This window comes from Tursiops truncatus, chromosome X, assembly GCF_011762595.2.
Source record: "Tursiops truncatus isolate mTurTru1 chromosome X, mTurTru1.mat.Y, whole genome shotgun sequence".
Classification (NCBI taxonomy): domain Eukaryota; kingdom Metazoa; phylum Chordata; class Mammalia; order Artiodactyla; family Delphinidae; genus Tursiops; species Tursiops truncatus.
In genome coordinates this window covers 64,277,956-64,350,044 of record NC_047055.1, presented here as the reverse complement: position 1 = coordinate 64,350,044, position 72,089 = coordinate 64,277,956, and the positions used below count along the sequence as shown (strand labels likewise).

Genomic DNA, 72,089 nt, shown 5'->3' with positions numbered 1-72,089 from the left:
GTCACTTATTCGTTCTTCTGCCTCAGTTATTCTGCTATTGATCCCATCTGGAGTATTTTTAATTTCATTTATTGTGTTGTTCATCATTGCTTGTTTCCTCTTTAGTTCTTCTCGGTCCTTGTGAAATGTTTCTTGCATTTTGTCTCTTCTATTTCCAGGATTTTGGATCATATTTACTATCATTATTCTGAATTCTTTTTCAGGTAGACTGCCTATTTCCTCTTCATTTGTTAGGTCTGGTGGGGTTTTATATTGCTCCTTCAACTGCTGTGTTTTTTCTGTCTTCTCATTTTTCTTATCTTACTGTGTTTGGGGTCTTCTTTTTGCAGGCTGCTGGTCATAGTTCCCATTGTTTTTGGTGTCTGTCCCCAGTGGCTAAGGTCGGTTCAGTGGGTTGTGTAGGCTTCCTGGTGGAGGGGACTACTGCCTGTGTTCTGGTGTATGAGGCTGGATCTTGTCTTTCTTGTGGGCAAGTCCACATTTGTTGGTGTGTTTTGGGGTGTCTGTCGACTTATTATGATTTTAGGCAGCCTCTCTGCTAATGGGTGGGGTTGTGTTCCTGTCTTGCTAGTTGTTTGGCATAGGGTGTCCAGCACTGTAGCTTGCTCGTTGTTGAGTGAAGCTGGCTGCTGGTGTTGAGCTGGAGATTTTCGCCGTTTGATATTACGTGGAGCTGGGAGGTCTCTTGTGGACCCATGTCCTGAAGTTGGCTCTCCCACGTCAGAGGCACAGCACTGACTCCTGGCTGCAGCAGCAAGAGCTTTTCATCCACATGGCTCAGGATAAATGGGGGAAAATGTAGAAAGAAAGAATTGGTAGAAGTAGAAAGAAAGAAAGAAAGAAAGGAGGGAGGGAGGTGGAAAGGAAGGAAAAAGGAAGGAAAGAAAGAAGATAGAGTAAAATAAAATAAAATAATATAAAATATAATAAAGTTATTAAAATAAAAATAATTATTAAGAAAAAATTAAAATAAAAATGGACTGATAGAACCCTAGGACAAATGGTGGAAACAAAGCTATACAGACAAAATCTCAATCAGAAGCATACACATACACACGCACAAAAAGTGGAAAAAGTGAAAAAAATCATAAATCTTCCTCTCAAAGTCCACCCCCTCAATTTGGTATGATTCGTTGTCTATTCATGTATTCCACAGATGCAGGGTACATGAAGTTGAATGTGGAGCTTTAATCCGCTGCTTCTTAGGCTCCTGGGAGAGATTTCCCTTTCTCTTCTTTGTTCTCACAGCTCCCGGGGCTCAGCTTTGGATTTGGCCCCACCTCTGCGTGTAGGTCACCGAAGGGCCTCTGTACTTCGCTCAGACAGAACGGAGTTAAAGGAGCAGCTGCTTCGAGGACTCTGGCTCACTCAGGCTGGGTGGAGGGAGGGGCACGGAGTGCGGGGTGAGCCTGCCATGGCAGAGGCCGGCGGGACATTGCACCAACCTGAGGCGCGCCATGCATTTTTCTGGGGAAGTTGTCCCTGGATCTCGGGACGCTGGCAGTGGCGGGCTGCACAGGCTCCCCGGAAGGGGTGTGTGGATAGTGACCTGTGCTCACACACAGGCTTCTTGGTGGTGGCAGCAACAGCTTTAATGTCTTATGCCTGTCCCTGGGGTCCGCACTTTTAGCCACGGCTCACGCCCGTCTCTGGAGCTCTTTTCCGCAGCGCTCTTAATCCCCTCTCCTTGCGCACCAGGAAACAAAGAGGGAAGAAAGAATCTCTTGGCTCTTCCGCAGCTCCAGACTTTTCCCCAGACTCCCTCCTGGCTAGCCGTGGTGCACGAACCCCCTGCAGGCTGTGTTCCCGCCACCAACCCCAGTCCTCTCCCTGCACTCCGACTGAAGCCCGAGCCTCAGCTCCCAGTCCCGCCCGCCACGGCGGGTGAGCAGACAAGCCTCTTGGGCTGGTGAGTGCAGGTCAGCAGTGATCCTCTGCGCCGGAATCTCACCACTTTGCCCTCTGCACCCTGTTGCTGTGCTCTCCTCCATGGCTCCAAATCTTCCCCCCTCTGCCACCCGCAGTCTCTGCCCGCGAAGGGGCTTCCTAGTGTGTGGAAACCTTTCCTCCTTCACAGCTACCTCCCACTGGTGCAGGTCCTGTCCCTATTTTTTGTCTCTGGTTTTTCTTTTTTCTTTTGCCCTACCCAGGTACGTGGGGAGTTTCTTGCCTTTTAGGAGGTCTGAGGTCTTCTGCCAGCATTCAGTAGGTGTTCTGTAGGAGTTGTTCCACGTGTAGATGTATTTCTGGTGTATCTGTGGGGAGGAAGGTGATCTCCACCTCTTACTCTTCCACCATCTTCCTGTCTGTAGACTTTTTAATGATGGCCATTCTTACCAGCATGAGGTGGTACCTCGTAGTTTTATTTTGCATTTCCTTAATAATTAGCGGTATTCAGCATCATATTATATGCCCATTGGCCATCTGTGCATCTTTTTGAAAATTTTTATTGGAGTATAATTGCTTTGCAATGTTGTGTTAGTTTCTGCTGTACAACAGAGTGAATAAATTATATATATATATATATATATATATATATATATATATATATATATATATATATATATACCCTCTTTTTTAGAGTTCCTTCCCATTTAGGTCACCACAGAACATTAAGTCACGTTCCCTGCGCTAAACAGTAGGTTCTCATTAGTTATCTATTTTATACATAGTAGTGTATATATGGCAATTCCAATCTTCCAATTCATCACACTCCCCTTCCCCCCTTGGTATCCATAAATTTGTTCTCTACATCTGTGCCTCTATTCTGCTTTGCAAATAAGTTTATCTGTACCATTTTTCTAGATTCCACATATAAGTGATATTATATGATACCTTTTTTTCTCTTTCTGTCTTTCTTTGCTCTGTATGACAGTCTCTAGGTCCATCGACATCTCTGCAAATGTCACTAATTTGTTCCGTTTTATGGCTGAGTAATATCCCATTGTATATATGTACCACAACTTTTTAAATTTTTTTTCCATAGGAAAAATTTTATTTGCATTTCTACAGACAAGAACCATTTGTGTTACATTTAGAATTCTACAATTTACAGAGATTAAAAAAAGCAGTTCATAGACAATGGGAGTAGACCATTATAAAATCAGATAATCCAGATGGGTGTGATAGACAACACCTGAAATTGCATAGGATACCCAGTATTTTTTTCCATAATTTTCCCTTAATTAACAGGCATCCCATCTTTCCAAGCCCCTGTCCTATGGGAGAAGCAAGAAAACAGTGACAGAGTCAATGATGAAGGAAAGAAAAGTCATCTGAACAGTCAGAGCCCCATAAACCTCACCTTACAGAACATCCCCTATTTGCTGAACTTACCTCAGCCTGCCCCAAGGAAAACCTCTGCTGGGCGAGTGCTCCTGAGCCTCTTTCCCTGCCTTAACCCAGCATCCCCTCTGAAGGGGGTACTCAGGAATGGTTTAGGATTAAATATGTGCTCCCTAAAAAATCTGTGCTGCCCAGGAAATAGGACCATCAATATCATCTGAGAGCATCTGAGAATACAGACTCTCAGGCCCTGCCTCTAACCTCCTAAATCGAATCTGCATTTTTAACTTGATCCCCATGTGATTTGTATGAAAATATAAGTCTGAAAAGCAGTGGTTTAAGCCATCATATCACAGCTGTACCACTAATTAACTGTGTCAACTTGAGCAAGTCAACTAACTTCTCTAGGCTTCAGTTTCCTCATCTATGAAATAAGAAAGTCAGATCACTGGTCGTAGAGGTATCTCCTGGTCTCTGAATCTATCATACAAGGGATTTTTCCCTGATGTCAAGCTCCAAAGCTAATAACATGCCGCCAACTTCTGGAGCTTGGGTCATGCAGAGATTTAGCTAAGCTAAGCCTTGCTTACATTTTCCTCTTGTGTCCTTCTCGGGAGAAAAGAAATTGACACAATGACCCTAATAACATTCTCTCTCTTTCTGGAGCACCAGTAATGTGCCAGGATTCCCTACCAAATGAGTGGGAATGATGGGCCAGGATTTCTTACCAAATGAGTAAGAAATCTCACCATCTGCTTTCAAGTTAGGATTTTCCACAGTTTTGCTCCCTGATTGAGTGTATTGCTTTTAAAGTCCCAAAATAATCAATTCTGACAAGAAAGATTCAGATATTCTTTTCAAATTAGAAAAACACATACAACACACACAAATTTCCTGACAACCTGATAAAATGAGAAAGTGAATTACCAGCTTGCTATTTTTAACTTATTTGTTTTCTTCAAGCTAAGCCTGCTGGTTCTACAGGGACTCTTTAACCCCAGTGCAGCACATATGCGTACAGAACTTTACAAAGCCCTGTCCTTAGCATGACAACATAAAGCTCCCTCTGTAGTGAGCCAGACCTACACTCAGCCTGTGTTTGGGGGATGTGGAGGGACAATGGGGACTAATCAGGTAAGAAAGCCAGATGCAAACAGTGCTACCCACATGGAGGTGAGGTATTTTTCCCCCATTGTCCTTCATTGCATTAACATTGCTACTCTCCCCAGAATGAGTTCCCAGTTGAACTCAGTGGTTACCTGAAATATATGCAGAACACAAAAATTCTGGTACCATTGTGTTCCACAGAAATATTCAAGCATCATTGGTCCAAAAAAGAGAAACTAGTAGCCGTTCCCTCATCTGTCCATTCATTTCCCCTTTTGTCCCTGGATACCAGAACCCTCCCGCTTCCATATTAATCTCTTCTCTCTTTCCAGATTATTCAATAGTTTAATGAGACTTTGTAGAACACTTACTCTCTGCCAAGTCCTGTGCTTTAAGCTTGGGCTTTGGTAGGGAACAAGACAGACATAGATCGAGTTCTCTCTAGAAGCTCAGAGTTTGACTGCAACTTCTTCATACATTCCTCTATTGATGGACATGTAGGTTGCTTCCAAGTCCTGCTTATTGTAAATAGTGCTGCAATGAACATTGTCATACATGTCTTTTTGAATTATGGTTTTCTCTGGGCATATGCCCTGGAATGGGTTTGCTGGGTTATATGGTAGTTCTATTTTCAGTTTTTCGAGGAACCTCAATACTGTTATCCATAGTGGCTGTACCAATTTACATGCCCACCAACAGTGTAGGAGGATTCCCTTTTTCCCACATCCTCTCCAGCATTTATTGTTTGGAAATTTTTTGATGATGGCCATTCTGACCAGTGTGAGATGATACATCATTGTAGATTTGATTTGCGTTTCTCTAATAATTAGTGATGTTGAGCATCTTTTCATGTGTTTGTTGGCCATCTGTATGTCTTCTTTGGATAAATGTCTATTTAGTTCTTCCACCTATTTTTTGATTGGGTTGTTTGTTTTCTTGATATTGAGCTTCATGAGCTGTGTGTATACTGTGGAGATTAATCCCTTCTCAGTTGCTTCATTTGCAAATATTTTCTCCCATTCTGAGGGCTGTCTTTTCATCTTGTTTATGGTTTCCTTGGCTGTGCAAAAGCTTTTAAGTTTCATTAGGGGACATTTGTTTATTTTTGTTTTTATTTTCATTGCTCTAGGAGGTGGGTGAAAAAAGGTCTTGCTGCAACTTTTGTCAAAGAGTGATTTGACTATGTTTTCCTCTAAGAGTTTTACAGTGTCTGGCCTTACGTTAAGGTCTTTAATCCATTTTGAGTTTATTTTTGTGTATGGTGTTAGAGAGTGTTCTAATTTCATTCTTGTACATTTAGCCATCCAGTTTTCCCAGCACCACTTATTGAAGAGATGGTCTTTTTTCCATTGTATATTCTTGCCTCCTTTGTCATAGATTAGATGACAATAGGTGTGTGGGTTTATCTCTGGGCTTTCTATCCTGTTCCACTGATCTATATTTCTGGTTTTGTGCCAACACCATACTGTCTTGATTACTGTAGCTTTGTAGTATAGTCTGAAGTCAGGGAGCCTGGTTCCTCCAGCTCCATTTTTCTTTCTCAAGATTGCTTTGGCTATTCAGGGTTTTTATGTCTCCATACCAATTGAAATTTGTTTGTTCTAGTTCTGTGAAAAATGCCATTGGTAATTTTACAGGGATTGCATTGAATCATAGATTGCTTCGTGTAGTATAGTCATTTTCACAATATTGATTCTTCCAATCCAAGAATGTGGTATGTCTCTCCATCTGTTTGTGTTATCATTGATTTCTTTCATCAGTATCCTATAGTTTTCTGAGTACAGGTCTTTTGTGTCCTAAGCAGGTTTATTCCTAGGTATCTTATTTTATTTTATTTTATTGTGATGATAAATGGGACTGTTTACTTAATTTCTCTTTCTGATTTTTCATTGTTAGTGTATAGGTATGTAAGAGATTTCTGTGTATATCTTCTTTGGAGAAATGTCTTTTTAGGTCTTCTGCTCATTTTTTTTTTTTTTTGACTGGATCATTTGTATTTTTGTTATTGAGTTGTCAAAGTTGTTTTTATAATATGGAAATTAAGCCCTTGTGTATTGCATCATTTGCAAATATTTTCTCCCAGTCTGTAAGTTGTCTTTTTACTTTGTTTATGGTTTCCTTTGCTGTGCAAAAGCTTATAAGGTTGCTTAGGTCAGACTTGTTTATTTTTGCTTTTATTTCTATTGCCTTAGGAGACTGACCTAAGAAAACATTGATACAGTTTATGTCAGAGAATGTTTTGCCGATGTTCTCTTCTAGGAGTTTTACAGCATCATATATTATATTTAAGTCTTTAAGCCATTTTGACTTTATTTTTGTGTAATGTGTGAGGGTGTATTCTATCTTCATTGATTTATATGTGGCTGTCTGGCTTTCCCAACATCACTTGTGGAAGACACTCTCTTTTCTCCATTATATTTTGTCTCCTCCTTTGTCAAAGGTTAATTTACTGTAGGTGTGTGGGTTTATTTCTGGGCTCTCTATTCTGTCCCATTGATCCATATGTCTGTTTCTGTGCTAATGCCATTCACTTTTATTATTCTAGTTTTGTAGTATTCTCTGAAGTCTGGAAGGTTATGCCTTCAGCTTAGTTCTGGAGGATTGCTTTGACAATTCTGGGTCTTTTAAGGTTCCATATAAATTTTAGGATTATTTTTTCTAGTTCTGTGAAAACTGTCATGGGTAATTTGATAGGGATTTCATTAAATATGTAGATTTCTTTGGGCAGTATGGCCATTTTAACAATATTAATTCCTCTGATCCAAGAGCATGGGATATCTTTCCATTTCTTTGAATCATTTTCAATTTTTTTTATCAATATTTTATAGCTCTCAGCATATAAGTCTTTCACTGCCTTGGTCAGGTTTATTCCAAAATATTTTTCGATGCAATTTTGTAAAGTATTTTTTTTTTTACTTTCCCTTTTGGATATTTCATTGTTCATATACAGAAATGCAACAGATTTCTGTATGTTAATCTTGTATCCTTCTACCTTGCTGAACTCATTTATCTGTTTCAGTAGATTTTTTGTTGAGTCTTTAGGGTTTTCTATATGTAGTATCATGTCATCTGCACATAATGACAATTTTACCTCTTCTCTTCCAATTTTGATATCTTTTATTTCTTTTTCTTGTCTGGTTGCTGTGGCTAGGATTTCCAATACTACGTTAAATAGAAGTGGTGAGAATGGACATCCTTGTCTAATTTCAGATTTTACTGGGAAGGCTTTCAGATTTTCACCATTGAGTATTATGTTGGCTGTGGTTTTGTCATAAATAGCTTTTAATATGTTGAGATATGTTCCCTCTATACCCACTTCAGGATGCCAACAAATTTAATAACTTAGACAAATTCTTAGAAAGACATAAACTAGTATACTAACTTTTGATGACATAGAAAATCTGAATAGACCTATGTAACAAATTTAGAAATTTAATAAATAATAATAATGATGATGATGATGTTGATAATGATAATAACTTCCCCAAAAGAAAAGCTCAGGACTAAATGGCTTCCCTCGTGAATTCTACCAAACATTTAAAGAAGAATTAATACTAATCCTTCTCAAAGTCTTCCAGAAAAACAGAAGAGAAAACACTTCCTACCCAACTCATTATATGAGGTCAGTAGTACCATATAAGCAAAGCCAGATAAAAACACCACAAGAAATGAAGACAACACACTAATATACCTCATGAATATAGATGCAAAATTCTTTAACCAAACACTAAATAGATCCAGTAAAATATAAAATATATACCATTAATAAGTAAGACTTATCCCAGGAATGCAAGGTTTGTTTGAACAGCCAAAATCAATGTTATACATTGTATTAATTCAAGAGGAAAATATATGCTTATTTCAGTAGACACAGAAGAATCATTTGATGAAATCCAACACCCTACCATAATAAAAATGCTCAACAAAGTAAGAAGAGAACGGAATTTCCCCAACCTGTTCAAGGACATCTATCAACAATCCAAAACTAACATCATATTCTGGTGAAAGTGTGAAACTGTGTGTGTTTCCCCCCTAATATCGGGAACAAAACATAGATATTCATTCTCACCACTTCTATTCAACATAGTACTAACTTGGGCAGAGAGATAAGAAGGAAGAAATAAAACTCATCTAAATTAGAAAGGGAGAAATAAACTATCGATATTCAGAAATGACATAATCTTATGTTAAAAAAACCTTAAGAAATCTACTAAAAAGCTATAGAAATTAATATTAGAGCTAATTGTTCTAAAATTAGAACTAAAAAGTAAGGTTACAGCATATGAGATCAGTACACAAAAATCAATTCTATTTCCATACCCTAGGAATAAACAACCTGAAAATGAAATTAGTAATAGAATTTCATTTTATAATAATATGATATATATTTTATATCAATATATAATTATTATAGTTATATTAATATAAAATGAATAAATTAATGAAGAAGTGGAAAACTTGTACGTTGAAAACTACAAAATATCATTGAAAGAAATTAAAGATGATCTAAATAATGGAAGTACATCCATGATCTGGAAAATGAAAAAGAAATTTAGAGGAGTTACAATTTTCAATTCCAAAACCTAATACAAGGCAACAGTAATCAAGATAGTGTGGTACTAGTATAAGGATAGACAAATTGATAAATGGAGAGATTTTAAAGTTCAAATATAAACTTTTAATTATGGTCAAGAAAAGTAAAAAGAATAGTTTTTTTTAATAAATGTTTCTAAGATAACATATCTACTTGCAAAAGAATTAAATTATATCCCTACCTCACACCATATACACAAACTAACTGAAAATATATCATATACCTAAATGTAAGATCTAACACTATAAAAGTTTTAGGATAAAACATACAATAAATCTTCATGACTTTAATTTAGGCAATGTTGGTTACAAAAAATGTATAAGCAAGGGCTTCCCTGGTGGCGCAGTGGTTGAGAGTCCGCCTGCCAATGCAGGGGACATGGGTTCGTGCCCCAGTCCAGGAACATCCCACATGCCATGGAGCGGCTAGGCCCATGAGCCATGGCTGCTGAGCCTGCGTGTCCAGAGCCTGTGCTCCGTGATGGGAGAGGCCACAACAGTGAGAGGCCCGCATACCACACACACACACAAAAATGTATAAGCAATAAAAGAGAAGATTTACACATTGGATTTTATTAAAAATAAGCATTATGGTGTTTTAAGGGACACAACCAGGAAAGTGCAAAGAATTCATACATTAAGGGGACACATTTGTAAATTATATATCTGCTCAATGTCTTGTATCCAGAATATATAAAGCACTCTCATAATTCAACAAAAAGACAAACCTATTAAAAATGGACCAAAGATCTTAATAGATATTTCTTCAAAGAAGATGACCAAAAAGGCAATAAGCACATGAAAAAATGTTCATCACTATACAATAGGTAAATGCAATTCAAGACCAATTCATACCCATTAGATTGGCTATAATTTAAAAAAACGAAAATAACATGTTGACAAGGATATGGAGTAATAATTGGAACCCTTATATATTGTTGGTGGGATTGTAAACTTATGTAGCTAGTTTGGCAAACAGTCTGTTAGTTACTCAAAAGATTAAACATGGAGTTAACCACAGGATCTAGCAACCCTACATATTTAATCAAGAGAAATGAAAACTTACACTCATATAAAAATTTGCACACAAATGTTCATAGAAGCCTTATTCATGATAGTTTAAAATTCAAAGCAAGCCAAATTTCCATCAACTAATGAATGAATAAGCAAAATGTGATATATCCACACTATGAAATATTACTTGGCAATAAACAAATATTGGAGTGGCGATGCATACTACAACATGGATGAATCTTGAAAATATTATGCAAATTGATAGAAGCCAGTCACAAAATGCCAAATATTTTATGATTACATTTATATAGAAGATTCAGGACAGACAAATCTATACAGACAGAAAGTGTATTAGTGATGGCTTAGGGGTGGTGAGGGAACTGGAAAGTAACTGCTAATGGTTTCTTTTTTGGGTTCTGATAATGTTCTAAAGTGTTCTAAAATTTAATTATAGTGATAGTGTATCACTCTGAAAATACTCTAAACAGATGAAGTTAATGGCATATAAACATTAGATTTGACCTGCATGTCATACCTTGCCAATTCCCAATTTAAGTGGTAGAATTCCAATTTGTTGGATAGGGGAGAATGGTAGGTAGAGATGGGGCAATGGTTTGGAGAAGTTAATTTTTTTAAATCTTTATTGGAGTATAATTGCTTTACAATTATTTTTTAGTTTCTGCTGTATAACAAAGTGAATCAGCTATATGTGTACATATATCCCCATATCTCCTCCCTCTTGTGTCTCCCCCCCACCCTCCCTATCCCACCCCTCTAGGTGGACACAAAACACCTAGCTGATCTCCCTGTGCTATGCAGCTGCTTCCCGCTAGCTACCTATTTTACATTTGGTAATGTATATATGTCCATGCCACTCTCTCACTTCATGCAGACTTGAGGACATGGGGAGAGGGAAGATTAAGCTGAGAAGTTAATTTTTTAGTCTTTTTCTAACACATACCACATATGTAAATCTATACAAATCTGAAATGGGAGTGAAGTCAAGTAAATATTCTTACTTTTCCTCAATAAATATACCTCGAACATTAAACTTATTAGTTTTTTTTTTAGTTCCTTAACAGTTCTGAGCCACTGAAATACAAGCCTTGTCTTTATCAGAAGGAAGATGATGAGACCTCTGTATATGGCAGCAAAATATTAGGCTAGTGTTGGATATGTGAAGAATGAGAAAGTTTGTAACCATACTGAGAGTGGACTTGGAACTTATTACAAACTCTCATAGTGTCTTTTCATATAATAATGTTAATGATAATAATAGATAACATAAATTGAATGCTTAGTTACCACTTTGCTTATATTAACTTATTTATACCTCATAACATCCCCACATAGTGGGTTCTCTTATTATCCACATTTTACAAACGAGGGCACTGAGGCACTGAGAAGTTAAATTGTGTGTCCAAGATTAAGGAGCTAGTGAGCAGTTGAATCAAGTTTAGAACCCAGGTGGAACTCTAGAGACTTTGCTTTTGATTATTGTGCTATGTGATCATACTACCTCAAGTATGGGAAGGATCAAAATGATTAATGGGCTCAATCACTTTTTCCAAATATTTTTAAAGCATTCAAATTATTTATTTAACTGATTTTTTACATAGAAATTCTATATATAAAGGATTTTAACATGGAACTTTTTGAGTTGTGTGCCTAGATTCATGCTTTTGCAGATCCCCTGGGGCTTTTTCAAACGATTTTAGAATCTTTGGTGTAGCCTAAGTTTTCTTCCTTTGCTTAATGCAGCATCTCTGCATTAGTCTGCTCAGGCTGACATAACAGAATAGACTGGGTATGTTAAACAATAGAACTTGATTTTCTCATAGTTCTGGAGCCTGGAAAATCTCAGATCCAGGTTCTGGCAGGATTCAGGATTCAGATTCTGGTGAGAGCTTTCTTCCTGGCTTCCAGATAGCTGCCTTCCAACTGTGTCCTCACATAAGGGAAAGAAAGAAAGAGGGCACACTCGGTGTCTCTTCCCCTTCTTATAAAGGCAGCAGCTCCATTGAATAAAGACCCCATCCTTATAACCTCATTTAACTTTTACCATCCCCTCACAGGCCATCCTTGTCTCCAAATATAGTCACATTGGGGATTAAGGCTTCAACATATGAATTTTGTAAAGGCTACGATTCAGTACATAGTAATTTCCATTATGAATAGTCTAGCTTCTGCTTTCATAACTTTATGGGGACAGGGAACTCATTTGCTTGCCTAGTCTGTCTTTTTAAACTTTTGTCATAGGTAATTGCTTGAATATTTCTTTTTCTAACATTCAGGAAGCATATGTCTCTTGGTAGTTTGCATCTACAGTTTCCTATCCTCCCTTTAGGGTTGCGTTGATTAATCTGCTCATGTAAAGGGCGCATAGTGGTTTCTGAATAAGATATTGTTATTCTTTTGTATAACAGCCACTGAGTTATTTAAAGGTAGAGGGCATGTGCTCCATTCCAAACTCCCAGATTCTGCACACTAAACTTCCTCAGTTCTTTCAACTGTCTTATCTTGTAAATACCTTTTTATTATCTTAGGTGTTCTTTTCTTATTATATTCTCTCCTCAAGTTGTGACCACCTGAACTTTATAAACTACTTTAGTAGCTAGGAGTGACTAGCTCAGAGTAGAATATAACTATCATCTCCATCATTCTAGATAGCTTATTTCCATTAATTTGGCCTAAGATAGCATTTACTTTTTGCTGTTGATTATTGCTCACTGTTCACTGAGTCTGAGCTAAATGTCAGCTGAAATTCCTCAGTCTTTTCTACATGTTATGTTGCTTATCCACATCGCTCCTGTTCTCTAAGTGGCTGATTACATTTTTAGATATAGAGTAAGGCAAAGCATTTTTCCTATTTAAAATCCATCTTGTTAGAGCCAGTCCTGTTTAAGATCCTATTGGATCTGCAGTGATGAACATTTTCTAAAGCTCTGTCACAGTTTCAAGTTTTCCAGAAGGCATCCATTCTATACAGAGAAATCCTGAGCCAAAATGAGAGATATATATGGTGCACTTGAGATATGATGCTGTCAGATTATGTTGGTCCACAGCTAGTTGCTTAAGCAACAACTGGAGTAAAATGTAGGTCTGAAATGATGTGAAGTGTCTGATACAGTCACCTACCTAACTAGTTATGTTACCTTGAGCAATTCTCTTACATCTTTAAATCATCTGTTTTCCATTTTCTTCATGGATAAGAAGAGTATAATAATACCTGCTCTACTTATTTTCCAGGACTATTGGGAGCACAACTTATCACGACTTGTGGAAAGCCTACATAAGAATGAAGCCAAACCAGAGGAAATAAGAGACAAGATATGACCAAAAAAAACACCAACAACAAAAACATATCTCTGCTTTGATTGTCTGAGAACATAAGTACAGCAGTGCTTGAAGTCCTGGAAATTTCAGGTACATGAGCTAACACATTTTTTAAAAATCCAGTTTAAGTGGGTTTCAGTCATTTGCATATGAAAGTGCCCTGACTAAAACATGTAGGGTAGGGCATAGAATGATTTGGTTAATGTGATGATAATCCCTGAAATTGCAAATGCCTACACTTCTTTTCCTTAACCAAGACATATGGAAGATGGAGGAAAAGAAATGGTTACGAGACAAATGGGGAGGCTCCAAAAAAAGACAGATGGCTTTGAATTCAACTATTAGGTATTTGATTAATTACTTGGGAGGGAGCATGGCCTTTTGGGATGGGGGACCAGGGACTCACCTACTCCCTACATAGTGGTGAGGGAAGCAGCTTATCAGTACTACATCATTTACATCTTGCTAAGCTAACATTTTCATACAATTTCAGAGATTCTCTAGGCTGAAAAGTCTGCTTTATTCAACATTTCCTTTCCCTTTTTGCCACCTCTCCTCTTCTGCCATTACTCAGGTCAGAAAATACCAGCATAAGCCTGTATCCAACATATTGAGCATCCTCTTTTCCACCCACAGTGCCCCTCACAAAGATAATATCAAGGAAAATAGAGGTTAAGAGAGATCATTTCTCATTAGACTCAAAATAATTTCCACTGAGCTCATCCTGATTATACTGTTTTGGACAAGATTTGTAACTCTCTTGGCTTCAATTTCCTCACCAGTAAAATGAGGAAGTTGGACAGATCAGTGGCTTGTAACCATTTGAGGGATTATTATTTGAAAATCCTCACTCACTAGGCTCTTCCTGCCAGGTTGCACTTCCTGAGAGCAGATAGTCTGAGGTGGCCCCAGTCCCGTACAAGAATCAGATTAAAATATGGACTTTCTCCCCCCAAAAGTACACATATGATTGCACACAAAAATTTTATAAATGCTTTCAGAGATTCCACGAATTTCTGAACTCAATGCATGGCTCACCAATAAAAACTCATGTACAGGAAGATGTCTAAGAATTCTTTTACTCCAATACTTTGCCTCTTATGTGATCAGTATGTTTGACCCAAGGCAAATTATGTGGTGGATACCTCCCCACACCCTTCCCATTCCTCTTCAGAACTCCTTTCCTGTTAATTGTCCTGAAACTGCCAGGGTCTCTACTGAGAGCAGATTTACTTGATAAACTTACACTAAGTAAGGAATTTGAGGCTATACATGTTACACTTCGCAACAGAGTTTGCTTTTGCAAAAAGGACACAGAAGAGGAAGAACAAAAAATAAAACCCACTTCTGAGATACTGACTTTTCATACCTGGTGGCAGGTATGTGAGTGGGTTTTAGGGGTTATAACACTTGCACTGAGTGTTATATTGTGTACAATAAGTGACCTTCTAGTCTGTATATGGATAAGGGTGTTTCTTTCTCTGTAGGGCATTGTCCACAGATGTATACCCGAATACAGGCTGTATAAAGTAACCTTGGTGGCTGCAGCTGAATCCCCTATTATCAAAGGTCTAGTACAGTAGATACCCTCCCTAAGTACTTATGCTAATTATAAGGACTTAAAATAAGCAACAACAAAATCACTTCTGCCTTGAATTCTGGTCTGAGTATGTAGATCCTTTGCTCTATTCCCTTGAGTGATATTTTTGATTGGGAAATCCATTGCTCATTTGTACTTACACTGTGACTTTTAGTATAATGTTCTTGAATATTTTTCAAAATAGCAAAATAGGCTCCCGTCAGGCCCTAAACATGTCCTAATACATGATAACCACTATTTATTAGTTTTAACACTGTGTTCTGGACCATTTATCTTTATTTTCTAGATAAAGAATGAAAATTCAATGAACAAATTAAACTTTACTACATTGGCTTTGTAAATGAGTATACTCCTGAACAAACTAGCTCTTTGTATGTGGCCACTGGACTACTTGTCTGGAATAGAAACAACGTTCCACTAATTCCCCCCACACACTTTCTTGCTGGATTTAGTAAATTTCTGTAAAGTGAATTCTGTTTTCTCACCTTCTTCCATGATCCTGTAAGAGACTATACCCCAAGGAAACACAAAACATACAGGTATCAGATATAAATGAAAACTTTGGCAAAGAAAGAAGGAGTTGTGTAGGTGATCTACCCTGGGACTGATTGAAAGTTTGGTATTTAGAGATATATTGCAGTCCATTTAGGACTATGTGGGAGGTCCCTAAATATGAAATCTCCCTTATGCTGTAACCTCATAATCCCAAAACTATGAAAGTTTTTCTTTTGGCCCTGAACATCTCCTGAATCTCCATTTATAAGTTATTTTTTATTGTATGTATATTTATAATAATTAATAGAATTTGGTTAAAATATTATACATTACCAACTGGTACCACTATAGCCTGAGAATCAATAATGATATTCTCTGTATTGAAATCTTAATTTCAAAACTCCAAATCAATCCTCAGCATTTTTTGACTATCAAAGCTGTGCAACTTGGGGAAAATTACTTAACATCTCTGAACCTGTCTTTTTCAATATAAACTGGGGACAAATAGCACCTAAAACATAGGGTTGTTTTGATAAGTAAGTAAGATAATGAATGTAAAAGAGGTAGCACAGTGACTGGAGCATTGCCAAATCTCAGGTCATGAAATACCCTCCCCTTTCACAATGAAAAATGCTCTACTTAAACAAGGAATGAGTATAATTAGTACTTTAACTGGTAATTTCCCAAGGAAAACAGTTTAGGTAATTTATTTTTAATGTATTTTAATCTGTTAATTGCAGCACTCATATTTTATGAATGATGATGTATTAATTCTGTACAATTACATAAAAAGGCATAAGCACTCTGCAGATTATAGAACAAATGCTAGTCATGATTAAATCACAACAAATGAAAATTTAAGCTATAGAAAATTATTGGAAAGGGAGAACTCTTGATATTTAAATTGCAGGTCTGATGGTATGATTATGCTTAGAAAAACTATATTAATGATAATCTATATTATAACATGCAATATTTTATATACAACACATCAAAAAATTTAAGTTAAAACAGTAATTTTAGAATTGTGAGGTAAACATTAGATCATAATGAAACATTTATTAAAAAGAAAATTCTCTCCTCAAATTAATAATAAGAGCTCAAACATTTCCTTTATTTCTACTTTAGTATATTTTATATTTCAGAATTCAAATTTTGAGAAAGGATAAAGAATTATCTTGATCCGTAGATTTGTATCCTTAATTTGAGTGGGCTTGACCTTTTTTTTTTTTTAAGTCAATCTAATGATTTAAAATATCAACCCCTTTTATATATAAAGGCAGAGCCATAGAACTTAGTTTTTTACTCTATTTGATATTTGACCTTTCTTCTGCAATTGAATGACTAAGCCTTGCCACAGATGACATAACTGCAAATAAATCAACCATTTCAGAGATGCCATTAGATGCAGTCCAGATAGAAATGACTTTGCTGGGGACATTGTCATAAAAGTCAAGAAACCCAGGTTTAGGTTTCAGCTTTATCATTAATTGACTGCGAGACATAAGATGGGTTCCTTCTCTTTTACCTTCTTCATCTTTAAAATGAAAGCTTAGACTAAAGCATCACTCATATCCCCTTCAGCTCTGATACACAATTTTTACTTGACCAAAGTGGAGTGAAATTTAACAATGTTCCTATATGAGTATTCCTTTGATTCTAATCAGCCTAAAGTTCCTTGATCTAGATAGGAAAAGTACAGCCCAGGTCAGGAAATTTTGCCACCGGTTGCTTTATTTCAAAATGAAGATTGGCTCTTATGAATTCTATCTGAGCTAGCAGGCTGAATACTCAAAGAGACTGATATGCTTACACCTAAACCTTATTTTGTGGAAGAAGACAGGAGGAAAATGAGGCTACTAAAAGGTGGGCCTGTTTAAAGCATCAAAATTTATGGGTTTTTAGAAATCCAAATAATATCTTTCTATTATTTACTTATTAGAATCCTGCCATTATTAATAGGCCCAGCCTATTCTCTCCTTCTCCTGGGAATACTTGACTGACTTCCATCCTGAAACTCCATTCCTTACCCCAGCCCTCCAGGATCCCTAACTTCTGTTATGAAATCTTGTGACTCTAAATATGGCATTCTTAGACCCTTATCACATATATGTTGCCACATATTTGAGGCAACTGCATATTGTCTTAGCTGGTTAACTAGATCCTAAAAAGCTGTTGGGAGGTGGCACCAATGCCTTTACTATCAGCCCCCTCCCACACTTTTCCCCTCATTGTCTCCTCCTAATCTGTATTTGATGCACTGGTCTTCATTTAGCAGTTATTCAATAAATGTTTGCTGGATGGAGTGTGAGGGAAAAGAGCATCATGATAAACTCTAGAGAAACCAAAAGCAAATAGGAAAAATTTCATTAAATAAACAAACAAAGCATTACCCCCATATTCTGCCAGACCTTGGAGTACAGAATGAAAAGATAAAGCAGAGGTAATCTATTTTGGTCTGTGGTCAACATACCTGACTTAATGTAAATTAAGATTAATTTACTCTTTTCCCCCTTATATTTTCCCCAACATGCTCAGGAATATTTTCACCATAGCTATCCTAGTACAAAGCCACTAAAGATTATTTTTAATTCTAGTTCGGTGAAAAATGCCAGTGGTAGTTTGATAGGGACTGCATTGAATCTGTAGATTGCTTTGGGTAGTAGAGTCATTTTCACAATGTTGATAATTCCAATCCAAGAACATGATAAATATCTCCATCTATTTGTATCATCTTTAATTTCTTTCATCAGTGTCTTATAATTTTCTGCATACAGGTCTTTTGTCTCTTTAGGTAGGTTTATTCCTAGATATTTTATTCTTTTTGTTGCAATGGTAAATGGGAGTGTTTTCTTGATTACACTTTCAGATTTTTCATCATTAGTGTATAGGAATGCCAGAGATTTCTGTGCATTAATTTTGTATCCTGCTACTTTACCAAATTCATTGATTAGCTCTAGTAGTTTTCTGGTAGAGTCTTTAGGTTTTTCTATGTATAGTAATGTGTCATCTGCAAACAGTGACAGCTTTACTTCTTCTTTTCTGATTTGGATTCCTTTTATTTCCTTTTCTTCTCTGATTGCTGTGGCTAAAACTTCCAAAACTATGTTGAATAAGAGTGGTGAGAGTGGGCAACCTTATCTTGTTCCTGATCTTAGTGGAAATGCTTTCAGTTTTTCACCATTGAGGATGATGTTGGCTGTGGGCTTGTCATATATGGCCTTTATTATGTTGAGGAAAGTTCCCTCTATGGCTACTTTCTGCAGGGTTTTATCATAAATAGGTGTTGAATTTTGTCAAAAGCTTTCTCTGTATCTATTGAGATGATCATATAGTTTTTCTCCTTCAATTTGTTAATATGGTGTATCACCTTGATTGATTTGCATATACTGAAGAATCCTTGCATTCCTGGAATATACCCCACTTGATCAGAACTAGAACAAAAAATTTCACAATTTGTATGGAAACACAGAAGACCCTGAATAGCCAAAGCAATCTTGAGAATGAAAAAAAAGGAGCTGGAGGAATGAGGCTCCCTGACTTAAGACTATATTACAAAGCTACAGTAATCAAGACAGTATGGTACTGGCACAAAAACAGAAATATAGACCAATGGAACAGGATAGAAAGCCCAGAGATAAACCTACACACATATGGTGACCTTATCTTTGATAAAGGAGGCAGGAATGTACAGTGGAGAAAGGACAGCCTCTTCTTTAAATGGTGCTGGGAAAACTGGACAGGTACATGTAAAAGTATGAGACTAGAACACTCCCTAACACCATACACAAAAATAAGCTCAAAATGGATTAAAGACCTAAATGTAAGGCCAGACACTATAAAACTCTTAGAGGAAAACATAGGCAGAAAAATCTATGACATAAATCACAGCAAGATCCTTTTTGACCCACCTCCTAGAGAAATGGAAATAAAAACAAAAATAAACAAATGGGACCTAGTGAAACTTCAAATCTTTTGCACAGCAAAGGAAACCATAAACAAGACCAAAAGACAACCCTCAGAATGGGAGAAAATATTTGCAAATGAAGCAAGTGACAAACGATTAATCTCCAAAATTTACAAGCAGCTCATGCAGCTCAATAACAACAACAACAAAAAAAAACAACCCAATCCAAAAATGGTCAGAAGACCTAAATAGACATTTCTCCAAAGAAGATATACAGATTGCCAAGAAACACATGAAAGAATGCTCAACATCGTTAATCATTAGAGAAATGCAAATCAAAACTACAGTGAGATATCATCTCACACCAGTCAGAATGGCCATCATCAAAAAATCTAGAAACAATAAATGCTGGAAAGGGTGTGGAGAAAAGGGAACCCTCTTGCACTGCTGGTGGGAATGTGAATTGGTACAGTCACTATGGAGAACAATATGGAGGTTCCTTACAAAACTGCAAATAGAACTACCATATAACCCAGCAGTCCCACTACTGGGCATATACCCTGAGAAAACCATAATTCAAAAAGAGTCATGTACCAAAATGTTCATTGCAGCTCTATTTACAATAGCCAGGAGATGGAAGCAACCTAAGTGTCCATCATTGGATGAATGGATAAAGAAGATGTGGCACATGTATACAATGGAATACTACTCAGCCATAAAAAGTAACAAAATTGAGTTATTTGTAGTGAGGTGGATGGACCTAGAGTCTGTCATACAGAGTGAAGTAAGTCAGAAGGAGAAAGACAAATACTGTATGCTAACACATATATATGGAATCTAAGAAAAAAAATGTAATGAAGAACCTATGGGTAAGATGGGAATAAAGTCACAGACCTACTAGAGAATGGACTTGAGGCTATGGGGAGGGGGAAGGGTAAGCTGTGACAAAGTGAGAGAGTGGCATGGACATATATACACTACCAAACGTAAAATAGATAGCTAGTGGGAAGCAGCTGCATAGCACAGGGAGATCAGCTCGGTGCTTTGTGACCACCTAGAGGGGTGTGATAAGGAGGGTGGGAGGGAGGGAGATGCAAGGGGGAGGAGATATGGGAACATATGTATATTTATAACTGATTCACTTTGTTATAAAGCAGAAACTAACACACCATTGTAAAGCAATTATACTCCAATAAAGATGTTAAAAATATCCATTCATTTAGTTTTGAAAGACTTTCTCTAAATACCAGTTGAAATGACTGTATTACTTTCAGTTCTTACTGAAGTGTTTATGAAAAAAAAAAGATTACTTTTGGCAGTTCAGTTTTCCCATCTTGGTGTCTCTTCAGTTTTCCTTTGTGACCTGCTCCCACCATCTACTTCTGTCTTTTGAATTCTAATTAACTCATTCACACCAAGGTTTTTAAGTAAGTATATTTGTAAGAGAGCATCAGGATTTGAAAATCAAGACTTCAGGAAGAAGGGAATGCTTACCTCCAAAGGGCTGGTGTTTCAGGCATTTGTGAAGGAAGCATTTTGAAACAGAGAGCCCTACAGGTGCTCTGTATATCATACAGGTATGTCCTGGTGTGAGGCTGGATCTGCACTAACATACTTCTTTCTCCTATGGCCACTGTGAAAAATTCCCTCACTCTGATCTAAAGATACTACTCAAGTCTTGGGAATTGCCTTCAGCTGCCTCTTGTTCATCTTCCAGTGGTGCTGATGGTGGTAGTGGTGGTGGGGTGTTAGGTGCCTAATATAGTGTGGTGCTGTGCTCTGGGACTCTGAAGTTACTTGGAACACCATCTTTAAGAGGCTGTGGCTATGAGTCTGGGCTAAAGGAAACCAGCCGCTTTTCACTCAGTCCTCCCTAAACACTGAGAGGAAATGGGTGCTTTCCTGTACTTCCTGGTCACAAGGACTCTGAGGGGAATGGGGAGTTGGTGGATAGGAAATGGTGAGTTAAGTATCTCCAAACCTCTTAAGGAATATTTATTTCATTATCAGGAGTTTGGAGGTTTAAACATAAAAGAATACCCTAGGCAGATGTCTTCCCCACCTTGACCTCTCCTATTGGGAGTTACCTAAGGGACATCCTTAGATAGGGTGTGTCCATTTTCATACTTGAACACAATAACTGAGAGTCTGTGAGAAAGGATAATAGTGAAGATTGCAGTGATCGACTGTCTACGGATGGGAACAGGGGTCCCTAGTTTCAGCAAAGGGCTTCATAAGCAAATAGGCTGTATACCACAAACTCAAAGCTGAGTTCAACCACAGGATTGGAAGACAATACACTGTGGCCCTATAAATAGAAACGAGAATTTCTGTGTTGTGTGAAGCTTTGCAGGCTGGAGTGGTAGCCCTGCATCATTAATCAGAAAGAGAGAGAGAGAGGAAGAGAGAGAGAGAGTTAGCATTAGCTCAAGCTACCCCTGGAAAACGGAAATGTTCAGTGTTCACAGTGTGGCTTGCATATTTCACTCTGACATCTCACTACCATGTTGTTCAACATGGTAGTGATTAGGTAATGCTAAGAATTTTATTTTATTTTTCTTTTTCCTCTTGCTTTCTTCATTTTTCTTTCAGCTTTCTCTTATTTTGTTTTCTTTTTACTCTTTCCTTCCAACCTCTTTCCCTACTCCCTTCCTTTCTTTCTTCCTTCCCTTCTTTCTTTCTTTCCTTCATTCATTTTTTTCATTCTTTCTTTCTTTCTTCCTTCCTTCCTTTTCTTTCTTTCTTTCTTTCTTTCTTTTTTTCTTTCTTTCTCTCTTTCCTTTTTTTGGGGTGGTAGTGAAGGGGGATTGGATTGGTTGTTCTCGGAACAGGGAGCTGGAATTGATGCACAGATCAGTAGTGTCCTTGCTGGATTGGCTGTCACATGAATTTTTTGGAGATCTCTGGAGAAAACAGAAAGAAATTGAAATGGTAAGCTCTAGTTTTTAAATGCATATTAGCTATTATCTGTGCCTTTCACCCTTGCTGTCTTGAATTGATGTCTTCACACCAGATTCTGGGTAACCTGTCAGATCTGAGGGTGGTATGGATATAATAAATCTGGACCATCCTTGTATGTCATTTCCTTGGTATTTGCACAAACAAAAATAATTATACAGTTGGCTGCCTGAGGTGAGAGGGAGCAGGCAACTTTGAACTTGGAGAAATATAAGTTTGACATGGAGAGGTTTTTCATAATGTGTTTCCCTCAATTGATATTGAATAAAATAGCCTTGTGAACATTCATGATTTAACCAACTCTTTATTAAGCAGAGTTACTTGTATGAATGTGCAGGATGTTTTTATCTACTCTTTGCTATAATTCTTTGTAGATGATACTTTTATCTGTCAAAATATTAAATTAGATTTGTGTTATTTTCAAAATGAGCTATGATTAAAAAATAAAAAGAGCTATAATATCTCAGGACCCTTACCAGCATGAATGTGTGTTCCTATTAGCTTATATAAGTTACATACTTTCACTTTAAAAGTGAATTATAATTAATGTTAGCTATAGAGAGTCTGCTTTCAAAGAAAACACTCCAGAAAGAAAAACAAAACAAAACAAAACATATTTTTAATGAGAGAGAGAGGAAATAAAATAATAGAAACAGTTGCTCATAGATAAGCTGCATCTAACAGAATAAATAATCAGTACATTTAAAGAGTCAACAATGGATAAAATAATTTTGAATTAAATTTACATTTTTAGACACATAACTGACAACTTATTTTGAAAAAATGTAAATGAAATTGTTTTCTGGTTTGCATGTTGTTTTTCTTTTGTGCTCGAAGAGGAAATATTAAGGAAGGTGCCTTCAAACTTTAAATGATGAGGCTATCTATAGCATGAAACTGTTAGAAACTCCATTCAGAGATTATCAGAAAGGAAATGATAGATTTTTATGGTGCAACATGACCCAAGATTAAATCCCAAATGACTTTCCTGCTCCCTTCTCTGCTATCAACAGTGCTGTGCAGGGACTGCATATTATACTTCTGTAATCTTTCCAGGGAAGAAAAAAGTTATAATTTTATTCAACTAGGAAAGCTACATTTGTTAGAGAGCTTTGGGTCATTCAGCAAGGAGTATATCTTTCTGAATGTTTTAGTTGCTGTAAGTCTCAGGTATGGTGGCAAAGGTACCAATCTTATAGATGGGATTCAACTTTTTTTAATTGAAGTATAGTTGATTTACAATGTTGTGCCAAATTCTGCTGTGCAGAAAACTGACTCAGTCATACACATATAAACATTTTTATATTTTTTCCATTATGGTGTATCACAGGATATTAAATATATTTCCCTGTGGTATACATAAAGACCTTGTTTATTAGATGGGATTCAATTTTTTTAGCCCAGGGAAAGATTCCGAGCTAGCAAAGTTTTGGAATACATAAATGCCATACTCCAAGAAGTCTGTGCCAAAGGGGAAATTTTTTTTTAATTATAAAATTTTCTTTGCACTTGTTAACACATGTACTACTCTACCTTGCATGTTTGCAGTAATATTTCTGTGAGACAGGAACCATCTATTGTATCTATTCTGTTGGAGCCAGTGTAATATAGTACAGAATATTGTAAAGGTGAATACATCTAAGAGGGACATTGACTCTTCCAAAAAGCTCACTGAATTTCCACCTAGGGATTTTTAGGAATCAATGGACTCAATTATCCCCCTTTGCACTAAGTAACTGAAATTAAAAGGAGAAATAAGCATGCTTTCTGTCTTCCTCTGATAGACACTTTTGGCACCAGTCAGATGCTTGAAACCAAACAAGGAATTTAACTCCTTCTTCTGACTCCTACTTAATCCCAGAGGAGAGACCATAGACAGTCCTGTTTCCCTTGCCCATTAAAGTGACGTCCCCAAAGCCTTCCTCTTATGCCGTAGGTCCCAAGAATCAGTTACCAGAACCCTAGTCAGAGAATATGAAATTATCAGAGACAGATTCAAATCTTGTCATTCACAGGAGCAGTGTCGAACATATGAGACTCTTTTATGCTTTGGGAAGTGACAGATCGTCAGTTTGCATTTTACAGTTGAACTGAAGCCCAGAGAGTTGAAGTGAATGGGTTAAGTACCTCTGTGAGCCCATAACAGAGAAAAGGCTGGATCCTAGGTCTTGTGACACTTTGTCCAGTGCTCATTTCATTTTACTGCCTAACAAGGCTTGAGGATTAACAGACACATGCATTATTCATTGAGAAATGTTAAAAGATGTCATTTTGAAATCATTCAAGGACTTCTCAATACCGAGGGCAAAATTCAGGTTTCTCCCAAGGGCCCTGATAATGTAACAAACCTTGATTTGCTGGGCTTTACCACTGTTTACTTGTAAGAATAGGAAATGATTATTCCTACTGTGCTGACAGAAAAAAATCCCAAAATGCAAATTGATGTACACTAGGTGCCGTAATATAATACTACCACAGACTTGACCGTGGACTGGATGCTTATGTGCTGTATTGAGATCCAGGGCGTAAGTTTGGCAAAGCTGTAAGAGAGAGTATTAAGAAAGTGTCGAGGTCTAGGAGAGTCCAGATTTGAGAAGGGGATCAAGATTACAAGGTATCTGCCTTGCAGAAACAGGTATATGGGGCTTAGGATAAACTGTGAGGAAGCTAAATATTGTAATAATTGCTGGTATGTGAATTCCAAAGAGGATGCAGTAGTTAGTGGCTTGACTATCACTAATGTTTATCATATAAGAGGGTGATAATCTTAGATTTGAAAATTAAAGTGGACTCTCTTGGTATAGTCATTGGAAGACAATTGTGAGTAGAGAGTGTGCTTCACAGGCATCACTTTCGTTTGCAGCGACAGCTGCATTAGCATCAGCCAGATGCAGATAGAGCTCTTAAGAAATAATCAGAAGTGCACGATCTTAACCAAAATCAAGTCTGTATAGACCCTGGAGATTTGGGTATGGGCCAAGAAGTTCACTAACTATTACCTAGTAAGGAAACCAAAGTTTACACCATTGGCCATGATCAGTATGTGGGTCATATAGAAGCATGACTTACGTCCAGCACATAAGCCAAGGCTGCCTATTCAGGCTCAGTTGTATCTCAGACAGCATAATTGCTATCTCACTAGGTACCTAAAATATATGCAAATGTCTACCCCAAGTCAAAAGCCCCTCAATTTCTTCCTTAATTATTGACAATCTATTTGTTTCTTCCAAGAGCTTTTGCTCAGTGTTACACTATTTATGGCAGACAATGACAAGGTTTTGTCCACATTCTTAGCAGCAGAAGAAAGGTTTTAATATTGTTATAATTAGTTACCTAAGATGCTTTTCAGCTTTACTTGGCAGATCAGATTCAGGTATTTCTCAAAAGCTAATAAGATGCTACCAGATATTTCTTAAAAGCTAATGATTTATTTTTTATATGATAAAATAATTCTTACAAGTTATTTATAGGATAACAGTACTGATGATGATATACTGTCTGGAGTATTAAATCTTTTTTTTAAATGACACAAAGTGACCTATGAATTGAATCTTTAAGACTAAAAATTTATTTTGGGTAGCTACTCTGAAGTGTCTGACCAAATGGTATGCTGGAAAATGAATGACATGTGGAAGATAGACTGATTTATTATTTATCAGATGTGTTCATTTTTAAAATCCCTTCAATTCTAAAACTGAAAAAGGAAATGTTTTCTTGATGTTTATTATTAAGGTCACTTCAATGGATATAATTAAGCCACCCTGAATACAGATGTAAGACAGTGGCTCCAAACTACAGAAACAATTTCTGTTCTAGATTAACTATAAAACGTTGAAGATCTCTTTCCCTCTCTTCTTCCTGGAAAATTGAAGTTGTTGAAATTAATGAACATTTAGCAACTTGACATATATTGTTCATATTAGAGAATCAAGGATATGCACTAGACTTTCTTGTAAAGAGTCTAAAACGAAAGACTGGTGTTACCTTTAAACACAATGATATGACAAAGTTAGATAACTTTTATTAAAAATTCTATCAGAGGTACTCTAAGATATGAAGTTATCTTTATACATTCCTCTCGCAGTGGAAACTTGAATGATTATCCAAATAATTCAGTTAATGTCGATAGAGAAAGAATATAACCTGGGTCCAATAAACAAACTTTTCTTTAGTAGACACAGTGTTGTCCTCTTACTCTTTTTGTCCAATTTACCTGGTTAGCTTAAAATTGTAAGTGTAGAAATAATTTAGAAAATTGTCTTTGTTTTTGTTTGGCTTAGGTGGTAGGGACCTGCAAAGGGGATTTTTAAATCTATATTTTCCTGCCCCTTATTAATTTTTATAACTAAAGATTTTACTCATTTAATATTCTAAAGATATATTTATTTGGCAATTTCTTCCCACATTTCCATAATAATTATAGCATTCTGCTTCTATCTTCTTGGGTCCATCTTTGGCTGGGACCTGATTTTGTTCTTGTTTTGTTGTAGTTGTTGCTTAATCTTTTTTCCCCCCCTTCATTCTAATATTTTTTATCCCTGAAGGTACAACCAGACTTCTCTTTTTTTCTAAGGATGCTAAGCTTAAAGCTAGGTAGTACTAATTTTTAATACTTCATAAAGCTAATTCAGTATAATAAAGGAAATTTCAGTCACTAGACTTAACATTAATCTCTCTGAGAAAGAGTCACTGATGATAGAAATACCTGGTTTTGTTGTCAAAATTAGGCACAGTCCATATCAAGACATCAGGTACAGTAAAATCTTTCCCTCTGAAAGTCTATGACTTCCAAATCTTATCAGGACTAAAAAAAACAATTTCTGTTAATTTCACATCAATGAATATAATAAATTCATCCTGATGATAATATACCTAGCTGAAGCACAATATGAATATGACAGACTGTGAAGTTGTCAGTCTACATAACCAATCCAGGTTAAGTAGGGAAAATAGAGTTTTGGGCCCTAGTTATCCAGAGTTCGGGATAATCCATTAAATTATGGTCTGCCCAGCTTTGCTCTGGCCATTTGCTGAAGGGTCCTTTTGGTCACGGAAAGTAGAATAAACTTTCCCCAATTTTGGACCATGAAATTTGATTAAGCAAAGCACTGTAAAGACATTTAGCAATCTGCAGAGACAAGAGTGCTGTTTCTCAGCATTCACAGAGTATGACCTGGATTATATTTTACATATAATTACTTGTTAAAACCATCTTGATTCAAAGTTACAGTTGTAGTAATTGAACATTGAAAACTGTCATCTGTGTGCCTGTTCACCTTTCTTAGGGGAATAAAATTACTCAGGAAATTTAAAGCTGCCTGACCTCTGGGAATCAGTAAATTTGAAAATCCCTGTGACATTCAATAAGGAAGAGACATTAAGGTTGATTACCGTGTGTTATAAGTTGCTCCCTGACTGGGACTTGGGCCAAACATACAGAGCTAGAATAAAAACCTATGCTAAACCAGTATCTGGAAAATATGGGCGTGATGGTTAATCATGCTAGCTCCTACCCAAATGCAGTGGGATCTCCAGTATGCAGGATGCTTTAATACACTGGATAGAGATGCAGTCTGTTCCCCAGCATTTTCATTTAGTGACACATTTGTGAACTTGAAGGAAATATTTTGGACACTATAAAATGAAAATTGATGGTGAACCACCCTAATAAACTCCCCTCCAAAAACTGTATGATGTTGCTTTGGAGATTTTAAATCTAATCTAGTAATGCATTCATGCATTAACCCCCTTGTCTTATTGGGCCAAATAATATAAAATACTTCTAAGTCGTGATGATCAGTTCATTATCTTTTCCCATAAACTGTTAGCATGTTTATTTAAACAATGGAATTAATTTTCATGTTTAATAGTGTGTTTTCAAAATAAGATTTTAATTTCACATAGCCTTTTTGTGGGTATGGAATTATTTTTAGGTTTGAAAAATTCATTGTGGAATATAAATTAGTTTTGATTTGCTCAGTCTCATTGCTAAGTGTGTTGATTTCATTTTCTTTATGGAAAATTCTGAATCTTTGGCCTTTTTCTATTCTCACAACTCTGGGAAACCAGTCTAGCTTTTATAGGAAAGGAAAAATAATCAGAATTTTCCAATATGATTTATGGGTTTAGATCTACATTTAGTGGTTCCCAAATCCTCCTCAAAGCTCAAGCTGTGAACTTCAAGGCAGGGCCAAAGTCCTCACCATGGACTAAGGGTCAACATCAGATTCAGGTCATCCTTGAGCTGTTTTCTCCCCCTAAGAACTTATGCCCTATTCGAAATCATGTATCTTCCTAGTAATGACTCCAGAAAAAGCTATTAAATATTTAAGAAGCTACCTAGAGTCTAGAATTTACCAGGTTTTTGGAGCTTATCTACTACTAGCTCTAACTTTGGTTTTGGGTTCTCTGCTATAAAAATAATAATGATTATGATTTATTGTGCACTTATGAAGTACTAAGCATTGGGCAATATATCTTATTTCTTGAAAATAACTGTTATTTCACACATTTTATAGATAAAAAAACAATGTGAGGAAATTAAATAAGTTTCCCAAAGTTTTATAACTGTCTTGTTTGAATTTCAAACCCAATTCCGTTGGTTGCCAAAGTTTTTCCTTTATGCTATACTATCCCTATATGATAAAGTCACATCACACTACTTTGACCCTTTCCACTTGAGAATCAAGAGAGTTTATAATAGAAGGAGTCAAGATGTACCAATTTAAAAATAGTTCGTTATTTTATTAGGTTCAGGCTGGGTGAACTAGGAAATAAGGGGGTAAAACACATAACATGAGGAATAAAAATGGATAAAAAATGGGGATCATAGAAAGTATAGATGAAGTACTTTAATTCTCTTTAACCAATCTATATGGTGTGATTACTACTTTTCCAGCATAGTATGGGTAATAATAGGAGTCATATAAGTTAAAGCCCCTGCCATCATGGAGCTTATTTACTTGGGGAAGATAAAGTAGCACATATTAAACCTGACTATACAAAACATATGTGAAGATATGTGACTTCATGACATATTTTTCCTTAAACAGAGAATCACTATCCCCATTCACATTTAAGCTGAAGTGACGCAAAAAGGAAATCATATTAGAGCTTTTACAAAAGATTTGCTTTTCTATCCCTAACCTAACCTATGTCATGCTAAGTTTAGAGTAAAGGTTCTGAATTTCAGATATAAGGCCATATTAGAGACTAGGACAGAATATGTGATTTTAGATGCAAGTTAAAATAAAAACAAGAAAAGGGCACAAACAAAAATTTACAGAGAGACTCTCCTAAATAAGTCTCGGGGAATAAAATAATTTATGTGTATACTTGATTGCCAACCTCCTATTACACTCTTTATTGGGTTTAGGGCATCAGAATTGAAGGGAAAATCATGAGATCCTTCATACAAAAAACTGATGTTACATACCAACCATCAGAAGAGAAAGTAGAGCTATATTTATATTTGTGAGTCATTTTTTTTCCTTAAGACCAAGGCCTTGAAGTTACAGGATGCCTGTCCCAGGTTCACAACACAATCTATGGCTATATTTCAGAAAGAATTAACCAGAATCTGACTCACATACTTAAGTTTAGGAGCTCAGTGTTGTAAACATCTAACCCACCTAGTTACAGAACTCTGGGTAAAAAATTAAAAGCAAAAACCAAAAATACAGTAACAGGGTTTTAAGATAGTTCATCTCCTGATAATGTTGGTTATTACCCCATATGTTCCTGGTCTCTGCAATGCTCCCTACCCCCCGCCCATGTTTATGTTTCCTTATCCAGGAGGAAATAAAGGAAGGAACTTGGGACATCCATCCCTGCTTTAGAACTCTGTTCTAAATCATACTTTCAGCAGGTATCAATTACAGGCTTGAGCTTCAAGTTGTGCTCCTTTGGGACTGACTTGGGGTATAAACTTGAAAAAGACAGCAAGATTTCTCATTTTTCAGTTTCTCTATCTATGAAAAGAGTGTGATTAAGGACACCACTTTCTATAGGGTATGGATCATAATGCTAATGCTTACTGGGTACTTTGCACTCCTTTGGTCAGAATTCCTCTATACAATTTGTAAAATGCCATGTGAAATTGGATTGAAATCACTCTGGGAAAATTAAGTTGCACCTGTCTTTCACATGATAGGTTTCCTTCAGTACATAGGAGCATTGCATTTGGTCAAGCTTGCAGTTCTAAATGCTTATAAGAAGGGTAATAGTTATAAGGCTTGCAGCAGAATAAATGAGAGAGACATGTGAGTTTTATGGATTAGTGAAATCACTGCTTTTATAAATTCCTTATGGAATGGCCTAACACATTAAAAACTATTGTGGGTTTGTACCCTAAATACATGGCAAATTTTACAAGGCTGGGCATCTGAATTGCTCAATTTAACATTTGATTTTACTCATTTCTCTTTTGTTTTGTCTATTGTGTCACTGCTACCAGTCTACAAGTTTTCAAGGAGAGAGGCCATGTCTCCTTTCTTTTTATCTCCAGTGAGATCTAACATGGTGACTTGATTTACTACATGGCATTGCTCATCACTTAATTCCTTTGTCCTTGACTGATAATTTAGCAAATTGTAGCAGCAGAAAAGGAGGTAAAGAGGAAAAAAGAACATTTGTCTCATTTTGGTTAATTTCCAGTCTTTTATGTCAGTAGAAATGGATGTCTGAGTGTCTGTGTTTCTGTATGTGTGGGCGCTGGGGTAGAGAGAGAGAAGAGGAAGAGGTAAGAATAGATGTTGATATTTCTCACATAGTAAAGACCACTGGTTTCCATGTCATTGCAAAAAGAAAAATGAGGGATACTTGTTTCTGGTGATTTTTATGCTGTGGTGATTTAGAAAGTTGAAAGCCTTAATAACATAAACAAATCTTTCATCCAAATAGTTGGACTATATGAAGGGGAGAGAAATATGTGTGTATCCACACATACTACAGAATGTGTAGTTGGAAGGAAATGTGATGTGGATAAAAAAACACAAGGATTTTGAATTAAAACTCAAATTCTAGTCCTGGCTCTGTTATTAACTTGCTATGTAACTCAGGATGAATCCCCTGCTTTCTCTAGCCCTCAGTTACCTTGTTTGTAAAGACTAAAGCATCAGTAGAGATTAGAAGGTTATTAATAGAGACATAATAAAGATTAATAGTCTAATCTTTATTTTAAATACTAAATCAGTCTTCCAGAAATTTAAAAATTATAATAAGGCTCACTGAATCACCATGATGTCATCTTTGGGCTTATTAATGAAAACAGCATGTTGCCCCAAGTGCTCAATAAGTATTTGCTGTCTGAACTTGTTGAATTACTTACTCCATATGTAGGCTGCTGAGCAGGCTTCAGTGTATGATGTGAGGGGTTTAACCTGATTAAAACCTCTCCCTTACTCTCCTCCTATGGTACTGTACCATGCTCTTTTTTGCTTAGGTCTGCAATAGTTCCCATGAATTATTTAAAAATAGGCTGCTGGAAAAATGTCTGCATGCTTTTTGTGAAGGTCCTGGATAATATCTTCTAGTTCTCTGTTCTTAATGCATTAGCTTAAATCTACTTATTTTCTGAGGTTAAAAGTAGAGACACTGGCCCTAAAAATGTTTTGATGAGGAGCAGTCCATGAAAGGAATGTTTGTGCACATCACGAAAGTCTGCCTAAGATTATGGGTCTTGGATTGGATATGGACTCCAGGCAGGTAGGTTGTGATGTGAGGACTCTTGATCAGACCTGAGGTGATGAAGCACTTAAAAATAAGAACACAAAATTTCTTCATATTTTTCCAATTTTTATCTAGAATTGGAACTATCTGCCAAATCAAACTTTCTACTAGACTTAAGAGTATCAGAAACTTAGGGATAATTTAGTCTACAAAGTCCTTCATTTTACAGATGAGAGACTGAGCACCAGAGATGGAAAGAACTTTCCTAAGGTTATACCACTAATTAGTGATATGGCCAAAACTATAAGCCAGGTATCCTATGCCTAACCAGTGCTCTTTCCCCTACGTCCTGCTTTCTCTCAGGTTAAGTGGCCTGTTTTGGGAGTTGAAAAAACCAGCGAGTAAAACAGTAATTTTATGGTATATGACTGTTCTAGAAGAAATTGATGAAGTGACTCCCAAACCAAAATCCACTTGTTGATATCTTGCCTGAGTCCTGTCCATGAAATACAATAAATTAAATGACCTAAAAAAAATTACTGAGAATATTCACCATCTTAATAGAATCTGCTTCTAGTCAGCTGTATCTGCCTCGTAGAGTTTATGATTAATCTGCGGCCCTACTCAGTCATTGAATTCTGTCCCTATGGTTTATTACTCTAGTTTGTCCTCACATATCTGCCCCATTTAGGTGGTACTTGGATAATTCTTGTTCTACCTTCACACACGGCAAACTACCAGTAGAGATTATAACTGTCTGTAACTTCCTGTCTGGGCTTTCTTTCTTAGCCCCCATGACAGACTTCTGTGGATACTGGGGCACCGAGAATACATTACTCATTCTCTTCTCAGGTCTATTTATTCAGCACTGTTACCTTCTTTTAAAGACAAAGCAATTTAGAAAGAACTTTAGTCTACTTTATTTTCACCATTAATTTTCTTCATCAGGTCCTTTTAAAGCATATATTGAGAGGTTCCTGTGTGCCTAGCACCCTATTTGCTATGTCTTAGAGGCAAGAAGAAAAGGACAAATAATGTGTATTGACCATCTATTGTGTGTCAAGCATGGTCTTACTGGCTTTTACTTGGGATACCCCACGCAATCTTAACAATACACCCCCGGAGTAGGCATTGTTTATTATACCATTTTACAAGAGGGAGAAAGAGGGAGAGAGGAGAGAGGGACAGAGGGAGAAAGGGAGAGGGGAGGGGGGAGAGAGAGAGAGAGAGAGAGAGAGAGAGAGAGAGAGATAGACTTTCCCCAACTGAACCTGGCATTTGAACTCTGGTCTCTTTGAAAGGTTCCCCTTCCCCAAGGAGCTGGCAATCTAGCTGAGAAAAGATTGTTAAAATTATTGGTTTGAAGCAAACTTGTTTAGGTGGCAGCTGCTATGTTAGTTACCTGCCTTCTATCTTTCCTGCCCTCTTCTCCCCTTTGCAGAATTCTCTGCCAAAACTTATGATACAATCTGGCTTCTCAGTTAATCCTACTATATTGCACCACCTAAGGCTATCTGCCTCTACATTCCTTTACTTCCCTTCCTCTACCAAGTAAAACGTATCTCTCTTTATATTTCATCCCATTCATTTTTAAGGTGAACTACCTTATCTGATTGATTACAGTTAATGGGTTAAAGTGAAAATCCTCCTTGTAGTAGTTTCATTTTAATAGGAGATTCTTGGAGACAAAGTGCCTTAAAGACAAAGTGCCTTAAAGGATTGAATCTATAATGGTATATTTCAGGCAAAGTGGCAAGCCTGAGCAAGAGATCCCTGGGTAAAGTGAAGCAGAGAAGAGCAGGTGTGGAGTGTGGTTTTTTGATGCCCTCATATCACCACACATAGAAAGCCATCTATAAGCATTGAAAGAGTACCTGTAAGGTAGTTTTGCACAGAAGTTAGTCCATCTTCTTAGCACCAGCTGTGCTGACAGCCAGTGGCCAGCTGGGTCTCCTTCCATGTGTATTCACTAATTAATTAAACAGTTGTGGTCATGAGAACTCAGAAAAATCCCTAACTGAGAAAAAATCAGTTTCTACACTCCAACTGTGTTGAGTTTGACTATAAGCTGTGAGATTTTCCTGGGCTAGCTCATTATAATGAAGAGCTCCTTATGACCAGGGAGGGACTGTGAACCCTGCCACTGACATCCCTATCCACTCTCACCCTTTCTAAAAGCTGCTAAGTCAAAAGGAGATGTCAGATGGTAGTAAAGGGATTCCCACTCACCCTACTTTGCTACCACTAAGGGCTAAGTGTAACTCTTTTCATGCTCTCCTTTGCCCAGTGGTAATCTGTTTCTGGGGTTTCAGCATCTACTTGCTGAAATTTTCCAGCCCTCCTGAGCATCTTCTTCACACTGCATTTGATCACTGTTATTCTATGTTCTTTCAGGCATGAATGAATTAAACCAGCCAGATTCCCTATGGCTTCTTCAGGGGACCCTATTGCTCTGATTAAAGAATTTCCCCAACACTGGAGAAAACAGTACGTACTAAAATATTATCTTGACTTCTCTTTTGGCATCATCCCTAAAAGAGTGCTCTTTCACTCTGTGGGCCCTGGGAAGGCAATGAGAGCCTGTCCCACATCTGGTCCACTTGATAGATTACCAGGTAATGGCCAGTTAAATTACATTTATCTCAGTCAATAAATGTAATCTTATAGAACATGAAAAGCTGCGGTTTATGGAGTATTTGGTAGAATGTGATTTTTATTAATAGTGTCCCATTGAGTCATACTGGAGCCTGAGACAAAAGGAAGAATTAGTTTATATAGATATAGATAGATATAGATATAGATGATATAGATATAGATATAGATATATCACTCAGCACACATTGGCCACCCTAGTCATACAACAGAGGATATGTGTTTGTTGAGAAAAGGGATGCCATTTGCTAAAAAAGAAGACTACAGTAGCTGTAGGTGATTCATGCATATTAGGCAAGCATCTATTCACTGATTACTAAGCTTAAAGGTCAATGAATGTAGGTTAAGAACAGATTTTGGAGATGGGGGTGGTGTTTTCTATGCTTACTTTTGGCTCCTTTGTCTTGATGTCTATTCTTAGAAGAAGTGTATTACTGAAAAACCAGCCTAGATATCTAACAATCAGAAGTGGACATGACTAATAGATGCCTAATACTTAAGCTCAGTTTAAAAAATCATGAGTATAAACCAAATTGACAAAACTTCAGCTAGACAAGGAAAAGAGAGAGGACTCAAAGAAAACAAATGAAAGAGAAGTTACAATTGATAGCACAGAAAATCAAAGTATCATAAGAGACTACTCTGAACAATTACATGGCAAAAAAATTGGACGACTGAGAACAAACAGTAAATTCCTAGAAGAATATAATCTTCCAACACTGAATCATGAAGAAATAGAAAATCTGAATAGACATATTACTAGTAAGGATATTGAAACAGTAATCAAAAATCTCCCAACAAACAAAAGTCCAGGATTAGATGCCTTCACTCATGAATTCTGCAAAGCATACAAAGAAGATTTGATACCTATCTTTCTCAAACTTTTCCAATAAACTAAAGAGGAGGAAATCCTTCCAAACACATTTTATGCAGCCAACATTACCCTGATACCAAAACCAGACAAGGATACCACAGAAAAAGAAGACTACAGGACAGTATCCTTGATAAACATAGATGCAAAAATCCTCAACAAAATGTTAGCAAATCTAATCCAACAATATATTAAAAGGATTATATGGTCAAGTAGGATTTATTCCAGAGATGTAGGGATGTTTCAACACATACAAATCAATCAACGTGATATATCACATTAACAAAATGAAGGGTAAAAATCATATGATCAACTCAATAGATGCACAAGAATCATTTGAAAAAAAAATCACATCCATTTATGATAAAAACTCCAACAGGGCTTCCCTGGTGGCGCAGTGGTTGAGAGTCCACCTGCCAATGCAGGGAGCACAGGTTCGAGCCCCGGTCTGGGAAGATCCCACATGCCGTGGAGCGGCTGGGCCCATGAGCCATGGCCACTGAGCCTGTGCATCTGGAGCCTGTGCTCTGCAATGGGAGAGGCCACAACAGTGAGAGGCCCACATACCGCAAAAAAAAAAAAAAAAAACACAAAACTCCCAACAAAGTAGGTGTAGCAGGATGATACCTCAACACAGTAAAGGCCATATATGACAAACCCACAGGTAAAATCATACTCAGTGCTGAAAGCTTTTCTTCTAAGATTAGGAACATGATGAGGATTCCACTCTTGCCACTTTTATTCAACATAGTATTAGAAATTCTAGCCACACCAATTAGGCAAGAAAAAGAAATTAAAGGCAATAAAATTGGAAACAAAGAAAACTGTCACTATTTTCAGAAGAAATGACACTATATATATATAAAACACTGAAGACTGCACCTCAAACTGTTAGAAATAAGTGAATTCACAAAAGTCACAGGATACAAAGTCAATATACAGAAATCTGTGGTGTTTTTATACACTATTAGTGAACTATCAGAAAGAGAAGTTAAAAAAAAATCCCATTTACTATTGCATCAAAAAAAACACAAAAAACCAAAAAACCTAGGAATAAAATTAACCAAGGAGGTGAAATACCTTTACACTGAAAACTATAGGACAATGATTAAAAAATGGAAGAAGACACAAATAAATGCAAAGGTATTCCATGCTCATGGATTGGAAGAATTAATATTGTTAAAATGTCCATACTACCCAAAGCAATCTACAGACTCAATGCAATTCCTATCAAAATTCCAATGGCATATTTCACAGAACTAGAATAATACGAACATTTATATGGAACCACAGAAGATCCTGAACAGCCAAAACAACGTTGAGAAAGAACAAAACTGGAGGTATTATGCTCCCTGATTTGCTATACTACAAATCTGTAGTAATCAAAACAGTATGGTACTGGTGCAAAAACAGACACAGAGATCAATGAAACAGAACTGAGAGCTCAGAAATAAACTCACATGTATGGACAATTAATTTACAACAAACAAGCAAAGAACATGCAATGGAGAAATGACAGTCTTTTTAATAAATGGTATTGGGAAAACTGGACATCCATGTGCAAAATAATGAAACCATCTTACCCAACATACAAAATTAACTCTAAATGAATTAAAAACTTGAGTATAAGATCTAAAGCCATAAAATTCCTAGAAGAAAACATAGGTGGTAACCTCACTGACATGGGTCTTAGTGATGTTTTTGTGGATGTTACTCCAAAGGTAATGAAAACAAAAGCAAAAGTAAACAAATGGAACTACATCAAACTAACAAGCTTCTGCACAGCTAAGGAAACTGTTCTCAAAATGAAAAGCAGCCTACTATATGGCAGAAGATATTTGCAAACAATATATCTGATAAGGGGTTAATATCCAAAATATATAAAGAATTTACACAACTGAACAACAAGAAAATGATCTGATTTAAAAAGTTGTAGAGGATCTGAATAGACATTTTATTTATTTTTCCAAAGAAGACATACAGATAGCCAACAGGGACATGAAAAGATGTTCAACATCATTAATCATCATGCAAGCCAAAACCACAATAAGATACCACCTCATGCCTTTTGGAATGGCTATTACTGACAAGACAAGAAATAACAAATGTTGGAGAGGGCATGGAGAAAAGAGAACCTTCCTACATTGTTGATGAGAATGTAAATTGGTGCAGCCACTATGGAAATCAGTATGGATATTCCTCAAAATAATAAGAATAGAACTACCATATGACCCAGCTATTCCATTTCTAGGTATTTATCTGAAAAACATGAAAACACTAATTCAAAAAGATATATAAACACAAATGTTCATTGCAACATTATTTACAATAGGCAAGATAGGAAAACAACCAAAGTGTCAACCAATGGATGAATGGATAAAGATGTGGTAAAATTTCATTCTTTTTTATGGCTAACTTTAAATGGAGTATAATCTATAAAAATATTGAATCACTATGTTGTATACATGAAAGTAATATAATATTATAAATCAACTACACTTCAGTTAAAAAAGATTATACACACACTCACACATGCACACACAATGGAATACTACTCAGCCATAAAAAAAACATGAAGTCCTGCAATTTCTGACAACATGGATGGAACTTGATGATATTATGTTAAGTGAAATAAATCAGATGGAAAAAGACAAATACCTTATTATTTCACTCATATGTGGAATCTAAAAAACAAAACAAACAAAAAACCCAAATGAAATGAAAACAAAGTCATAGATACAGCAAACATTAGTGATTACAAGAAAGGAAGGAGGTTGGGGGAGTGGGTGAAATGGATGAAGAAGGTCAACTTTATTGTGATGGAAGGTAGCTAGACTTGTAGTTGTGATATTTTGTAGTGTATCAAATGTTTAATTATAATGCTGTACACCTGAAACTTATATAATAAAAAACCATGGGCAAAATGACTATGCAGATCACTAAAACATGGAGAAAAAAAGACCCTAAATATAGTCATTTTCAGTTATATTCCTAACCATGAGGTCAGGGTTTTAATAAATAATACAATACCTTGTAGTGAAAATATCCTTTGTATGTGAATGTGTGCATGTCTAACTTAAGTACTTAGTGTATGGGTTTATGGATATATGAAGCCAACTTGAAGCCACTCCATCCGTTCTTTCTAGTTGCACTTTCTTGTAAAAAGGGAAAGAGCCTCTTCTCAAGATCACTTGAGATTTTTCCTGAGGTAAACAGGATGACATGGGTCTTAGTGATGAGAGCTCAGTGAGACAAGGAGAAAAATTTAGGCATCTGTTCAAAACATATTATGCTTGTAACACACGTAAATTTGTGATTAATTATAGGTGGAGTAGGTTACACAGTTGATATATTTCTGTAGTCTTCTGTGGAATAAATATCTGTTGGCTCAATTAAAGTACTATACTTCCATTGGAAGTATTAACAAATGAAAGTGCTGGTTGAGCCTGAATCTCCATTGTGATATAAAATTCAAATTAACTAGGGGAAATTCAAATGCATTTTCATTTATTAATAGCCATGAAAGTCCATAGTCAAGATAAAACCTCAGGCTTAAGAGAGAAAAAGAGAAATACTCAACTGTTACAACTAGCAAACAAACGAAAAAGCTAAACAAGATGAACAACAACAGTAAAACCTTTGTATTAATAGGTATGCAATTTGTAATTTGTATTAATAGGTATGTAACTTGTCATCTATGTAATTTGTTTAAATGATTTCCTCCTTGAGACATTAACCAGCATTCAGTCTTTAGCGACAGCATTTATGCATACATATAATTATTTTACACTGTTTAAAATGCTAAGAATTTGTTCATTTTATTTAATAATTTATATGGCACTTGGTATAGAATCTTACAAATAACAACTCATTAAATACCCATAGAGGAACTTACTGTTATCTCATTTTACAGATGAGGCAATTGAGATGTAGAAATGTTTATGTAACTTGCTCAAAGTCACACAGCTAGTCAGTTGCAGAGCCTCAATTTGAATACAGGAACACTGGCTCCAGAGTCCGTTTTCTTACCAACTACAAATCATGCCTCATTATTTATAAAATGTTTGCATATTATGCAATAATTATATAATGCATGTACATGAAAACATATATATGTAATGGAATGCCAGGGCTATTTAAAACCCAGATGTAGAGGAATTACCTGGCAGTCCAGTGGTTAGGACTCTGTGCTTCCATTGCAGGGGGTACGGGTTCAATCCCTGGTCAGGGAACTAAGATCCTGGAAGTCGCGTGGTGCACCAATAAATAAATAAATAAATAAAAATAAAATGAATAAAATCCAGAAATAAAATGACAAAATATTAGAGCTAGAAATGCTATTAAAAGTTATTTGGCTTAACCTACACATTTCAGAGAAGAAATAGAGGTCCAGATAAATTGACTTGCTCGAGGTTACACAGATATTCAATGGCAGAGGTGAAACAAGAACTCAAGTCTTCTCACTCTCAATCTGATATTATTTTCATTACACTAAATTGACTTTGCTATTACTAATTTAAATAAATACATCACTATTTATATTTTTGAATAAATGTCACCCTCAAATGCAAAGTTATATGCTTACAGTAGTGATGCTGTGTTTCACCAAATAGTCTCATAACTTGTTCTTTGAAATTATCTTTGAGACTGGATTTGAGCTAATCAAGAAAAATATGTCATAACACACTATGGTCATACCTTATCATACCTTGGTTTGAGCCAAAAATGGCATGTTTAACTTGATCCTTAACTTCATTGTTCAGACTTATTTCTGAATGGCTTTTGACTATTTCCAAAATTCAACTACCCTTAAAAGACAAAGGTTTTTCACCACAGGGATTATTCTAAAGTATATGAGGCAGACTCTGAGTGCAATTCTAAGGGAGAGCTCCAAAATTTTCCTGAGCAATAAGGAATGTAATTGGAATAAGCCTATAGCTTTTCAAAGTGACAGCTCAGGAAAGACAAACTCATTTGATTGCTTGCTTCCTGATAAGTTTGTTCATTTATCTATCTATCTATTTATTTATTTTAATATATGTTGTTCCATTATTTAGGTCTTTTAGTCTCTCAGCAAGATTTTGTGAATACCAGTGTACAGTTTTTTTGACATCATTTACCAGGTATATTTCTAAGTATTTCATATTTTGATGGTATTGTAAAGGTTATATTTTTCTAATTTTTAATGTACAACTATTCATTACTAGTACATAGATATACAGTGGATATTTCTTTATTGACATTTTTCTGGAAACCTTGCTATATTCAGTTATTAGTTCTGGTAGTTCTTTTTTTGAAGATTGCATTGTATTTTTTTACATAGACAATCATGTCATTTAGAAATAAAGATAATTTTGATTCTCCCTTCCTAGTCTGGATACCTTATTTTCTTTTTCTTGCCTGGTTGCCCTGGAAAGTTGTACAATGTTGCATAGAAGGAAAGAGAGCAGACATTATTTACTTACTCTTGATCTTAGGAGGAATTAATTCAGTCTTTCACCATTAAATATGATTTAAGAATATATATATATATATATTCTTTTTCAGATTATTTTCCATTATAGGTTATTACAAGATATTGACTATAGTTCTGCCTTGTTGTTTCCGATAACTTTATTTTTAAAAAAATATTATCACTGTGAGGAACCCAATGTCTTAAATGTTTCAACTCATTGATGGAGTCTAGAAAGGTTATGTGTGTGTGTGTGTGTGTGTGTGTGTGTGTGTGTGTGTGCAGATGTGCTGTATTGTATCTCTTGGGTGACTTTTCCCAGATAAATAAGTTCACATGGAGAATACCATCCATCCTCCCAGGCAAAGGAAATTTATTGGAGATGAATACCTTGGTGTGGTATGTAGGACATGTTGATGACATAGTTGAAGAGGTTGTGAGAGTAATAAGGAATAGAATAGTCAGATAGATAGAACTAGAGCTAAGGAAAAAACAATGTAGATAACAACAGTGTGGCAGAGAAGGTCAGATGGAGGAAGCTGCAGTCTAAATAGGAGGAAGAGAAGAGGAACAGGACAGAGGGAGGAGGGAGATTAAAGAAAAATTTAAAGTCAAAACTTTGAGTTATTAGTGTATCAGTGACATACCCAGTATTGGGAAGAACAGTGAAAGAGAAGGGTCCCAGTTTTAGATAAATTTGCCCTTAAGATTGCTAGCCATTTGTTTCAACTTTCCTTTTATCCTGTCTGTGAAGCCTTGTTGAAATGATCGATGGACAGTTAGATAGATCACGAACAAATGATGGAAGCACATTACCATTTGATGATCATCTTAAAATAAAAAATAACCATATTTCTCATGTTTGCAATTACTCTGTCACTGATGTCAATCATTGAAACAACTGACTGGCATTCCAAACTGTCAAAGAGTTGTTTCTCCTCTCTCGTTTACCCTGACATACACTTAAGTTGATAAGTATGAGGTGGGGGAACATCTGAATTCAAGTTGTTTTTTTTTTTTTTTGCCATCTCTTAGAGCTAAAAGTCATTGCTTTAACACTTGTTAAAAAGTTACAAATAAAGCAGGAAGAAAATGCAATGAACTCAATTGCAATGAATCTCAAGAAGTGGCTAGTCACTTAGTTTTCAATCCAGTGATATAAAGAGTCATCAAAAACCAACCAAATACTGCAAATAATGCCATTCACTGAAAAAAAATTCTTTTATTTACTGTCACCAGTTTTGGTTTCAAAGTGCCTCCTCCCTTTAGCCTTTCACAAGATACATTTAAGGGAAAGGCATTGGAAATAAATAAATAGCAAGCTTATGCCTAAATTACTTAGGTATCCAGAAGTCCAGCTGTACTCTCTGAGTAGATAATGAGAGAGAGACGTAAGCAATTGGCTTATGTCAGAGATAAAAGTGAGCGAACCAGCAGGTAAATGTAATAGGAAAAAAATATCTTTTCTCAACTGCAGATTTTGGGAACAAGTGCCTGTTCAACACACTTTTGGTACTTGGTGAGTTCCCTGACTATGGTGGGGGAGGGAGTTGTCATTTCCTGCCAGAAGAAGGTAGCAGGTGGTGGTAAAAAAAAAAAAAGTAAAAATAGCACCACATTACCACAAAGAAGTGTGCTCTTCTCCATTTTGGGGTGTGTGTGTTTGTGTGTGTGTGTGTGTGGTGGGAGGATAATACTTTTAAAACCTGACTTCCTTTTATTTGCACTTCACTTGATTGCAATACAATGTGGCTGTTTATATGTACATTAAGAGTTGAGATTTTTTTAAAAAGGCAATTAGTGTGTTTTGAGTCGTGTACTCTGCCTTAGTTCAGAGCTTGCAGATAAATATGGTAAAACTGTAGTTGAATAATTTTTTAAATGTTAAGTGAGCATGGAGCTTGTGGGGGCCACTGTTGCTGTGAAGGAGGAATTTTCTTTTTGATTGTTTCTGAAATTTCTTCAATTTGATTCCCAAACACTTAAGTGAATACATTTGATTGTTTTGAGGAAACCATGGAGGAAATTGTAATCAGTTCAATGGTATGGCATCCAGAGCACTTATTTTATCCATTGGCAGGTGACCAATAAGAAAGATAGGGCTTCCCTGGTGGCACAGTGGTTGAGAGTCCGCCTGCTGATGCAGGGGACATGGGTTCGTGCCCCGGTCCGTGAAGATCCCACATGCCACTGAGCGGCTAGGCCTGTGAGCCATGGCCGCTGAGCCCGTGCATCCGGAGCCTGTGCTCCGCAAAAAAGACAACTTCATACAGAAAATAATTCAGATGTGATTCTCAGCAAATAAAAAAGAAAAACTCTTTAAAAAGTGGTTTTGTAATCTCCAAATACTTTGCAGTAGCCAATATCAATGATTAAAACAATAGCTAGAAATTACTAAATATGTTTTTAGATTTTATGACTTGAAAAGCCTTTAAGTGACATATTTCAAAATTTATACAGAACTGGATAATTGGAAAAAATATTCTACAGACTTGCAGGGACATTTGTATCCAAATTTAACAGGCATTTACTAAAGGTCTACCAATGAACATTTAGTACAGGTCTAAGTGTTGTGAGAAATACATAGATGATTAGGACAGAGTTCCTACTCTCAGAAAGATTACAATCTAGTGGTTATATAGACAACTAACTGTACTATCAGACAGGATGAAACACATCAGACTATAATAGAGGTATAAGCACTATGAAGTGGGAAGTCAAAGGAAGGTGAGTTAATTCCAGTTTGGGTGAACTCAAGAGAGTCTTGGAGGAAGAAATGAGATTATAGAAATTCTCCTTTCTATCAAGAATTTTCCTATCAAAGTGGGAAAGTGGGGATAGGGGATTGGACCTTGAAGACATTCTGACTAAATTAAAAGAGAGAAAGACATTAAAAAGTACATGATGTATTCAAGATAAGCCTGGCATGGTGGAAGCCTAGGACATTTGGAAGAGTGTAATAAGAGATTGGGCTCAAGAGAGAAAATAGAGCTTTGAATGTCAGATATTTACATCATCAAAGTGTGAATATTTGAAGGATTTTGCACAAGTGCATGATATGCTGCAACCTGTATCTGATAAAGACATCTGTAGAAATATGTTAGTCTAAAATAATAAAGTTGTGATATTTAACATAATAGAAAGGAAGTACAGCTATTGCTCATGTCAAAGTGTTGTAAACAGAGATAAAATATGAATGTCTGTTCCTCCTGAAATATTGCTGAGTGTTACTGATATTATGCTGGAAATGTACAAAAAGTTTGCAATTGCTGGTCGGTATTCTTTACTTGCTTGCCTATTCATTTTAGGTGGAAGATGACACTCTATCCTTTGAGTCAAAACAGAATAGAAGCTCATAGTCTTTCTGTAGGAACATCTGCAAAGGACTTTAGAAGAAGGGATTTTCTGGGTTTCTTAGATACTTTTCAACTCATACTACAGACTGCAAGAAAACAGTGGATGATATATATCTGCTTCTTTTAAAACAAATGTATCTATTTATTTACTTATTTATTTTGACTGCATTGTGTCTTTGTTGCTGCTCACAGGCTTCCTCTACTTGCCGCGAGCAGGGGCTACTCTTCATTGAGACGCACAGGCTTCTCATTGTGATGGCTTCTCTTTGCTGCAGAGCATGGGCTCTAGGCACACAGGCTTCAGTAGCTGTGGCACGTAGGCTCAGTAGTTGTGGCTCACGGGCTCTAGAGTGCAGGCTCAGTAGTTGTGGCGCATGAGTTTAGTTGCTCCACGGCATGTGGGATCTTCCCAGACCAGGGCTCGAACCCGTGTCCCCTGCATTGGCAGGCAGATTCTTAACCACTGCACCACCAGGGAAGTCTAGATATATATCTGCTTTTAAAGCCAAAGAACAAGATCAGTGAAGGACAACATTGGCTTGTCCTTCATTATATCCCAATCTTGAACTATATTACCTTTCACTCCAGTGAAATGTCATCAGAAATGGCCCAGCTATTACAAATAAAGACACTCACTGAAAAATTATTTTATTTGCTAACAGAGCATTATGCAGTAAAAACAAATACAGAAAATTCCAGTCTAATATTGCACATTCATCAAGCTCCAGAGGCTAACATAATCCCAGGCTTGATTTCAGCTATGGTCTGTGATTCTTTAGGACGCTTCAGCCCTGTCCTAGAGAAGAGTAAAATTTCTTGGTATTTGTGAATCTAGTACCTAAAATATTAGTGTGGGATGAAGAGAGTGTCATAAGAAAGGGTCCCATATGACAATTTTCACAACCTCTTTTCAATCAATATGTATATGATGTCATCTCAGACAAATGTGACAACAGTTCTGGTGAGGACCTACAATCTAATTTGATGTTTGATGTTTCATACCTGGGGCATCCTTATTCCAGACTTGGGCTAGAGTGATCTCCAAGTGAATATGTCATTATCTGGTTCTTGGATCCATGGGTACAGTAGATTTAGAACAAGCGTCTTTGAGGTTAGTCTAGGAGTCTCCCCACCTTACCCCCTATAACCCTCCTTTTGGAGACAGATCCAGGGAAAGAGAACCCTCCACTCCTAACACTTTACAGTCATAGCTCTTTTCTCAAATGTGGTGGCTTATAAAAAAGGAGAGTCTGGGAAGAAGAAACATTAGCAGGGATGTGCCACCCTCTCTGCTTCCACCTATGCCAAGGGTCATGCGTCTGTCACAGCATTCCCATCACTGGTGGAAAATTAGTCAAGGAATGCAGTCATCTTTTTCAATGACACTTCAGTCTCAGTAATCAGAAAAATACCTCTAAGAGCCAAGAGTTTCCAAAAGACTCAGTTTGCTTCTACTAGTCAGGAGGGCTGTTGATGCTGGAAGGAGAACTGTAGGACCACAGTAATGGTTCCTGGTATGTGGTTACTCTTTAGACAGTGACTTAAAGGACTTTTGGGACTTATTTTTTGAAGTGAGAATCTTGATTAATTTATAGGATCTACTTTCTAAGTATAGAAAACATGGTAGAAGATTGAGAAGTAACCAACTAGAAACCTGTTGAGAGAAGACATACTACCAAGAGCCATAAAATAAAACAGGTCCAGCAAAGACAAAACCACCACTAGGGGAGGCTTATATTCAGTCATCTGGGATAACAGTGTTCAGTGTCTTGTACCCCTTTCCTATGCCTCCCTTAAAGCCTGATTGAAGAAAAGTATATATTATCTGTCATTTAAAATTCAAGAATAGGACTTCGCTGGCGGTTCAGTGGTTAAGATTCTGCGCTTCCAGTGCAGGGGCCGCAAGTTTGATCCCTGGTCGGGGAACTAAGATCCCACATGCCGTGCAGTGAGGCCAAAAGATTTAAAAAAAAAAAAAAGTAAGATTCAAGACACCCCCCTTTTATTAGATTAATTGTCTTGTTCTTTGGATATCAAATGTTCCCTGGGAATTTTTCAGAGTAATTACTGAAGGCTCTATGACCACTTTTTAGGGTAATTACTGAGGGCTAAACAATTCCTTTTTGCCATTTGCATTTTAGTATTTAAAATTCAATTTAAATAATTTTCCATCAGGATTCTTTATGCAGTTTCTGAAGACCCCAATATCTGCTGAGACGTTTCTATATTACGCTTTGCTTTTTAAAAACAAAATGCTATACACCTTGGATAATACAGTGTGGAGAAAATGGCTCCAAATTATAAGTAAAACACAAGTAACTGTGGAGAGGGAGTTAACCACTGAGCACCAAGACCAGAAAGATCTGATACAATGAGCAGAAAGACAAAGGATGCAAAAGCTCTGAGGTCTATTACACACGATCGAGAAATTCTGAGTTTGTCTGAGGTACTGACATTCCCCAAGAAAAGTTACCAGGTTTAAATTACTGCACTCCATCTTTAAGGGTGGGAGACTGAAATTCCAAGCCTAAACTCTCCCTATAAGGCAAAAGGCTTATCCTTAAGAAAAAGGAGTTTGGGCCCCAGCCAACAAGTAGGAAAGGACTTTTCCTTTCTTTTTCCTTAAAGGAGGGCTTTTTGGCAATCCATGAATTTACACCACATTAGGTAGCTACCTACACCCCAAATCAAGGCCAGCTATGAAATGAGGCCCTGGAGACTGGTTTAATTTTCCACTTCACCCTTGCTCTTTTTACCAGAACCCTTAAGATTGGTTTACTCCTCCACTTTCACAGACTATTAATCCTATGAAGCAGTGGATAGGGTACACTCTCAAAGAGAAAATTGCAAGAAAAAGAACTGCAAAAAAGTAAAAAAGGCCAGAAGGACCTGATTATCTTGGACCTTAGTTTATTTTATGTAAGCTTGGAAGCTTATAACTTTCCTTAAAAAAAAATCCCCCTTCTTGTCTAAATGCTCATGTCTGGTCTGAGACACAAGGTGACATTCAAAAGAGCTGAGGAAAATCCCCACAGTTGTGTCAGCAGTAAGAACAGAAAATATGTACCATTTTCCCACTGTAACATAACTTGTGATCTTCTCATCACTTCTACAAAGTGAAAATATTTTAAATGTAACGTGTAAAATGGAACTTTGTAAAATGGTTACTTGTATTTTGAATAAAAAGTTATTATATACACCATATTAGCCCAGAGACCACATTTTGAGAAGCCCTGCTTAAGAAAAAAGGAAAGAATAAAAATAGACACCTATAAATCATGTGGATAAGAAGGAGACCCTGAGAGGTGGGAGCCATGTAAGAACAAACTAACTTTTTTTAATGGATGGTAGGAGCAAGAAAGTGGATAGTGGCTAAAGTAATTTTAGTTATCAGTACAGATTTCAACAGCTTCTGCAGTAACCCATTCCCAATACCAATTGGCATGTGCTGGTCTGCGGCATACAAAATGATTGTGAACTAGGATATCTGAGGAAAGGCAACATGTCTGGGCATTATTCACTCTGATGTGAGATTGAGTGATGACCTTCCTTCTTTCTCTGAGTAATTAAAAGCGTATTACTCAGAGCAGAGCAACAAGATACAGAATCTGCTGAAGTGGAAATGTGCTTCAGATCTCAGAAGAGACATTTAGATTCAGCTAAGTGAAACTTCCTAGCAAAATAATAACTCTAAATAACTACTTTGTCCACACATAGGTATTTCCTCCCTTCATGGAGTTGGCCTATCAGGGAATCATAGATGTCAGAGATAAGAGGAGTTGGGAGCATGATTAGATGTGGTATCTATACAGAATACCCCTCTTTTATTTATTTATTTATTTATTTATTTATTTATTTATTTATTTATTTATTTATGGCTGTGTTGGGTCTTCGTTGCTGCGCATGGACTTTCTCTAGTTGTGATGAGCAGGGGCTGCTCTTTGTTGCAGTGCACGGGCTTCTTATTGCAGTGGCTTCTCTTGTTGCCGAACGCAGGCTCTAGGCACGCGGGCTTCAGGAGTTGTGACACATGGGCTCAATAGTTGTGGCTCATACGCTCTAGAGCACAGGCTCAGTAATTGTTGCACATGGGCTTAGTTGCTCCGCAGCATGTGGGATCTTCCCAGACCAGCACTCGAACCTGTGTCCCCTGCATTGGCCGTTGGATTCTTAAACACTGTGCGACCAGGGAAGTCCTGCATGTGCTTCTTATTGCAGTGGCTTCTCTTGTTGTGGAGCACCAGCTCTAGGTGTGCGGACTTCAGTAGTTGTGGCTTGTGGGCTGTAGAGCGCAGGCTCAGTAGTTGTTGCACACGGGCTTAGTTGCTCTGCGGCACGTGGGATCTTCCCACACCAGGAATCGAGACTGTGTCCCCTGCATTGGCAGGCAGATTCTTAACCACTGTGTCACCAGGGAAGCCCCCCACCCCTCTTTAAAATAAAAATTCTGATGGAACATTCTTCCTAGGAGAATTAACTAGGTAAAGACTTTCTAAAGTATTTGCTTACTGAGCTGTAGTCAGCTCTTAGATATAGTTGCTGGACAGGTTTTCTGGAAATACTGTAAATTATTTCACTTTGAAGATTTTCAAAAGTGAAAAAGAAGCCCTGCGATTTGCTATGTGTGCTGATTAGAATCAGGAAGAAATTGTTCTGCTCTCATCTATTCAATATTTGTGATTACTCATGTATCGTAAAAGTATAATTGCCTCCCACACACATGTACGCTCCTTGTTCTGTCCCACATTATTTGCAGTCACTTGTAGCACTAGGTCTGCTTTTCCTTGGCTTACTAAGGTGTGTACATAACCAGAACTCTAAAATAAAGTTGGCTTTTGAGCAAGCAGTTGCATTTGACCTGTGATTGGATGGTTGCTGAGCAGAGCTCCACATCCCAAAATATAGTCTCTACTTGCCACTAATATGTCTCAAAGACCACCATTATAAATTAGGTCTTTTAATAATTCACTTCCCTTTATTAAAATACAGAAACACATTTTGCTGAGATTTTACTAAGAAGTCTCAGTAAAATACACAGAAAGCTATCCCTGATATTCATTTGAAACAGGTTTTCCCAGAAATAAGCAACCAAATACATAATATTGCTGAAAACACTCTTGAACCATATCATGAGTAAAATTTAGTGAAGCTTCAGGTTCAGGTAAACTGATAAATATTCATAAATAAAAATACTAACTTCCCACAAGAACTATATATGGAATAGTTTCTGGACGGTATATTGCTGGAAATCAGGCTAAACTCAGGCCATCAGTTTCACTTTTTCTCTTATGTTTTTCTTCTTCCCAAGGAAGTGAGTAAAATTAAGTAAGGATAGGCTCCTGAAGCAAGAAAAAATTGATCAAGGAATCTGGCATGTTGCTTCAAACAAATAGCTCATTTAAAAGTGGAGTCTGTTCCAGTGTCTGTTACAATACGGATTCCTTCCTGAGAAAGGGAAATCTCAAAAAAAATAGTAATATGCTCTGAAAAAAATGCCTCCTTCATCTTTTGTGTCCATCGCTCTTAGATAAAGGAATATTTATATTCATTACAGCACAGCTGACTAGGTTTTTTTTCCCCCATGTTTGAAAGCCTTTCCAACAATCCCAAGCAACTTTTCCTACTAGAAAATAATGTGATCTTAACAAAGGGATAACATTACCAGCTCTCCCAGAAGGAAGTCAGAAGAATATTAAGGGAGATTCGGTATTCAAGAGCATTTCAAGTTTGCAGTTTAGGATATACAGATGAAAAAGCATTAAAATATGGCCAGTGAGGGAACAACCAACAGGAAAAATACAGACTTCAGGAAGATAGTCTTGAGTTTAAGTTCACATCACTTAAGCAAAAATGTTCTTAATATTTAGTTGGTTCCCCTTTTTTGTGTTTTTAGGGAACACTGTACATTGCCTATGATCACATTTTTCATATTGTGCAGCAATTATCATTCTTCCTCACTAGACTATAAGGTCTAAAAAGACAGAGATTTTGTGCCTTTTTCCACCGCCCATACCTCCAGTAGCAAGCATGCACCTGGCAAATGACAAATGCTGAATAAATATTGGATGATCCCAACATATTCCAAACATAGTTCTAGGTGCTTCGGGGGGTATAAAGATATAAAAGACTCAGCCCCTGACTTCAACAATTTTCTGGCATAGTTGTGGTGGAGTGGGGTGAAAAGGGGAGCAGAGGCATAAATAAGACACAGACATAAGTTACTAACCAAAAAGCAGAAGAAGTATGTGCTTTAAAAGAGGTATATATGAGGGTTTTAAAAAGGAGTTAGGACAACAATGTTGAGTTAAAGAAGTTTTCACGAAGGACAGGAAATTTGAGAAAGGTCTTTACAAATAAGTAGGACTGGTATGCAAAAAAATAAAACAAAACAAAAAAAGATATTCCAAGCTGAGGTAGCAGAATGAAAAAATGGAAAAAGCTATTTGTGGGGGAAGAAAAAGTCAGTTTGAATAGTATGGAGCTCAGTTTGGCTGGAGTTCTGGACATGTTAGGAGAGCACTGGGAGACAAAATCCTAAAGGTAGATGGCCCTGTATTTAAGAAAGCCATTGACTGCCAGACTGTATTTTGTGATTTTTTGGGCAATAGGAATCCATTATTACTTTTTAAGAGCTCATTTTAAGGAAAAAAATATCTGACAGCATTATATAGTATGGAGTAGAAAATGATAAGGGATAGGGAAATAAACTAAGTAATAAGGTCCTGAACTAGAGCATAAACAATGCAATTTAAAGAATAATATTATGAGAAATAACGCAGTTGCAGAAAGTAGTAATAATAATAATATCAGTTATTAAGCATTTATGTACCTTACACTATGCTAAATAAATTATATACAGCAGCTCAATTAATTCTCACACTGACTCTAAGTTAGGTAGTATGATTTTTCTCATTTTATCAATGCGAAATTAAAGAATCAGAGAAGTTTGGTGATATACCTGAAGTCACACAGCTATTTATTAAAAGAGCAAGAATTTAAACCCAGGTAATCCTGACTCCTAAACATATGTTATTTCCCCCATAGTAAGCTATCTTCCCTAACTTGTTTGGAAGTGGAAAATAAATGACAAAGAGTCAATACCTCCAAGACTTTGAGACACCTAGGAAAACATTAGTGAACTTAATAGCAATGAAGAAGTCAGGAGCAGAATCTGGTTTGAAGTTTTGAGGGATGATCATTTTTGTGTGAGATATATTGATTTTATTTACTGAAATTATTTCTTTCAACAAATACTGAGCACTTATTTGTGTCTTCCACAGTCCTCAGTTCTGTTTTATAGCAAGTAAACAAAACACACAAGAATCCTTGTCCTCATGAACTTTACATTCTAGTAGGGAAAATATATAAAAACAAAATAAATAAGTAAAAATCAAAGAGTATGTTAGTTACAACTGGCAATAGATAAAATAAATACTGACAGGAGATGGGGAGTGTTGGAGGTGAGCTGCAGTTTTAAATAGGAAGATGAGGGAAAGCCTCATGAAAAGAACCCACTTGGGTAAAGATCTGAAGGAGGCAAGGGAGTAAAACAAATAAATAACTAGGCTAAAGCATTTCAGGCACAGGGAACTGCCAATTCATATGCTTTGAGGCAGAAAGGTTCTTGGTCTGTTCACCTAACAGCAAGAATGGTAAAGTTGCTGGAGCAGAGTGCAAGGGGGAGAATCTTAGAAGGTGAGGTCAGAAGAGTAACCAGGGGCCAGACCATGTAGTTAAAATAGGCCATTTGTTGTAAGGACTTTTATTTCTCCTCTGAGTGAGATGAGAAGACATTAGGAGATTTTTTATCAAAGAGGTGACATTATCTGACAAGATATGACATATTTTCAATAAATAGAAAAGATGGCTTCACTTTCATATGTTGAATTTTAAGATGGTAATGAAATATCCAAAAGAAGAGGTGTTATATATAGTTGGAAAGAGAGCTACAGCTCAGGATTCACATACAGATTTAAGAGTCATTGGCTTTGATAGGAGAGGTGAATGTTCATTAGAGGTTGACTGGATGTTTATTTGTATAGTTCTGATTTCTTATCAGTGACGTTAGCAGGTGATGACTTTTATATAAATAGTTAAAAGGAGGTTGAAAACCCAGGGCTTGTGACTTTTTGGTCAGCCACCTAATTTTGCCTGTCACCTAATCAAAATCACTACCTGTGAAAATATTTCAAAGATGTATTTCAGTTTGGGAGCTGAACAACCTCTAATTTTAACCACTCTTTCAACATCGATGTTATTCTTTACAGTCTTGCTTCTTGTTATTTTATAACACCGTCTCTCTACTTCCTTATCTGAGAAATCTCAAGTATTTAACCCCTTCAATCTGAATGCATAGTTCATACTATTTATCAGCATGTTTAAATAAAGTGTGCATTATATCTTTGAACAAATGTGCTATTTTACTTACCAGGCAATTGAGGCAAAATAATAACAATTACAATTCCTTCAGGGGTTGAATCAAGCCAACTTCAAACATGGATTTGATAATCTACATGGATTTGATAATCCATAGCAGGATGTTTTATAATTTCTACTTCATTTTTGTTCTTCCCACATATCTTTAAAGTCAATTAACTCCTCCTGCATTTCAGCAGCCTTGAGGCAACTATCCAGGTGCCTAAACTAAAATTTGTTTTAGAACAAAGGTCATGGACCTAGCTGGGTCAACTTTTTGGGGATTTTGATTCTCCGTATTGATGTCATGGTCTTTTGTCTTGGATAATTGAGAGGTGGCTAAATGACCCTTGTTATTGCAAGTAATTAAAGAGAGGGTGGTTGCCCACTAATTTTCAGACATCTGGGGAAGATATGAAACAAATCAGTGGCCCCTATATGATGGTTCAAGGACAAATGCTGGCTGGGTTGGCTATATCTGAATCATATGGGGATCTTTTTAAAAATACAAATTTCAGGCCCTAAGTACTGAATAAGAATCTCTACGGGAGACACTAGAAAATCTAAGGAAAGTTGTAATTTTTTTAAACTTCCCCAGATGAGTGTGACCCTCAGTGATGTTTGTGAAGCTGTGGTCTACATCAGAGCCTCTCAAATGTTAATATGCCTAAGAATCACTTGTGGTTCTTCTTAAATTGCTGATTGTGTTGCAGCAAATCCCAGATGGGATCTGAGATTCTTTTGCATTTCTAAAAAGTTCTCCAGTAATGCTGGTTCATGGATCACATTTTGAGTAGTAAGGGGCTAGATTACTTCTCAGGTTCCTTCTAGCTATACTGTCCTGTGACTCTAAAGTGTCTTATGGAACTTGTGACTAATCACACTCATTCACATCAGAACTTTCCATTAAAGGTAATAGATTTTTCTACACATAGGCTTTTTTTTCAAAAATTTCTAGACAATAATTGGCTTAATTTTTTTTCATTTGCAGCTCTGACTTTGTTTCTCACTTTTTAGTTTACGACACATAACTGAAAATGTCCCAGAAAGATGATCCATCCAAGTTAATCACCTGTGAAGAGTTGTGGACCCACTGAGTACAAAAGCAAATCTTCCTTCTATGTGAGCCAAAAAAATGAAAAACAGCCTGCCAAACACCAGTAAAGAGATGACTGTCATCATATGGGAATTTGAAGAGCTACTATATGGCACATTTATGATCAAATGGGAGAGGATCAACTGTTATGATGTCCCAGAGGCCTTTTAACTGAGTAAAGAAGAAGGGAAAATTATAACAGCTTGTCATCTGTGCTTGCACATTAGACTTCAATGTAGTTAATGTAGACAAATCCAAAGCAAACACGCAGATAGTTACTTGAAAAAAACCCAAATCATGTATATAAGCCCAGACCAATGCAATAAAAAGGATGTTATTCTATATTCAGTCTCCCCAGCCCATCGATGATCAGTCTTTTAGAAAGAGCAGCAGTAAATTATAAATTTAGCTTTTTAACCACCATTTAGCAAAGGCAGTTTCTCTAGAAAGAAACATGCCTGCTAATGACACATGTGCTGGGACAGATGGATCCAATACAGATTTTCGGTACTTCATCTATGCAGTGACATACACTGTCATTCTTGTGCCAGGTCTCATAGGGAACATATTAGCCTTGTGGGTATTTTATGGCTATATGAAAGAAACCAAACGGGCTGTGATATTCATGATAAACCTAGCCATTGCTGACTTATTACAAGTCCTCTCCTTGCCACTGAGGATCTTTTACTACTTGAATCATGACTGGCCATTTGGGCCTGGCCTCTGCATGTTTTGTTTCTACCTGAAGTATGTCAACATGTATGCAAGCATCTACTTCTTGGTCTGCATCAGTGTGCGAAGATTTTGGTTTCTCCTCTACCCCTTTCGCTTCCACGACTGTAAACAGAAATATGACCTATACATCAGCATTGCTGGCTGGCTAATAATCTGCCTTGCCTGTCTGCTATTTCCACTCCTCCGAAGCAGTGATGACACCCCTAGCAACAGAACAAAATGCTTTGTGGATCTTCCTACCAGGAATGTCAATCTAGCCCAGTCTGTTGTCATGATGACCATTGGCGAGTTGATTGGATTTGTCACTCCTCTTCTGACTGTCCTGTATTGTACCTGGAAGACGGTTTTATCACTGCAGGACAAATATCCTGTGGCTCAAGACCTTGGAGAGAAAAAGAAAGCCTTGAAGATGATTCTAACCTGTGCAGGAGTTTTCCTAATTTGCTTTGCACCTTATCACTTCAGTTTTCCTTTAGATTTCCTGGTCAAGTCCAATGAAATTAAAAGCTGCCTAGCCAGAAGGGTGATTCTAATATTTCATTCTATTGCCTTGTGTCTTGCTAGTCTGAATTCCTGCCTTGACCCAATCATATACTACTTTACCACTGATGAGTTCAGAAGACGGCTTTCAAGACAAGATTTGCATGATAACATAAAACTCCATGCAAAATCATTTGTGAGCAGCCATACCACTTCTACCTTGACAACTGAACTATGTTAAAAAAAAAAACTGAATGTGGACTGAAACTTAAGCTATAAAATTTCAGTGACATACTATACACATATGATCTCAACTAGAGCCAGCAGTTGTATCTGTGAACCTAAGACAAAGAGAGACTATTAGGTTGAAGTCATTATAAGCACTTAGTTTTGTTACAATGGACATTGAGTTTCCTTGTATTTAGAAGCAATGTAATTGTCTATTTATACTAGTAATCACAGTTTATATCCCAATATCATATTTTAGTTGTCTTTAAGTAGGATGGACATTATATTATTCTGCAAAAACAGTGTTAAAATCATGGACCTTTTTTTTTTTTTTGTGGTACGTGGGCCTCTCACTGTTGTGGCCTCTCCCGTTGTGGAGCATAGGCTCTGGACGTGCAGGCTCAGCGGCCATGGCTCACGGGCCTAGCCGCTCCGCGGCATGTGGGATCTTCCTGGACCAGGGCATGAACCCATGTGCCCTGCATCGGTAGGCGGACTCTCAACCCCTGCGCCACCAGGGAAGCCCGCATGGACCATTTTTATCTCCATATGTGATTACACTCTAGTGTTTGAAGACTCAAATAGCTATTTCCTTCATTTCAATATCAGTATGAAAAATCATCTGTCACATCTATTAATAGAATGAAAAATCTGAACTCAGGCCTCTGGTATGTTTAAAATAAGAACAAGAAATAAATTCACATACTCTCTATGACTGTATAAATTGCCATATTTAATCTAACCAGGGCAGGTGGCTTGTCAAAGTTCATACAATGTGACCCAAATTGCCTTTAAAGGTCCAGGAGAAAGCAGATAGGTGATAATCATAGTTCTGATTCTCTTAAACTTTTTACAGAGAACACCTCTGAAGACGTACGGATCTGCCAAGTAAAAGAAATGTCCACCATGCTTCTAGAGTGACATCAAGGTACCTCTGACAGGTTACTGCACTTTCTGAGCCTATGGAAGAAGTAGTGCACTAAGTTTAGGCCACTAAGTTTAGGCCAGAGCAAAAAGATGAAGTTATTTCTTATTTTTAAGTTAGGTGGCAACTGTCAAGCTGCATTCACAAGCCAGAGTAGGTTTGGAGGCAGCCAGGCATGTGGACCCTAGAGTCTTCAGTAATTTTTCTGGCCCAGCTTTGCCCCAGTCATACCATTGTAAGGCCAGCACAGCCTCCCTCCCAGCATCTGGGGAAGTCAGTATTTTCCCCTTTTGAGAAAAGTGCAGAAGATTAATTTTGGCCACATTGGACGCTCATTAAAATGCCTTGCCTCCTACCTGTTTAGTACTAGTATGCAGGAAACAGACCCAGGATATGAGTAGTAATTTAACCTGAGGTCTTAAATATTAGAATACTTTGAAAAATACTTTGGCAAAAAGCTCTAAGTTTCAAAGCGTGCTTTAATTAAAATCTGTGTGCTTTAAAATGAAGAAACATGCTACTTCCTATCTGGAAGGAATGTGAAAATCAAGGAAGAGCTCCATCATATTTACAGAAAGGGAGTTATTTTAAGCACACAGTTACAATACCAATATATTTGGGGAAAAAAAACTGGTGAAATCAAAATGAATTCTAATATCTAAGATGAATGGAAATTTTTCTAATGTTTTCTCTAGGCAAGTGTTGATTTGCTTGTACTTTGTTATTAAGATAATACCCTGCTAGAAGATTGACTTTGTGCTGCTAGCAATAGTGTATGTATTTATATCCTAATTATTCATCATAAGGTACATATTTCGATGTGTTAAATGAGTTCCAAATGAGTGTTAAATTGTGTTTTAAAATGGGTAACTGTAATTATGCCTGGTCTCTTTGCTTTAAAGTGATTTGTGTTTGAACATAATTCAGTGTTGTAATGGGATTAGAAGTAATAATTTTGTGGGTACTTGTAATGAAAGGGCCTTGTCTATACTATATGTGTCTATTATTTTCTATATTAGCATGAATTACACTTTTTAGGGTCATTTTGGGAGACCAGTGATTTAATTTCATTAACATATTAATTTCACTTTAAACATATCTATTATTTTAAACAGGAGGCAAATATATCCAGGAGATATATTTCCTCATTCTTAGAGGAAATGTTGAGGTTATAGCCCATTTATTAGGCAGTCCAGAAGCTCTTGAAAAGTATTTATATCATTTGAGGAAAATACAGAGAGAACAAGTGTCCAGTATTTTTATGCTGCTTAGCTAGGACCACACCTTCTCTTCAGGCCTGCCCATCTAAGTTTGTATTCAATGCTGTGATTTACTTTATCAAGCCCTCATCATCATCAGTATGTTTTGTCTTCTGTCTTATTCCTTTGTTCTAGTCAGTAACTGATAAATTTATTCACACTAATGTACTAATGACTAATGTTAGCTTAATATTAATTTGCCAAAGGATATCTGAATTCTAGGCCTTAGGGATGAACTTTAACTCAAAGTGTAAATCTCTCACTTTTAATGGAGGGATTAAAGACACTGAAGCAGACTGGAAAGGAAGATATTTTGAAGAAAGTGAGTCTTACAGCAGTGCCTTTCAGGTTACATATAGTAAGTGATCACCTAATTTTCTTACAATAGGGGATGCTAAATTTTAAGAAATATATCTACAAACATGACTATCAGTTTCTCAGATCTCTGCTTGTTTTCTTTTTCTTTTTGCCTTTTTCCCCTTCCAACTCTGGATCTGATTTCCAGGGAAAAGTCTAAACTAGGAGAGAAGTAGTGTTGCAGCTACCATCCGGACAGCAGCCTCTTGAGTGTCTCCTTTCCTTGGAGAATTTTCTCTCCAAACCTCCCATTTGTCACTTTCCGGGTTTAATGAAAAAAGTAAAACCCTCAAAAAGTAAACACCATCAACTACAGCAATATACAATTCAAGATAAATTAACTCACATTTTCTATTAAAGTTATTTGAGTTCTGATTGCAAAATGTACACACAATTATTCCAACAAATATTTTTTTAAGTGGCTTTCTAAAAAATTTTTATTCATTTATTTATTTATTTATTGGCTGCATTGGGTCTTCATTGCTGAGCATGGGCTTTCTCTAGTTGTGGCAAGTGAGGGCTACTCTTCATTGCAGTATGTGGGCTTCTCACTGCTGTGGCTTCTCTTGTTGCAGAGCATGGGTTCTAGGCACGCAGACTTCAGTAGTTGTGGCATGTGGGCTCAGTAGTTGTGGCTCATGGGATCTATGGTGCAGGTTCAGTAGTTGTGGCGCATGCACTTTGTTGCCCCAAGGCCTATGGGATCTTCCCGGACCAGGGCTCGAACCCGTGTCCCCTGCATTGGCAGGCGGATTCTTAACCACTGCACCACAAGGGAAGTCCCCAACAGATATTTTTAATATGGAGTGATTTCCATGTTATTATTATTGTCATTATTGTTATTTTTATTATTATTATATTCAAATGGTTTATATGTTTTTATTGTCTCTTGGTTTAGGAACTTATTCTGTTAACCTGTAATTCCAAGAAAAGGAGCCATCTGCTCTAGGAACAACAGATCAAATTACCTTGGTCTGAAACTATGCATAAGTGGAACTCCTGTGCAACGTAATTTTTCTGTCATCTTTTTGTTTTTACTCCCAAAAGACTGTGAAAATGTTGCACTTGGAATATATTTATGTCTATAATTTATAATATGTATTTTAGTAATAAAGATGGTCTCTCTATTTGCATAGAAAATTTCTGCCTCCAGAATTCAATGTCACTTTTTCAGCAAACTGATGTAATTGATGATCTTTGTCAGTGTTCTCACATACATGGATGTTAAGTCCCCAGAGGCTCTACTCTCCCTTTCTCTCTGGAGTGGTGCGTTCTATTTTCAAATGGAAAGATGAACCACTTCCCCATCCTACCCTACACCTGCCATCCACTCTTCCCATACTGTTCACACCCTATTAAGATTATTCCCCATCCTCACTTGTTGACCAAGTTTACCCAAATGACTTAAATACTTGTACTTTTTAAAGTATAGTCTTTGGGCAGAAAAGGAGATGAGGGAACAGAAAGAATATTTTCTCTTTAATCTTAAGGGTTTTTAAGACCCAATAGTTTGATTTTTCTTATAGATTAGCAGGGAAAAAGTCTTATCCTTCACTGTCCCCCTCTGCTCTTCTCAAAACAGATCTACATAAACAAAACAAAACAAATAGTAAAGTCAGGAGAATTGTCTCTGGCTCTCCTCTCATCCTAGTTATCTTTCTTCCACTTTAGCAACTCCCTTCTCATCTCACCTATATTCCTAATGCTTTCAGTATCTTCTGCAATAACCAAGTTTTTATGAATTACACATTTTGACTGCTACAGAAAAATGTTCCTAGGAAGTGGTAAAGGCTTTCCTAAGGAGAAATTTCTGATGTTTTGGTAGACTTGAAAAAAATAATGGGGTATAAATATGGGATTTGACCCACACATCAAATGCCCTCAAATAATGTACATCCCTCCTACATGCCTTCTTGAAGCCACCTCACAAGTAATTTTACTGCCTTCACTGTACCTTATTTTGAGAGGGAAGAAGTGAGAGATAAACTCTCAGGTAAATGTGGCTCTTTCAACTTATTTACTCCTCAATAATTAAAGGATGTGATGAGTGTTTGAGAGGCAGGCAGTGAGCTGTATCTTTTTTGAACTTCACAGATAATTTCTTCAGCAGAACTTCCTCAGACTTAAACACTTACTTGATTTTTCCAAGACCTTATTTCTTCTTCTATTTTCTGTTGACTAAGTTCTCTTCATCTAACTACTTACTGAACATCTGCTTATTCATCTATAGGCATAGTCCTTATTTAAGGCCTTACATTTTCCTTCTTGGATCTCTTCAAGGAATAATAGAGTAACTGTTCATTGGTGGGAAGTGGGCTGTAATTAGGCCTATCAATCTGACCCCAATATCTTCCTTTTTACAGGAGCTTCAGAAGCAGAGCTGAGAGGCAGATCTAGGATCTTTGTTCTTCAAGTTTGATTCTGTCCCACAATAGAAAGATGTTTTTCAGCCTTTCCTAAATAATGTTGAATATTCACAACTTGAACAAAGACCAGGATCATTTATACTTTTTAAAATGCCAATCTAATGAGAAGAAAAAATAAACAAAAACAGCTTGAAACAATAACGATCCAAGTTTGAGGCTCAGGGAATGAAAGTATGAAGGAAGTAATCCTACTATAAACTTCCTACACCATACCTGGATAAAGACAAACATTGTAATAATGGGTTCAAAATGGTGTCACTAAATAAGTTTAACTTTTTCACTCAGATGCACATAAAGATAGATATGTGTATATATATATATATATATATATATATATATAAAATATGTATAACATATATATGTATTTTACTATGGAAAAAATCAAATATATTCAAAAGAAGAAAAGAAGAACAATTAGTATAAGAAACCCTCATGTACCCATTACTCAGCTTCAACCAACAGCAACACATAGCCAGTCTTCTTTCTTCTATGTCCGTACCCACTCTCCTTACCCCAGATTATATAAAAGTACATTTCATACATTATATAATTCAAAAGTTTAATATTTTAATAAGTTATAGTACCATTTAAATGAACTATTTAATATATGATCAAAAGGGGTAAGGGATAAGAACCGGTTTTAGATGTTTTTCAGTAATGACATCAAACACTAAATTCTAACAAGTATAAAAATTTACTTTTTATCAACCTGAACAAGTTCCAACTTAGATAAAATCATCTATTAACCTGATCTTTTTTGCCTTAGCTAAGCCTTCCTTCTACTGCAGAAGTTTGATACAGAATAATGTTGATTTCAGTTCAGGGATCCCTCGATCCAAATTTATTATGACTCTCATGGGAAGGAGTCCAGAACATTCAGGTCCACTAAAAGTAAAAATACCACTGCTGACAGCTTAAATTTCTACATTTTTGTCAAAATCGTCTACTAAACAATACTTCTAGAGCAGTATTAGAATGCATCCATGTAAATGTACATTCTGAAATTTTTCTGAGACCTATGTAATTGTTATGTAAACTCTGTGAACACTGCTCATAGTTAGGTGGCTATATTTCTCTAAAATTTCCCTCAGATATTTCACATTTTCTTCCTTTGAATCTTTTTTTATAAGCTGTATTGGTTAGGCTATAGTTTTATCTGTGATTAATAGAAATGTGGCTTAAACTAGATAGAAATGTATTTCTCTTTCATGTAAAAGTCTTAGCCAGTTGGTGGCTTTTTTTGAAAGATATTTGGATATACATTTCCTGTCTTATTATTCCAACACATTTGGGGTGTTTTCTCAATCTGAATGGTGCAAGTTTTCCTATCACATTCACATTATAGCTAGTCGGATGGGAGAATGGGGAAAGGGAGACATGCTTTTTTTTTAAGGGGGTGACTGGAAGTGTTGAAAATCCTTTCTGCTTGCAACTCACTGGTTAGAAACCAGCTACATGGCCCTGCCAAGCTGCACAGGAGACTAGAATATGTAGTCATTATTACGGGTTGCCATATGCTAAGCTGAAAATTCTTTTATTATAAAAAAAAGAAAAACAAATATGATGTAATAACGTGTATTATCTATCATTCCATGGATATCAGAAGTACTAGGGATGTCATTTTGCCCCAAGAATTCCATACAAACCATAAAACCCAGTAGTCTCTTGTATGCTCATTCCATGTTATAAAATCATCACTTCCCTCTAATGGAGCAGCAAATTCTCTTCCCTCTTGAGGTTTTCTAAATCATCCAATGGCACTTTTACCTACAGCAAAAGGAAGGGCAACCTCCAGAAAAGAGTTATAGTGGTGGTGCTCTGGGAGTGTATGGACAACACTTAAAACCTGCAACATGGGGGATCAAACAAGGTTATGGGAAGTGATTGCACTGGTCAGGATCCCACCTATACTTTCTTTACTCTGTTCCCAGAGAGGAAGCAACACTTCCCTTTCCTGACTTCCCACCAGTCAGCTCAGATGCAAAGCATAGGCTTGCCATCAAACTTGATTGGTTCAAGGAATTAAAATTGCTTCAAAAAGTGTCTTGCAGTACCTGTTTCTTCTGCCTAGAATCTTCTTCCAACAGTTATCTTTTCCCTTCCTTCAGTTAAAGTTTGTCAGTTCTCAAAGTTGACCACCCTAACTAAAGAGCTCCCCACCCCTCTAGACACAAGTTCATTTCTAATAAGTTATCTTGATTTTTTTCTCATGGCTTCTTATAATTTGTACTTATTTTATTTGTTTATTGTTCACCTGCCCTACTTGAATATAAGATTTTTTTCTCCTTTGTGTATACAATGCCTACCTCACTACTTGCAACATAGTAGACAATAAAAAAAATATATGTTGGGAGAGTGAAATCAGTGACATGATAGCATAAGACATTCCTCCTTTGTATACCCCTCTTAAATCAACAAATTAGACATCCATACACCAAGAAAAGCACATTTGTGGGAACTTCTGGACTTTGTACATTGCTCTAAAGGACCCAAGTTGTCCACCAGTGCAGATAGTAGGATATAGACAGATCACCATATGGGTTGCAGAAACAGCATAACCAGTATGACTGCCTGGACCCCTCTTGCTATTGTTGGGCAAGAATTGGGTGAGTACTGAATTCAGCAGACACTTAGCCTCAAGAAAGGACTTGCAGAACTCCAGCCCCCTGAAGGGAGAATCTAAAACAACTTTGGATAAGAAAAAAAGAAAAAAGAAAAAAACATGAATTTTGTCACAGTGGAGATGGTGAAAGAAACTTTCTCAGTGCCGTCCCACCCCCCAAAAGGCATTGATTGTGGCTGGTTTATCTGCTGGAGGTGACCTCTCCTGTGGAGAAAGAAAGGGCTTCCCCTTATGCCAGCTAAATGGGATACTGCTGGAGAAAACAAGTTCTCTCCACCAGCACACAGAGTACTAAGGTGGGGGCTCTGAAACTGGGGGAATGGAGCATATTAAGAAAGAGACAGATTATGGGCTTCCCTGGTGGCGCAGTGGTTGAGAGTCCACCTGCCGATGCAGGGGTCACGGGTTTGTGCCCCGGTCCGGGAAGATCCCACATGCCACGGAGCGGCTGGGCCTGTGAGTCATGGCTGCTGAGCCTGCACGTCCGGAGCCTGTGATCCAGAATGGGAGAGGCCACAACAGTGAGAGGCCTGCATACCGCAAAAAAAAAAAAAAAAAAAAAAGAAGCAGATTAGAATTTCAAATGGCTTTGAGGGACTTGGGCTCAGCAGAAAGTCCATCCACATGTCTCTAGGAGTGCCACAACTGGAGATTTATCTACTAGGTCCTCAGACTCCCTAAACACACCTCAACAAGTGTTAGACCCAAACCTCTCACCAGTCTGCTGCCAGTTCCTTGTGTGTGCTCCCAAATACATCATGAAGAGCAAGCTCATGACACAGATAGTGTGCTCTGAAAATAGGCAACTGTTTCTCAAGGGAGAAACAAAAACATGCTCTATAGCACTACGTTCTGAAATACAAAAGAGAGGTTTCTAATAGCCAGCCTTGTTAATTATAAGAACCAAAGAAGACATAAAAGCTTAGTTAAGGAGACATATGCTACTTCAAATGTGAAAGCAGAAACACAAAGCTACAAATTTTTTTTTAATTCAAGGAAATATGGCATCACAAAAACAAAATGACATTTCTCCAGCAACCAAACTCATCTAACTAATATAGACTTCAAAATAGCTGTTATAAAGAAATTCGATGAGCTACAAGAAAACTCAGAAAGAATTCAACAAATTAGAAATAAAAAAAGAAGTTATTTACTAAAGAGATTAAATTATGAAAAAGAACCAAACAGAAATTCTGGAGCTGAAGAATTAAGTAAATGAGATTTAAAAATGCAATAAAAGGCATCTGTAGCAGGGCAGACTTGATGGAAGAAAAAATAAGTGACTTGCAGGTAGAAATATGAAAATAATGCAGTTAGAAGAAGAGTGGGAACTAAGAGTTAAAGAGTGAAGAAAGCCAACCAGAGCTATGAGATTCAATAAGAAAGGCAGATATTAGAATAATAGGGCTTCAGGAAGGAGAAAAGAAGGAGAAGGGAGCAAAAGGTTATTTAAAGAAATAATAGCTGAGAACTTTTCAGACCTGAGAAAAGACTTGGACATGTAAGTCCAAGAAGCTAATAGAATGCCCTGTAATCTCAATGTAAAAAGACCTTCTCTAAGACTCATTATAATGAAGCGGTCAAAAAATAATGATGAAATAATCTTAGAGGTAACCAGGGAATAAAAGAAAGTAACCTACAAAAGAAACTCCATTAGGTTATCAGCAGATTTCTCAGCAGAAACTCTACAGGCCAGGAAAGTGTGGAATGATATATTCAAAGTGTTGAAGGATAGAAATTGCCAACCAAGAAAACTTTATCTGGCAATGGTATCTTTCAGATAAGAAGGAGAAATAAAGGTTTTCCTAGACAAACAATTGCTGAGGGAGTTCACCACCACTAGATCTGCCTTGCAAGAAATATTGAAAGTTCTTCAAGCTGAAATAAAAAGACACTAATCAGTGACAGGAAAACCTATGAAAGTACACCACACCCTGGTAAAGATGAAAGATAGACAGATTCAGAAAACTATAACTCTATATTAGGATGGTGTGTTAACCACTCAACTATAGTAAAAAGAAGTTAAAGGAGAAGAGTAGTAAAAATAATTACAGCTACGATAAATTGTTAACAATTACATGGCATAAAGAGAAGAAAATTATAACATCAATTACACAAAAAAGAGGAGTAAAAGGGTGGAGTTTTATAGGCATCCAAATATAAGTTGCTATCAATCTAAAATAGACTGTTCAGAAACCTAGAGTAGATCCACAAAAGACAAAGAAATGGGAAACAGAAAATACCACCATGGAAATTAACCAATTTACAAAAGTATGCAGAAACAGAGAGAAAAAGAAACAATAGAAATACAAAACAATCAGAAAGTAATTCATAAGATGATATAAATAAGTCCTTACGTATTAATAATTAGTATAAATATAAATGGATTGAACTTACCAATCGAAAGGCACACAGTGATGGGATGGATTTAAAAAATATGAGACCCAAATATATACCACCTAAAAGAGGCCCATTTCAGATTTAAGGACATGTGTAAATTCAAAGTCAAGAGATGGAAAAAGATAAGTCATGTAAGTGGAAACCAAAAGATATAACAACCATAACTATGTACACAACAAACATTGGAACATCTAAATATATTAAGTAAATACTAATAGATCTGAAGGGAGACACAGAGAAACAACAAGGAAACAATGAACGCAAACCTTACATTATACCAAATGGACCTAAAAGACATCTATAGAATATTCCATCCAAGAGCAGCAGAAGAAATATTATTCTCAAGTGTACACAGAACATTCTCAGGGATAGATAATATAAGACATAAAACAAGTCTTAGCAAATGTAAAAGACTGAAGTAATATCTAGTATCTCTCTTTTTTTTAAACATCCTTATTGGAGTATAATTTCTTTACAATGATGTGTTAGTTTCTGCTTTATAACAAAGTGAATCAGTTATACATACACATATGTTCCCATATCTCTTCCTGCTTGTGTCTCCCTCCCTCCCACCCTCCCTATCCCACCCGATTTGGTGGTCACAAACCACCGAGCTGATCTCCCTGTGCTATGTGGCTGCTCCCCCCTAGCGATGTATTTTATATTTGGTACTGTATATATGTCCATGCCACTCTCTCACTTTGTCACAGCTTACCCTTCCCCCTCCCCATATCCTCAAGTCCATTCTCTAGTAGGTCTGTGTCTTTATTCCCATCTTACACCTAGCTTCTTCATGACCTTTTTATTTTTTTTTAGATTCCATATATATGTGTTAGCATATGGTACTGGTTTTTGCCTTTCTGACTTACTTCACTCTGTATGACAGACTCTAGGTCTATCCACGTCACTACAAATATCTCAATTTCATTTCTTTTTATGGCTGAGTAATATTCCATTGTAGATATATATGCCACAACTTCTTTATCCATTCATCCAATGATGGACACTTAGGTTGCTTCCATGTCCTGGCTATTTTAAGTAGAGCTGCAATGAACATTTTGGTACATGACTTTTTCAATTATGGTTTTCTCAGGGTTTTTGCCCAGTAGTGGGATAGCTGGGTCATATGGTAGTTCTATTTTTAGTTCTTTAAGGAACCTCCATACTGTTCTCCATAGTGGTTGGATCAATTTACATTACCACCAAGAGTGCAAGAGTGTTCCTTCCTGGATTCCTCTCAAGAATTTATTACTTGTAGATTTTTTTGATGATGGACATTCTGACCGGTGTGAGGTGATACTTCACTGTAGTTGTGATTTGCATTTCTCTATGATTAGTGATGTTGAGCATCCTTTCATATGTTTGTTGGCAATCGGAATATCTTCTTTTGGGAAATATCTATTTAGGTCTTCTGCCCATTTTTGACTTGGGTTTTTGTTTTTTTGATATTGAGCTGCATGAGCTGCCTATATATTTTGGAGATTAATCCTTTGTCAGTTGCTTCATTTGCAAATATATTCACCCATTCTGACGGTTGCCTTTTCGTCTTGTTTATTGTTTCCTTTGTTGGACAAAAGCTTTTAAATTTCTTTCGGTCCCATTTGTTTATTTTTGTTTTTATTTCCATTTCTTTAGGAGGTGGGTCAAAAAGGATCTTGCTGTGATTTATGTCATAGAGTGTTCTGCCTATGTTTTCCTCTAAGGATTTGTTAGTGTCTGGCATTACATTTAGGTCTTTAATCTATTTTGAGTTTATTTCTCTGTATGGTGTTAAGGAGTGTTCTAATTTCATACCTTTACATGTACCTGTCCAGTTTTCCCAGCACCACTTATTGAAGAGGTTGTCTTTTCTCCACTGTATATTCTTGCCTCCTTTATCAAAGATAAGGTGACCATATGTGTGTGGGTTTATCTCTGGGCTTTCTATCCTGTTCCATTAATCTATATTTCTGTTTTTGTGCCAGTACCATATGGTCTGGATTACTGTAGCTTTGTAGTATAGTCTGAAGTCAGGGATCCTGATTCCTCCAGCTCCATTTTTTGTTCTCAAAATTGCTTTGGCTATATGGGGTCTTTTGTGTTTCCATAAAAATTGTGAATTTTTTGTTCTACTTCTAGTGAAAAATGCCAGTGGTAGTTTGATAGGGATTGCATTGCATCTGTAGATTTCTTTGGGTAGTAGAGTCATTTTCACAATGTTGATTCTTCCAATCCAAGAACATGGTACATCTCTCCATCTATTTGTGTCATATTTAATTTCTTTCATCAGTGTCTTATAATTTTCTGCATACAGGTCTTTTGTCTCCTTAGGTAGGTCTATTCCTAGATATTTTATTCTTTTTGTTGCAGTGGTAAATGGGACTGTTTAATTAATTTCATTTTCAGATTTTTCATCACTAGTGTATAGAAATGGCAGTGATTTCTGTGCATTAATTTTGTATCCTGCTACGTTACCAAATTCATTGATTAGCTCTAGTAGTTTTCTGGTAGCATCTTTAGCATTCTCTATGTATAGTACCATGTCATCTGCAAACACTGAGTGTTTTACTTCTTCTTTTCCGACTTGGATTCCTTTTATTTCTTTTTCTTCTCTGATTGCTGTGGCTGAAACTTCCAAAACTATGTTGAATAATAGTGGTGAGAGTGGGCAACCTTGTCCTGTTCCTGATCTTAGTGGAAATGGTTTCAGTTTTTCATGATTGAGGACGATGTTGGCTGTGGGCTTGCCATATATGGCCTTTATTATGTTGAGTAAAGTTTCCTCTATGCCTACTTTCTGCAGGGTTTTTATCATAAAGGGGTGTTGAATTTTGTCAAAGGTTTTCTCTGCATCTATTGAGATGAACAGATGGTTTTTCTTCTTCAATTTGTTAATATGGTGTATTACGTTGATTGATTTGTGTATATTGAAGAATCCTAGCATTCCTGGGATAAACCCCACTTGATCATGTTGTATGATCCTTTTAATGTGCTGTTGTACTCTGTTTGCTAGTATTTTGGTGTGGATTTTTGCATCTATGTTCATCGGTGATATTGGCTTGTAGTTTTCTTTCTTTGTGACATCTTTGTCTGGTGTTGGTATCAGGGTGATGATGGCCTTGTAGAATGAGTTTGGGAGTGTTCCTCCCTCTGCTATGTTTTGTAAGAATTTGAGATGGAGAGGTGTTAGCTCTTCTCTAAATGTTTAATAGAATTCACCTGTGAAGCCACCTGGTCCTGGGCTTTTGTTTGTTGGAAGATTTTTAAACACTGTTTCAATTTCAGTTCTTGTGATTGGTCTCTTCATATTTTCTATTTGTTCCTTGCGTAGTCTCAGCACGTTGTGCTTTTCTAAGAATTTGTCCATTTCTTCCAGGTTGTCCATTTTATTGGCATAGAGTTGCTTGTAGTAATCTCTCATGATCTTTCGTATTTCTGCAGTGTCAGTTGTTCCTTCTCCTTTTTCATTTCTAATTCCATTGATTTGAGACTTCTCCCTTTTTTCTGGATGAGTCTGGCTAATGCTTTATCAATTGTGTTTATCTTCTCAAAGAACCATCTTTAAGTTTTATTGATATTATCTATCGTTTCCTTCATTTCTTTTTCATTTATTTCTGATCTGATCTTTATGATTTCTTTCCTTCTGCTAACTTTGGTGGTTTATTGTTCTTTTTTCTCTAATTGTTTTAGGTGCAAGGTTAGGTTGTTTATTTAAAATGATTCCTGTTTCTTAAGGTAGGATTGTATTGCTATAAACTTCCCTCTTAGAAATGCTTTTGTGGCATCCAATAAGTTTTGTGTTGTCGTGTCTCCATTGCCATTTGTTTTTAGGTATTTTTTGATTTCCTCTTTGATTTCTTCAGTGATCTCTTGGTTATTAAGTAGTGTATTGTTTAGCCTCCATGTGTTTATATTTTTTACAGATTTTTTTCCTGTAATTGTTATCTAGTCTCATAGCGTTGTGGTCAGAAAAGATACCTGACACAATTTCAATTTTCTTAAATTTACCAAGGCTTGATTTGTGACCCAAGATATGATCTATGCTGGAGAATGTTCCAGCAGAACGTGAGAAAAATGTGTATTCTGTTGTTTTTGGATGGAATGTCCTATAAATATCACTTAAGTCCATCTTGTTTAATATATCATTTAAAGTTTGTTTCCTTATTAATTTTCATTTTGGATGATCTGTCCATTGGTGAAAGTAGAGTGTTAATGTCCCCTACTATGAATGTGTTACTGTTGATTTCCCCTTTTATGGCTGTTAGTATTTGCCCTATGTATTGAGGTGCTCCTATGTTGGGTGCATACATATTTACAATTGTTATATCTTCTTCTTGGATCAATCCCTTGATCATTATGTAGTGTCCTTCTTTGTCTCTTGTAATAGTCTTTATTTTAAAGGCTATTTTATCTGATATGAGAATTGCTACTCCAGCTTTCTTTTGATTTCCATTTGCATGGAATATCTTTGTCCATCCCCTTACTTTCTGTCTGTATGTGTCCCTAGGTCTGAAGTGGGTCTCTTGTAGACAGCATATATATGGGTCTTGTTTTTTTATCCATTCAGCCAGTCTGTGTCTTTTGATGGGAGCATTTAGACCATTTACATTTAAGGTAATTATCGATATGTATGTTCCTATTCCCATTTTCTTAATTGTTTTGTGTTTATTATTGTATGCCTTTTCCTTCTCTTGTGTTTCTTGCCTAGAGAAGTTCCTTTAGCATTTGTTGTAAAGCTGGTTTGGTGATGCTGAACTCTCTCAGTTTTTGTTTGTCTGTAAAGTTTTTAATTTCTCCATCAAATCTGAATGAGATACTTGCTGGTTAGAGTAATCTTGGTTGTAGGTTTTTCTCCTTCATCACTTTAAATATGTCCTGCCACTCCCTTCTGGCTTGCAGAGTTCATGCTGAAAGATCAGCTGTTAACCTTATGGGGATTCCCTTATGTGTTATTTGTTGGTTTTCCCTTGCTGATTTTAATATGTTTTCTTTGTTTTTAATTTTTGATAGCTTGATTAATATGTGTCTTGGCATATTTCTCCTTGGATTTATCCTGTATGGGACTCTCTGTGCTTCCTGGACTTGATTAACTATTTCCTTTCCCATATTAGGGAAGTTTTCAACTATAATCTCTTCAAATATTTTCTTTCTTTTTCTCTTCTTCCTCTGGGACCCCTATAATTCAAAATGTTGGTGTGTTTAATGTTGTCCCAGAGGTCTCTGAGACTGTCCTCAGTTCTTTTCATTCTTGTTTCTTTATTCTGCTGTGCAGTAGTTATTTCCACTATTTTATCTTCCAGGTCACTTATCCATTCTTCTGCCTCAGTTATTCTGCTCTTGATCCCACCTAGAGTATTTTTAATTTCATTTATTGTGTGGTTCATCATTGCTTGTTTCCTCTTTAGTTCTTCTATGTCCTTGTTAAATGTTTCTTGCATTTTGTCTATTCTATTTCCAAAATTTTGGATCATCTTTACTATCATTATTCTGAATTCTTTTTCAGGTAGACTGCCTATTTCCTCTTCATTTGTTAGGTCTGGTGGGTTTTCACCTTGCTCCTTCATCTGCTGTGTGTTTTTCTGTCTTCTCATTTTGCTTATCTTACTGTGTTTGGGGTCTCCTTTTTGCAAGCTGCACGTTCGTAGTTCCCATTGTTTTTGGTGTCTGACCCCAGTGGCTTAGTTTGGTTCAGTGGGTTGTGTAGGCTTCCTGGTGGATGGGACTAGTGCCTGTGTTCTGGTGGATGAGGCTGGATATTGTCTTTTTGGTGGGCAGGTCCACGTCTGGTGCTGTGTTTTGTGGTGTCTGTGGCCTTATTATGATTTTAGGCAGCCTCTCTGCTAATGGGTGGGCTTGTGTTCCTGTCTTGCTATTTGTTTGGCATAGGGTGTCCAGTACTGTATCTTGCTGGTCCTTGAGTGAAGCTGGGTCTTTGTGTTGAGATGGAAATCTCTGGAAGATTTTCACCATTTGATATTATGTGGAGCTGGGAGGTCTCTTGTGGACCTGTGTTCTGAAGTTGGCTCTCCCACCTCAGAGGCACAGCGCTGACTACTGGCTGGAGCACCAAGAGCCTTTCATCCACATGGCTCAAAATAAAAGGGAGAAAAATAGAAAGAAAGAGATTAAAATAAAGTAAGATAAAAATAATTAAAATAAAAAATAATTATTAAGAAAAAAAATTTTGAAACCAAAAAAAAAAAAAAGGACAGAAAAAACCATAGGACAAATGGTTAAAACAAAGCTATATAGACAAAATCTCTCACAGAAGCATACACATACACACTCACAAAAAGAGGAAAAGTGGAAAAAAGAATATATCTTGCTCCCAAAGGCCACCTCCTCAATTTGGGATGATTTTTTGTTTATTCAGGTATTCCACAGTTGTAGGGTGCATCAGGTTGATTGTGGAGATTTAATCCACTGCTCCTAAGGCTGCAGGGAGGCATATCCCTTTCTCTTATTTGTTCTCACAGATCCTGGTGTTCAGCTTTGGATTTGGCCCCTCCTCTGCCTTTAACTCGCCTGAGGACGTCTGTTCCTCACTCAGACAGGTCAGTGTTAAAGGAGAAGCTGATTCAGGGGCTCTGGCTCACTCAGGCCGGAGATGGGAGGGGTACAAATGCAGGGCAAGTCTGCAGCGGCAGAGGCCAGTGTGATGTTGCAGCAGCCCGAGGCATGCCCCATGCGTTCTCCCAGGGAAGTTGTCCCTGGATCACGGGACCCTGGCACTGGCGGGCTGCACAGGCTCCCGGGAGGGGAGGTGTGGAGAGTGACCTGGGCTTGCACACAGGCTTCTTGGTGGCAGCAGCAGCAACTTTAGTGTCTCATGCCTGTCTCCAGGGTCCGCACTGTTAGCCGTGGCTCACGT

The 72,089-nt window shown here is 36.8% G+C and overlaps 1 protein-coding gene across 7 annotated transcripts; it reads left to right on the top strand.

Moving 5' to 3' along the window:
- Positions 1 to 13,297: 13,297 nt before the first annotated feature.
- On the top strand, positions 13,298 to 56,819 carry GPR174 (G protein-coupled receptor 174). 7 transcript variants are annotated; one of them, XM_073798845.1, is made up of 5 exons: positions 21,764 to 21,867; positions 22,169 to 22,268; positions 34,359 to 34,451; positions 40,545 to 40,610; positions 53,728 to 56,819. In XM_073798845.1, the coding sequence occupies exon 5, from the start codon at positions 54,261 to 54,263 to the stop codon at positions 55,260 to 55,262; it is 1,002 nt and encodes a 333-aa protein (XP_073654946.1). In that variant the 5' UTR covers positions 21,764 to 21,867; positions 22,169 to 22,268; positions 34,359 to 34,451; positions 40,545 to 40,610; positions 53,728 to 54,260; the 3' UTR covers positions 55,263 to 56,819. The 7 variants fall into 7 exon arrangements, with proteins under 7 accessions (XP_033705586.1, XP_073654946.1, XP_019787757.1 ...); XM_033849692.2 differs by lacking the exon at positions 21,764 to 21,867 and having other exon boundaries at positions 21,883 to 22,268; XM_033849693.2 differs by lacking the exon at positions 21,764 to 21,867 and having other exon boundaries at positions 21,883 to 22,268; positions 53,702 to 56,819.
- Positions 56,820 to 72,089: the final 15,270 nt, after the last annotated feature.

Bases quoted from the DNA above. Each gene is read 5' to 3' on its own strand.
- GPR174 (XM_033849695.2), top strand. From the start codon at position 54,261: ATGCCTGCTAATGACACATGTGCTGGGACAGATGGATCCAATACAGAT.